At 38.2% G+C, this 72089-nt stretch overlaps 1 protein-coding gene and 2 pseudogenes across 2 annotated transcripts; all 3 read left to right on the plus strand.

Moving 5' to 3' along the window:
* Nucleotides 1–22906: 22906 nt before the first annotated feature.
* On the plus strand, nucleotides 22907–23848 carry LOC121439921 (annotated as a pseudogene).
* Nucleotides 23849–32215: 8367 nt separating this feature from the next.
* LOC121439741 (olfactory receptor 4A8-like) lies at nucleotides 32216–34718 on the plus strand. Of its 2 annotated transcripts, XM_041640353.1 has the most exons (2): nucleotides 32216–33128; nucleotides 34687–34718. In XM_041640353.1, the coding sequence occupies exons 1-2, from the start codon at nucleotides 32216–32218 to the stop codon at nucleotides 34716–34718; spliced, it is 945 nt and encodes a 314-aa protein (XP_041496287.1). The 2 variants fall into 2 exon arrangements, with proteins under 2 accessions (XP_041496287.1, XP_041496296.1); XM_041640362.1 differs by lacking the exon at nucleotides 34687–34718 and having other exon boundaries at nucleotides 32216–33148.
* An 8599-nt stretch (nucleotides 34719–43317) lies between these two features.
* Nucleotides 43318–44228, plus strand: LOC121440137 (annotated as a pseudogene).
* The last annotated feature ends 27861 nt before the right edge of the window (nucleotides 44229–72089 follow it).

Raw genomic sequence — 72089 nt, forward strand, 5'->3', positions numbered from 1 at the left:
TATACCTACACAAATAAAGACAGATAATGGTCCTGCTTATGTCTCTAGGAAAATGAAACGGGTTTTTGATTATTACAATATCAAGCATGTTACAGGTATACCATACAATCCTACAGGTCAAGCAGTCAGAAAGATCAAATCAAACTATAAAGGATATGTTGAACAAACAGAAAGGGGTGGAAAACACCCCAAGAAATAGGTTACATAATGCTTTGTTAACCTTGAATTTTCTCAACACTAATGAGAAGGGAACAACAGCTGCAGAAAGACATTGGATAATGGAAAATCTACTGAACTAAATCAACCAGTTTATTTCAAGGATGTGCTGACCTCACAATGGAAGCTAGGAGATGTGTTACATTGGGGAAGGGGTTTTGCTCTTATCTCCACAGGTGAGGAAAAATTGTGGATACCATCAAAATTAATAAAGGTTTGGTTTGAAGAAGAGAAGCCACTTTGAAAAGATAAATAACAATTCTTGCATAAGCATGGTAAGAAATACAGATAGGTTGGAGGCAGGGTTCTTTTCTTATATCCAAAGGAAAATACTCATCTTCAAAGAAATTGAGGGACCCTGAATATTTAATTACTGATGGATGCACACATTTTGTAAGTATTAATTTTTATATATATGTCTTATTAAACATTTCTTTATAAATATATAGAGCTGGTTTTGAAGTTGGGCTCTAGCTCAGTCCCTCTCCAATTCCAAGCCTGTTAGTCAGAGAAAAACCCAGAGTTTCTGGAGTTTCTGTCTCATGTCAAGAGCCATGATATGGGACAGAAAGAAATATGAGTTTAGAAAACATCTTTGCTTTTTTTCATATCTATCATACTTTTCATTGAAAATATCTATCATGCCTTTCATAGAATATATATATATATATATATATATATATATATATGTCTATATTATTAATGTTTAAGTTTTTCACGATGAACAATGAGTTTTTCCTGACGTCACATTTGAAGTTTCCAAGAAGAAGATGGGGCCCCACAACAACAACTCTACCTGGTTGATATGACGTCATGATACTGATAGCACTACTACAAGACCTATTTTGGATACCAGCTGCACAAGACGATCCCTACTTGGTTAGCTGAAATGGTGCACATCTTGTACAACATTCTGGCCAGAACTCCACAAAATACTCAGAGACTATTTGCAATTTTAAAAGACATTGATCTTGAAATTTAACCATCATTTTACTTTCACAGGATCCCCCAGAAAAAATGTTGCCCCCATGACAGCTGGAAGTAATTCTAGAGGACGACGTCCCCTCTCCCAGTAAAGTTTACCCCTGGGTTTAGGGACATCATTTAGGGTTTGGGAGGTTGGGGAAAGAATTTTATAAGCTTAGGGATCATTTTGAAAGAAAATAGAGGGAATGATGGGATAATATATTTATAATTGTGAGTTACTGCTTTTAGACAAATATATTGGTATCGATTCTTCTATATTGATACAAAGTTAAATTATATTGACTATTGTATGCATGCATGCTTCTATCTCTGTTTAAAACATTTTTATGTATTGACATATATTGTATTGATAAATATATATTGTATATATTTACCATATTGCAGTGTACATTTCTACCTCTGATTAAGATACTTATATAATGTTTGTGTATTGATATATATTTACCATATTGCAATGTATATTTGTACAGTGTTTATATTTGGAGGTCATTATCCTCATTTGTTACACAGTTGTTTATTGTCTTAGTCTTTAAGTTAGATAGATATTGAGAATTATCTAGATAAATAGTCATCTAAGTTTGTCATTTATAATCAGACTAATCAGGTTCTCTCTCTCTCTCTCTCTCTCAATATATATATATATATATATATATATATATATATATTATACTCAGTATAGATAGATAATCTTCAACGTCTTCAAAGAGCTGTAGAAAACGGCCTTTAATCTAACTCAGAGTTTCGTGATAGTGAGACACTATTGCTCCTGGCAACACTGCTCTATTCCCGAGAGAATGTTGAGCACCAAAGACACTCCACCCGGAGCCTTTCTATTTGGCAGAACTGGCCTTTGGGCAAAGAAATGCCCATACCTCAACCACTGACAGAGTTACAGAGCATGCATCAATGGATAAAACAGGACTGTCATATCCTGCCAAGACAGGGTAAGATAGTTTTGAAAAGTTCCTTGCCTTTAATAATGGTATATCAGTTATGTTAGGCCTTAGCCAAAATTGGTTGACTCAACATTGCAAACAAGACTTTGGGTGATTGCCCAGGGAGTCAGTTGTCTCTGTCAATTGTTGCACATTTTGGATATATCTAGTTTGTTGAGTAGTGTTTATTCCCTTCTCAGATCTTTGACGGAGTTGAAGATTATATAATTGTAGTTACTCTCTACATTATTTGGAATCCTTGAGATAGAATGTTTAGCAAAGCTTTTGTTCTCAATATTGTTTGTTATATTTATTATTTGTTGTTATTTTATACAGTTGTATTTGGTTTGGTTCTGTCTTATTTAGACAAAAAGGGGAGATGTAGGGATAAGTCCCGCCCCTTAAGTGGCGTGTTTGCCTCGGGCTAATGTCTGCCTATAAATTTGGCGAGCGTGCTCCCAGCCATCCCTTCTGCTTTCCTGGTCTCCGCGGGAACGGTGGTTCTGTAAGTCTATTTCTACATTAAAGATATAGATTTATATTTTTTTACAATCTGTCTGCATTTGTTTACGCTGTTACAGTTCCATGACTGTATATGTATGTTGTGTATGTGTGTGTGTCTGTGTGTGTGGTTTGTGTGTTTGTAAGGTACTTGTCTGTGTTTCAGAAACATTGAACTTTGCTTGGTTATAGCCCATGAAGCAGCTCCTAATCAGAAAAGAGCTTTAATGCCTACCCATCAGTAAAAACTTAGCTTTAAGATGGAGCTTGTGAAATATAGCCAGATCATCATTTTCACTACTCTTCGATCCATGCTAAAAGTCAGCCAGTCTCTTAACATTATAGTAAATTCACAAAGATCCTAAATTCTACTATGTTTCAAAATGTTATTGGTTTTCTAAACTTTTTTATTTTAAAGACATTGTTTTCTACATATATAAATTTCTGTGAAAGGCATTTTTCCATTATTTTAAAGAACTGTACATAGTATTCAAATATAGAGGAGCTGTGGTGTCATTTCCCAATGCAAATAATACATTTTTGGAAATTACTTTTACAAAATGATGATAATCAACTATGAAAAAATAAAAATTGTATTTATTATTAATCATAACTCTTCACTTATTCATTTGTAATTCAGAGCTATTATAACTTCAATATAAAAGCCACTAGAATTGCATGAATGGCTTAGACAATTTTAGAATACATATGAGATAAGGTCATGATATTATCTTGAAAGGGAAGCTCCAAAGAAGACAACAAAATATGCTACTTTAGGCAAAATAATACTTCGGAGATTCAACAGGCATTTTGATTATTCCATACTATACCTATAACTTGGAAAGGGCTTCAGCTTTGTATGAGCTTAGGTGGAAGCACATACAGGTAAGATTTGTTATAATACTGTTATTATAATAACAGATACGATAATGTTATACTTCTTCAGGTCATATACCACTCCTAGGCACACACTTGTAGTAATATGGACGGTGGGGTTGCGTCCCCGACACCCGGCCGCCCTCACGGCTAGCTTTCCCCAAAATAATTACACAGACACTGTATTCTTTTAAACACTGCTTGGCCCATTCTCTTCTAGGCTAATTCTCTCATATTAATTTAGCCCATTTCTAATCATCTGTTTATGGCACCCCAAGGTGCGCTTACCAGGAAGATTCTGGCCTATGTCCATCCTGGGTCGGAGCTTCATCCCGGGAGTGGGGCATGGCATCTCTCTCAGGCGTCTGCTCCAGAGAGGAGAGCTGTCGAGACTCTGACCTCACTTCCTCTTCCTCCCAGCGTTCTGTTCTGTTTACTCCTCCCACCTATCCTCTAACCAATAAAATGGGCCAGGGCAGTTCCTTTATTAGCCAATGACCTTCCTCCATCATTTCCCCTTTTTCGGTTTAAACAAAAAAAAAAAGGCTTTAACATAGCAAAATTACATATAACAAAACAGTTATCAAGTAAAAGTTACAATAATCTTTATCATAACTAAGGAAAACTATAACTATAACTAACTATTCTTAACTCCATCAAAGACTCCAGAAAGATATAATATTACCTAAGTAAACAAGAACTAAGAAACTTCAAACTCTAGAAATGACAAAGACATCTCGCTGCCTGGACAGTCACCCAGAGTTCTTTTGTACCATTGGGGCATCCATCTTCAGCCTTCAGGCCCATGGTATCCAGCAGACATTTCCATAAAGCAGGAAAATTCAAAGTCAGTTCAGTCACTATCTGCTGTGTCCTGCAGAATGTCTCACAGACTCTTTCATGAATCAGGAACCCCGAAAGATCATCTCACCTTAGGCAAGTTCAGTAGTCCTCTCTCTGCGGGTTCTCTGTGTCCAGTTTATGCAATAGTCCAGGCAAGAGCAGTTTCTTGCCCAAATGGCTATCAAACTCCATAAGGTGCCTCATCGATGCCCATCTTCCACTTGAAGTACATTGGTGCTGCCAGGAGCACAGTGTCTCAATGTCATGAAAAGTCCTCAGTTATTAAAACATTAAATGTCCTATTCTGTAATCTTTGAAAGACATCTATCTTTCTTTAGAAGAATGTCTATCTAAAATATATCTCTATATATCTAGAAAATCTAACTAACATGACTACAAGCTTTACTATTATCGATGATTATCCATTAACAACCTATATTTCTTAATTATACAGTACATATTTAAATTAACTACACAATCACAATACCTTAATAAAGATCAGAAACACTTATACATATAACAAAATTGACCTAAAATCTCTATCAATAAAGCAAAATCTATACTAATGCAAATTATTCATATCTATATCATATCCCCCTTTAAATGTAAAAGGACGTTTATAAACCATATTTGGGAACATGGGCGCAGTTTTTTCTCTCCAAACTGCTTCCTGCTGAATGGGGGCGTCGTTAATTAGATCTTTCATGGTATAACCTGTGTGCTAGTTTCATCTCAGTTGGCAGTTGAGCGAAGCAATTTTTTGAAGGCTTGCACAGGAACCATTCAGGAGGACGTGGTCCATCATACCAAATTGGAATAGAAGAAATGAACAGCGTGTCATCCTCTGTGAAAACAAAATAAGAAACTCCTTTCCAAAGCATCATGTCCTTAGATCCAAATTCAAAATATCTATGTTGGATTAGTTCAGCAGTATTTATAAATAAATATCTTTTAGCAGCTGTTGCTCCTTCCTCAGTATTCAAATAATTCAAAGAGAGCATAATAGCATACAGTATCAAGATTCTCTGTGTATTTTCCATCTTTGTACAGCTTTGTTTTAACCGCTATTTCGTTTATTTTTACTTTTAACTTTTTGCTATTTGAGACAGGTTCTCTGTATCTTTGACCTGAAGTAACTCTGTAGACCAGGCTGTCCTTGAACTCTCAGAGATCCGCCTGTCTCTGCCTCCCAGGCATTGGGATTAAAGGCGTGTGCTACCACACCTTGAAGTCACAGAGGTCTATCTCCCTCTGCCTACCAAGTGTTGGGATTAAAGGTGTGTACCACACACAGCAACTCTCTTCCTTTTTTTTGTTACTTTAAGAACTTTAAATTTTAGTCTGCATATATTTTTAACACACTTCAAACCATTTAGAAATTTTCTTTGTCTTTGAATCTCTCTTTACTGTATATCTCTCTTTTTCTTACCACATGAGTCTTTAATTTACCAAGCAATATCAGTAGGATTAAAGGCGTGGCTTTGTCAGCTAGATCCAGTCCATTTCTTAGCTTTCCAGCCTCATGGCTGAGGTACTGGCTGTAGCCAGCTAGCGAGCTTCAGCAGCCTGTGCTTGCAAACCGCACAAACTGCCTGCGTAAAAGAGTCAGAGTTTGCCCTGGCAGGACAGTCCAGAAAGCCGGCATTTTTAAACGGCGCAGCTTTTTTCCTGCTACGACTGAAAACCGAAAAGCATGTGTTCAGCTTTTCGTCAAGACCGTTTAAGTGTTTTGTGGCAGGACCTCTTAATGAGCTGCAGGCTTTGCAGCTTAAGCTGAGTCAGGAAGCCTCTCTTAGATGAGGCGCTTGCTTGCCTGTAGCAAGCAGAGTAGACCCGAGAACACAGCGAGTCTAGTTGCCATCAAACAAATCGTAGCACTTTACTCCAAATGCTCTATTCAAAAGCTCTGTCTCCCGCATGAGCCAGACAGAGATCACAATGGCGGCACAGCCCCAGGAAGTCGTGCTTTAAAATGACACAGCATTTTTTTCTGCTACTGTTGCCGAATCAGGAAATCTCTCTACAGCACGCCACCAACAAACAGCAAAAATCTGTGTTAAACTCTCTCTCCCTTATTTTTAAGCCTTCTCAGGTTTTTTAAGTGGGTTTAGTTGTCCACACGTCTGGGCGCCAACTGTAGTAATATGGACGGTGGGGTTGCGTCCCCGGCACCCGGCTGCCCCCACGGCTAGCTTTACCCAAAATAATTACACAGACACTGTATTCTTTTAAATACTGCTTGGCCCATTCTCTTCTAGGCTAATTCTCACATATTAATTTAGCCCATTTCTAATCATCTGTTTATGGCACCCCAAGGTGCGCTTACCAGGAAGATTCTGGCCTATGTCCATCCTGGTTTGGAGCTTCATCCCGGGAGTGGGGCATGGCGTCTCTCTCAGGCGTCTGCTCCAGAGAGGAGAGCTGTCGAGACTCTGACCTCACTTCCTCTTCCTCCCAGTGTTCTGTTCTGTTTACTCCTCCCACCTATCCTCTAACCAATAAAATGGGCCAGGGCAGTTCCTTTATTAGCCAATGACCTTCCTCCATCACACACTTTTGAAAATAACATCCTATAATTTCCAATTATGCATTGTCATATGTAATCCATTTACAACACATGCCACAGCTTTCTCACTGATTCTCACATGCACATTGACTCAAGGAAAATGCTATCTTTTACAATTTTCCTCTGTTTAATGACAAATTTTTCAGTTTGAATATTTTATAGATGAGAAAATACTCTTTACCAGATCTTATTCTTATATTTTCATTTTATGACCCTATTAAAGAGGGTTTTTTTTTTAATAAAAAGCTTAAAAAAGTGTGTCTCAGAGTACACAAATTGTTAATTTACTGGGAAGATATATTGCTCACTTCATTAGATAGATTTCCTTATACGTGATATTTTCTGAAGTTTTAAACCTGAATCTCTTTGTCTTTTCTTCCATCGGCATAATTTGAAATATTTTCTTTCTTTCTCATTTTTTAGGATTTTATATTCTTTTTTGTTTCATTGAAAGAAAAAAAAGAAATTCCCGCCTCCTCCCATACTCCCATTTCCCTCCCCCTCCTCCTCCTCTTCTCTTCCTCTCCCCACTCCTCTCCCCCTCCCTCTCCAGTCCAAAGAGCAGTCAGGGTTCCCTGCCCTGTGGATAGTCCAAGGTCCTCTCCCCTCCATCCATTTCTAGAAAGGTGAACATCCATACTGGCTAGGCTCCCACAAAGCCAGAACATGAAGTAAGATCAAAACCCGGTGCCATTGTCATTGGCTTCTCATCAGTCCTCATTGTCCACCTTGTTCAAAGAGTCTGGTTTTATCCCTTGCTTTTTCAGTCACAGTCCAGGTGGCCTTGGTGTCTCAGTGGGTGGATGCACCCCTCGTGGTCCTGTCTTCCTTGCTTATGTTCTCCCTCCTTCTGCTCTTCATTGGGACCTTGGGAGCTCAGTCCAGTGCTCCAGTGTTGATCTCTGTCTCTATCTCCATCCATCGCCAGATGAAGTTTCTATGGTAATATGCAAGATATTCATCAGTATGGCTATAGGATACAGTCATTTCTGGTTCGCTATCCTCAGCTGCCTAAGGAGCTAACCGGGGACAATGCCCTGGGCACCTGAGAGCCCCTCTAGGTTCAAGTCTCTTGCCAACCCTAAGATGGTTCCCTTAATTAAGTTATGTGATTCCCTGCTCCTCTATCCAACCTTCCTTCCTCCCAATCATCCCGTTTCCCCATGTTCCCCCCATTCTCCCCTTCTTACTTTTCTCTCCCCATCTCCCCTTATCCCCGCCCCACCCCACCCCCAAGTTCCCAATTTTTTTCCTGGAAATCTTGTCTACTTCCCATACCCAGGATAACAACTATATGTTTTTTCTTTGGGTTCACCTTCTTATTTAGCTCCTCTAAGATCACAAATTATAGGCTCAATGTTCTTTATTTATGGCTAGAAACCAACTATGAGTGAGTAGATCCCATGTTCATTGTTTTGGGTCTGGGTTACCTCACTCAGGATAGTGTTTTCTATTTCAATCCTTTGCATGCAAAATTCAAGATGTCATTGTTTTATACCGCAGCGTAGTACTCTAATATGTATATATTCCACACTTTCTTCATCCATTCTTCCATTGAAGGGTATCTAGGTTTTTCCAGGATCTGGCTATTACAAATAATGCTTCTATGAACATAATTGAACAAATGTTTTTGTAATATGATAGGGCATCTCTTGGGTATATTCCCAAGAGTGGTATTGCTGGGTCTAGGGGTAGGTTGATCCCGAATTTCCTGAGAAACTCCCACACTGCTTTCCAAAGTGATTGCACATGTTTGCATTCTCACCAGCAATGGATGAGTGTACCCCTTACTCCACAACCTCTCCAACAAAGGCTATCATTGTTGTTTTTGATTTTAGCCATTCTGACAGGTGTAAGATGTTATCTCAGAGTTGTTTTGATTTGCATTTCCCTGATCGCTAAGGAGGTTGAGCATGACCTTAAGTGTCTTTTGGCCATTTGAAATTCTTCTGTTGAGAATTCTCTGTACAGTTCAGTGCCCCATTTTTAAATTGGGTTAATTAGCAATTTAAAGTCTAGTTTCTTGAGTTCTTTTTATATTTTGGAGATCAGACTTTTGTCTGTTGCGAGGTTGGTGAAGATCTTCTCCCAGTCAGTATCTTGCCTTTTTGTCTTAATGACAGTGTCCTTTGCTCTACCGAAGCTTCTCAGTTTCAGGCGGTCCCATTTTTTTCAATATTGCCCTTAATGTCTGTGCTGCTGGGGTTATAAGTAGGAAGTGGTCTCCTGTGCCCATATGTTGTAGTGTACTTCCCACTTTCTCTTCTGCCAGGTTCAGTGTGTTAAGACTGATATTGAGGTCGTTAATCCATTTGGACTTGAGTTTTGTGCATGGTGATAGATATGGATCTATTTTTATTCTTCTAAAGGTTGACATCCAGTTATGCCAGCACCATTTGTTGAAGATGCTTTCTTTCTTCCATTGTATATTTTTAGCTCCTTTATTGAAAATCAGGTGTTCATAGGTTTTGTGGGTTAAAATCCGGGTCTTCTATTCGATTCCACTTCTCTGTTGTCATGCCAATACCAAGCTGTTTTCAATACTGTAGCTCTGTAATAGAGTTTGAAGTCAGGGATGGCAATGTCTCTAGAAGTTCCTTTGTTGTATATGATTGTTTTGGCTATCCTGGGTTTTTTGTTTTTCCATATAAAGTTGATTATTGTCCTCTCAAGATCTGTGAAGAATTTTGATGGCACCTTGATGGGGATTGCATTGAATCTATAGATTGCCTTTGGTAGAACTGCCATTTTTACTATGTTGATCCTCCCAATCCAAGAGCAAGGGAGATCCTTCCATTTTTTGGTGTCCTCTTCAATTTCTTTCTTCAATGCCTTAAAGTTCTTGTCAAATAGAATCATTCACTTCCTTGGTTAGATTTATCCCAAGATACTTTATGCTATTTGTGGCTATTGTAATAGGTTAAATTTCTCTTAATTCCCTCTCTGCTTCTCTATCCAATATGTATCCAAATATCTGGAGTATATACTATCTCTATCGATGCCAGGCAAAATAAAAGATTATATCAGAAGCCCTTTGGCTCTGTCAGTTTTAGGAAAACATTTTTTTATCTTTTTTTTTAAATTTCATGTTGTGTTATGAGCGGAGGGGCTGCATCCCTGGCACCCAGCCATTTGCACGGCTTGCTTATGCCATAAAATAATTACACAGAAACTGTATTCTTTTAAACACTGCTTGGCCCATTAGTCCAGCCTTTTATTGGCTAACTCTTACATATTGATCTAAACCATTTCTAATAATCTGTGTAGCCCACGACCAGGGAAGATCTTAACCTGCGGCTATCTGAGTGGGAGAATCAGGGCGACTCCCTGACTCCCTGACTTAGCTTCTTTCTCTTAGCATTCTGTTCTCATTACTCTGCCTATCTAAATTCTACCCTATCAGAGGGCCAAGCAGGTTTCTTTATTACTTAACCAATGAAAGCAACAGATAAGATACAACACCCACCTCCATCATTTTCCCTTTTTCTGTTTAAACAAAAAAGAAAGGCTTTCATTTTAACATAGTAAGATTACATATAACAAAACAATTACCAAGCAAGAATTACAGTTACAATACTTATATCTACTTTATCTTTTATTATAACTAAGGAAAACTATAACTATCCATTCTTTAAATCCATCAAATATGCCAGAAGGATATAATATTACCTAAGCAAATAAGAAGTCCAAAACTCTAGAAATGACAGAGACATCTCGCTGTCTGGACAGTCACCCAAAGTTCCTCTGTACCATTGGGGCATCCATCTTTGGCCAATAGGCCCATAGTATCCAGCAGACATTTTCATGAAACAGGAAATTTTAAAGGCAGTTTAGTCACTATCTGCTGTGTCCTGCAGAATGTTCACAAACTCTTTCATGAATCAGGAACCCCGAAATACCATCTCTATAGGCAAGTTCAGCAGTCCTCTTTCTGTGGGTTCTTTGTGTCCAGTTTATGCATCAGTCCAGGGAAGAGCATTTTCTTGCCCAAATGGCTATCAAACTCCATAAGGATCCTCATCAATGCCCATAGTCCTTTTGAAGTAGATTGGTGCTGCCAGGAACAGACATGTCTCATTGTTATGAAAAACTTTAAGTTATTAAAATATTAAATGCCATATTCTGTAGTCTTTGAAAGATATGAATAATGCCTATCTTACTGAAATATATCTCTATATATCTAGAAAATCTAACTAACATGACTACAAATTTGACTATTATAGATGATTTTCCATTAACAACCTATATTTCCTAATTATACATTACATTTTAAAAATAAACTACATAATCACAATACTTTAGTCAAGAACAGAAATACATATACATATAACAAAATTGACCTTAAAATCCATACCAATGCAAATTATTCATATCTATATCAATTTCATAGTGTGCAAGAATTTTTAAAATACAATCTTTTCTTTATATAGCTATTCATGTTCATACTTCCTCCCCTCCTCCTGACCCACACTTCCCCCACACCACTTACCCCATCCACTCCTCAGAAATGGTTAGACATCCCAATGGGAGTCAACAAAGTCTGACAGATCACTTTGAGGCAGGAACAATGTCCTCCCCACTATATCTAGGTTGAGCAAGGTATCCTTCCAAAAAGAATGTGTTTTAAGATGCCAATTTAAGCAATAGGAATAAATCCTGGTCCTACTGCCAGTGGCCCCATAGACTGCCCAAGCCTCACAACTGTTTCCCACATTCAGTGGGCCAAGTTTGGTCCAAAGCAGGTTCCCTTGCTATTGGTCTAGAGTTAGTGAGTTCTCACTAGCTCAAGGCAGCTGTTTCTGTGGGTATCACCACCATGGTCTTGACCCTTCTGCTCATATTACCCCTCCTCCCTCTCTTTGACTGGTCTCCAGAAGTTTGTGGATCTCTGTATCTTCTTCCTTCAGTTGCTTGGATCAAGGCTCTAGGATGCCAATTAAGTAGTCATCAATTACAAGGGATGTCCAGCTTAGGCATCCTCTCTACTGTTGCTTAGAGTCTTAGCTGGGGTCATCCTTGTGGATTCCTGGGAATTTCCCTAGTGCCATGCTTCTCACTAGCCCTTTAACGGCTTCCTCAATCAAGATAGCTCTTTGGTTTCTCTCTCTCTTTGTTCTTCCCCCTTCTTGAGAATACTCTTCCCTCATCTCCTTCTCCTTCTTTTCTCCCTACTTTTTCCCTTTCCCTTCCCTTCTCCCCCCACCCCTGACTCCAAGTTTCTCAGAAAATCTTGTCTGTTTCCTCTTCCCAGGGTGATCGATGTATATCTCTCTTAAGCTTCTCTTTTTTACCCAGTTTCTCTGGGATTATGTACTTTAGGCTATTTTTCCTTGGCTTTACATCTAGTATTCACTAATGAGTACCTACCATGTATGTGTATCTAGGTCTAGGTTACCTCACCTAGGACAGTTTTTTTTTTATAGTTCCATCCATTCTCCTGCAAATTTTAAGATACCATTGTTTTCTTACCACTAAGTAGTATTCCATTTTGTAAATATACCACAACATTAAATTAAATGGAGAGAAACATAAAGTGATCCACTAAAATTGGGAACAAGAGAAGGCTGTCCACTCTCTCCTTATCTATTTAACATAGTACTTGAAGTACTAGCTAGAGCAATGAGACAACAAAAGATCAAAAGCATACAAATTGGAAAGGAATAAATCAAACCTTTACTATTTGCAAGGGTATGATAGTATGCATAAGTAACTCCAGAAATTCTACAAGGGAACTCCTACAGCTGTTAAACACCTTCAGTAATGTGGCAGAATACAAGATCAACTCAAAAAATTAATATCCCTCCTATATACAAACATTAAAGGGGCTGAGAAAGAAATCAGGAACATCACCATTTATAACAGCCACACATAACATAACATATCCTGGGATAACACTAACCAAAGAACTGAAAGACTTATATGCCATGAACTTTAAGTCTTTAAAGAAAGAAATTAGAAGACATCAAGAAACAGAGTGATTGTCTATGTTCTTAGATAGGTAAGACCAACACAGTAAAAATGGCAATTTTTACAGATGCTTTTTTTTATTTTTTATTTTTTTATTTTCGAGTCAGGGTTTCTCTGTAGCTTTTTGGTTCCTGTCCTGGAACTAGCTCTTGTAGACCAGGCTGGCCTCGAACTCACAGAGATTCACCTGTCTCTGCCTCCCGAGTGCTGGGATTAAAGGCATGCGCCACCACCGCCCGGCCTTTACAGATGCTTTTTACAAAAGCAGATAGATTTGATCCAATGGAATTGATTCAAAGCTGATATTAAGCCACACACTTATGAACATCTGATATCTGACAAAGAAGCTGAAATGATACAGTGGGAAAAAAAGGCACCTTCAGCAAATGGTGCTGGCATAACTGGATGTCAATATGTAGAAGAATGCAAATAGATTCGTATCTATCCCCATGCATGGAACTCAACTCTAAATTGATCAAAGACCTCAACATAAATCTAGCCACACTGAACTTCATTGAAGAGAAAGTGGGAAGTAGCATTGAATGCACGGGCACAGGAGATCACCTCCTAAATATAACACCAGTAGCACAGACACTGAGAGCAACAATTAATTAATGGCACCTCCTGAAGCTGAGCAGCTCCTGTAAGGCAAACAATACAGTCACTAAGACAAAATGTCAGTCTACAGATTCAAAAAGGTCTTCACTAACCCCAAATTGGACAGAGGACTGGTCTTCAAAATACATAAAATACCTAAGAGACTAAACAACTAATTACCAAATATTCTAATCAAAAAATGGTGCACAGATCTAAAAAGAATTCTCAACTGAAGAATTGTAAATGACCAACAGACGTTTAAGGAAATGCTCAACACCCTAGGCCATCAGGGAAGTGCAATGAAAACAACTCTGAGTTTCTATCTTAAGTCAGTCAGAATGGCTAAGATCAAAAACACCAATGATAGCTTAAGCTGGAGAGGATGAGGAGTAAGGGGAACATTCCTCCATTGCTGATGGGAGTGCAAACTTGTACAGCCACTTTGGAAATCACTGACTGTTTCTCAGAATATTGGGAATCATTCTACCTCAAGACCCAACAATACTACTTTTGGTCGTATACCCAAAGGATGCACACTCACATCACAAGGACATTTTCTCAACTGTGTTTATAGCAGTATTATTTGTAGTAGCCAGAATCTGGAAACAACCCAGGTGCCCCTCAACCAAAGAATCAGTTTTTTTCTAATAGTAAAGATAGCTTAATATTGGATAGAAATTAAGGGATAAGATGAAAAGAATAAAGATCATTATGGAAATAATCATACAGATCCAGTGATTAATTTAACAAATTTGTTTCTCCAAAAGTTAAAACACCAATTTTCAGCCCTAACAGATGCAAAAGGCTCAGTTATCAGACTTGGCAACTCAAGGCTTTCTGAACTTATTGAGACCATGCTTTGTTGTAGTGTCCTTATCAACAGGGATCAAGGCTGCTAACATTTCATGCTTGTTTAACCATTGCTTGTATTATGTAAATGCATCATAATGTGTAACTTATAATTCTTATACATTACACTCTGGAAATTTTTTTTCACATCATAGGTTTTCCAAAGCATTTTGAAAGTCAGCTACTCATTTTTTTTTTATTGAGAAAAGGAGAAAAAAAAAAAAACAAGTTTCCACCTCCTCCCAGCCGCCCATTTCCCTCCCCCTCCTCCCACCCTTCTCCCCCTCCCCCCACTCCTTTCCCCCTCCCTCTCCAGTCCAAAGAGCAGTCAGGGTTTTTTGCCCTGTGGTAAGACCTAGGACCTCCCACCTCCGTCCATATCTAGGAAGGTGAACATCCAAACTGGCTAGGCTCCAACAAAGCCATCACATTACGTAGGATCAAAACCCCGTGCCATTGTCCTTTGCGTCTCATCAGCCCTCATTGTTCGCCATGTTCAGAGAGTCCAGTTTTATCCCATGCTTTTTCAGTCACAGTCCAGCTGGTCTTGGTGAGCTCCCAATAGAACAGCTCCACAGTCTCAGTGGGTGGGTGCATCCCTTGTGGTCCCGACTTCTTTGCTCATGTTCTCCCTCCTTCTGCTCCTCATTGGGACCTTGGGAGCTCAGTCCAGTGCTCCAGTGTGGGTCTCTGTCTCTATCTGCATCCATCACCAGATGAAGGTTCTATGATGATATGCAAGATATTCGTCAGTATTGGTCTAGGATAGGGTCATTTCAGGTTCCCTATCCTCAGCTGCCCAAGGAACTAACTGGGGACCTCGGCATGGGCACCTGGGAGCCCCTCTAGGGTCAGGTCTCTTGCCAACCCTAAAGTGGCTCCCTTAACTAAGAATTGTGGTTCCGTGCTCCCCTGTCCAACCTTCCTTTATCCCAATCCTCCTGTTTTCCCAAGGCCCGACCTCCTTCCCTTCTAACTTTTCTCTCCCCATCTCCCCTTACCCCCATCCCACCCCACCCCCAAGATCCCAATTTTCTCCCCAGCAATTTTGTCTACTTCCCTTAGCCAAAATGATAACTATATGTTTTTCCTTGGGTTCCCCTTCTTACTTAGCTTCTTTAGATTCACCTATTGTAGACTCCGTGACCCTTATTTATGGCTAGAAACCAATTATGAGTGAGTACATCCCATGTTCATCTTTTTGGGTCTGGGATACCTCACTCAGGATAGTGTTTTCTATTTCCATCCATTTGCATGCAAAATTCGAGAAGTCATTGTTTTTTTACCGCAGCATAGTACTCTAGTGTGTCAGCTACTCATTTTTGGCAACATCTGAAGCCCTTATCTCTGGAGACTATGGAAGTGAGTAAGCCTGTCCAAGAGACATTACTTCTTTTGAATTTGTTCCAAATATTTTAATTAGCTTATCTACTAAAATAGAGATGCCCACACAGCTAATATAAATTAAAAAAAAAACTATTTTCTAATTAAATGATCTAGCAGCCTTTGAAAACTCAAAGATTGCCAAGCTGGAGCATGCTGTCATTTAGTATTTAGTCCTTGAGATATTGTGTTTTTTTCTTGTAGTTATTATCTTTGATTATGAAAATTTGTGGAAAGCTTTGATTTTCCTGGACCTTTGATATAAAAGGACATGTTTCTAAACAGGAAAAAAAGGGACCTTGGTAAGATTCTACTTCAAGTTCTTTAAAGAGAGAAGATTACTTTTGCTCATTGAAATTCTTCATCATCAGTGTTTCAAAATTTAAATCACTACCTTTGCATTGTTAGGTACTAATATACTTATGAGGTATGTCAATCCTATCATATCTCCTTAGAGCAAGAACTTGCTTGAGTGCTTCACTTCAGTGGACTGAAAATAGAAAAATTCACGTAGTTCATTTAAAGATTAATTTTTTGTGTGTTAGTAAATAATGAAATTGGACAAATTAATTTTCATTTATTCTATTAACCTTTGCATACTTGAGTAAATGTAGATTTTTTCTGTAGATATTTTCTCAGAAGATGAGATTATCCAACTGTCTTTTACAATAAGTGTTGATTTTATATTTAAAGGTTTTTTATTTTAGTTATTCAGTGGGGTATACTTACACCTCTCAAAAAGATGGAGAAAAAGGGAAGTATTAATGAAATGTGCTGGGTACTGTCACTTGATAATCTTTCTGTGTTTAATGCATCCCTCTAAGATACCATGTGTTGTCAAAAGCCCACAAGCACATAAAGAATTTGTAATCAATATATTAAAAAAACCTTTATTTTCCAGAACAAAAATTAGACCTAATATGTAAATTTATGATGCCAGAAAAGAAAACCACATAAATTAAATATTGCTTTGCTAATGTCTTAAAGGTCATGCATTCCCATAAGAAATACATAAATTTGGAAAATTAAACAAGATTACACAAAACCACATGAACAAAAACAGGATATACAAAGTATTTTTTTTTCTAAGCTGATTTGATACATTTTCTGTTTTACAAAATAACTAGTGAAATACATTTTATGTTTGAAAAAACAGAAATGGATTTATTCTTTTATTTTATTCCATCTCTTATGTGGAATGTATTAATAAAAGTGTGTAACTATTGTTAGATACATTTAAATTAAGATATTTAGGATAGCATATTATTCCAAGTGGTCAGTATTTGGGGAAACAAATGTCTATCCAGTAGCTACTCTCTAATCTTTCTCTTTTAGCTAAACAGCAGCACAATCCATCTGTCATTTGGATGTATGCTTTGGTATGTAGCTAAAATTATTCAGTATGGTAGCATATATGTAAAGAAGGATCCATAGGGCAAACCTCATTCAATTAGATTTATTATGTTGGTGTTGTAAAGTATTTTACTTAAAACTTAACAATGTTAACTTTATTGTACTGACTTTCATAAGATCATTTTCGCATAAGTATATAATTCACTTTGAGCCTGTCTCCTCCATAAACATCTACTTGTGCTGATTTCACCCCACCACCTATCACTTATATTGTTTATTCAGATACATCTCACTTATACCCTTTATTCTATACACATACAATTTGACACTTCTTTGAAAATTTGGGATCAACAAATAAAAGACCATGCAATATTAGTGTTTCAAAGATGGATTTAATTTTCTTAATGTAATCATATCTAGTTGCATTTGTATTCCTTTAAGTGACATAGAGTCGTTCTTCTTTATTGTTGAAAAGAGTTCTAGAACAATAAAACTATCTTTTATAAAAGCAATTAATGCCTGGCTTAATTATTGTTTTTTTTTCAGGAAGTAATTAAGAAAAATTAGAATTTAAAACATTCATATTCTCCATTTTTATGGAATCAAATATGTATTAATCTGTAGTCTAGTTTACATGGTTTAAGTATGATATGGCTGAAGGACTCTGTTCTCACTTTGTTTTGTAATAACTATATTGGTTTCTGAAAATTTGTTCTGGTGGAACCCAATTCTGATTAAAGTTTTTTTTTTTTATTGAGAAAAGGAGAAAAAAAAACAAGTTTCCACCTCCTCCCAGCCTCCCATTTCCCTCTCCCTCCTCCCCCCGTACGCCCCCTCCTCCCACCCTTCTCCCCCTCCCCCCACTCCTTTCCCCCTCCCTCTCCAGTCCAAAGAGCAGTCAGGGTTTTTTGCCCTGTGGTAAGACCTAGGACCTCCCACCTCCGTCCATATCTAGGAAGGTGAACATCCAAACTGGCTGGGCTCCCACAAAGCCATCACATTACGTAGGATCAAACCCCCGTGCCATTGTCCTTTGTGTCTCATCAGCCCTCATTGTTCGCCATGTTCAGAGTGTCCAGTTTTATCCCATGCTTTTTTAGTCACAGTCCAGCTGGTCTTGGTGAGCTCTCAATAGATCAGCTCCACTGTCTCAGTGGGTGGGTGCATCCCTCGTGGTCCCGACTTCTTTGCTCATGTTCTCCCTCCTTCTGCTCCTCATTGGGACTTTGGGAGCTCAGTCCAGTGCTCCAGTGTGGGTCTCTGTCTCTATCTGCATCCATCACCAGATGAAGGTTCTATGATTATATGCAAGATATTCGTCAGTATTGCTCAAGGATAGGGTCATTTCAGGTTCCCTATTCTCAACTGCCCAAGGAACTAACTGCGGGCCTCAGCTTGGGCACCTGGGAGCCCCTCTAGGGTCAGGTCTCTTGCCAACCCTAAAGTGGTTCCCTTAACTAACAATGACTTCTCGAATTTTTCATGCAAATGGATGGAAATAGAAAACACTCTCCTGAGTGAGGTATCCCAGACCCAAAAAGATGAACATGGGATGTACTCACTCATAATTGGTTTCTATCCATAAATAAGGGTCACAGAGTCTACAATAGGTGAATCTAAAGAAGCTAAGTAAGAAGGGGAACCCAAGGAAAAACATATAGTTATCCTCTTGGCCAAGGGAAGTAGACTAAATTGCCGGGGAGAAAATTGGGATCTTGGGGTGGGGTGGGTTGGGGATAAGGGGAGATGGGGAGAGAAAAGTTAGAAGGGAAGGAGGTCGGGCCTTTGGAAAGCAGGAGGATTGGGATAAAGGAAGGTTGGACAGGGGAGCACGGAACCACAATTCTGATTAAAGTTTTAATGGTGCAAAAACACATTAAATTAAGGTGTGGAAGTAGCAGAACTGTATGTTTTCCTACACTTATGCTCAACTATATGTGTGTTTTCATCAGTCTGAAGCTTCAAGTCTGGCAACTGCAGATCTTCTATATCAGGTAACAGCAGAAATGTGCTTGAATTACATAGAAGTTTTATCACAGCTGACATCTGAAGCAAGTGAAGATATTGCATGTATCCATAACCTCTATCATACCATGTAGATGTGTTTACCTTTGCTCATTTCCAATTGAAACATAATCCTTTACAGGCAATGGTTATGAGCACTTAAATGGAGTAGAATAAATAATTCCTAAAATACTTTTATACCTATGTCCTAAAAGTGAGGCAAATGACAGCATTACTAACAACTATAATTCATTTAGAGGTCACAAGTAGTGAGAAGATCTTGATGAAAACTCAAAAGTAAACAAAACACTCTAGGATGCAGATATTGAAGATCCCTGTAAGATAACATAGGTAGTAAATAGATGATCCGGACACTGTAACATAAGCACATGACCCAGAGTCCATAGACTTCGCCAATGTGTTACTCTCTTTTAAAGTATGTTTGAGATTATTTGATTATACGGTATTGATAAAAGCCAGAATCCTTATTTAGTGTCATGCTCACATCCCATTTATTCCTGATTATCATTACTAAAGAAGTAGATATAATCTTAAAGATTGATTATGTAAGAAAACTTTGATAGCATCAGCATAAACCATACTGTGAGTATATAAGATCACAAGAAGGAATGCAAGCAAAAGATTCCTGTGATACACTGAAATGCAGCTGATATTTTAAGTCCAATGATCTCACAGAAAGGATCTAAATTGGAAAATTAAAAGCAAAGCCGACATTAATCATAAAATACAAGCATATTTGCTGTCAGTGTCACAGACTACTTGGTTTTTTTGTAGAGAGGTTGCACCACTCTACTTCATTTGGCCAAATAGCAAGTGAAATATGTACATATTACAAATGACAGTGCTTTCTTATTTTTATTTATGGATGCTGTGTTTTGTGTGCCATTTTTAAAAGAATGCATAATCAGTTAAGGTATTTTAAACAGAAAAATTAAAAGTTCTGTAACCTCACACGTGCTTAAGCTCTACAAGATCAAATCTATTCTATTTTAGTTTCATGTTGCTGTATTTCATGTGTGCATCTTAAAATTTCCAATGAATTTGTATATAGAGAAAAACACATAGGAATGCCTCACCTTTTAACACAGACTTTTGCTAGTTTGATATTGTGTACTACTGTACATGGCATTGAAAAACTGAATAGTTTCCCTGGATATTTTCCCTTCCACTCTTATGTTTTCTGTGAGTAAATGAATTTATATATCACCTAAATGTCTAAAACTGACAAATGAGAGAAAATATAATACAGTTCCTTCTGATTCTGATTTAAACAGACCAATATTTTTCACTTGTATTTGTTTTTTGTCAAGTGATATATTTCACTTTTCTTTATTGGTGATAAAATTTAAGTGATATACAAAATATTTTTAAAAAATAAAACTATATTTCAAAAAAGGCATATTCTTAATAATGGATAATACTATTATTTTTCATGAAGTGTGTAAACAGCCTGGTGTGGTGGAGCACACCTTTAATATCAGGATTCAGGAGGCAGAGGAAGGCAGATCTCTGTGGGTTTGCAGTCAGCCTGGTCTACAAGAATTATTTCCATGGCAGGCTCCAAAGCTGTAGAGAAACCCAGACATGAAAACAAAACAAAACAAAAAAAAAACACAAAAAAAGAAAAACAAAATTAAAGCAGTCATACTATTCTCCAGTTTTTATAGAATCAACCCTTTGATAATGTATATTATGCATAAGTCCAGCATTATGTGGCCTATTAACCCTGTATTTTCTCTATTGTACTACTACATAATAATCATATATGGCTAGAAGGTTTGATTTGGTGAAAACCAATGCTAATCAATACTGAAGCAACTGAATGTGTACAATGTAGAAGACAGAATTAAACATAAGTTATGTGATAACCCTGTGTTCCGTGACAGGCATGCCTATGGCAGTTGGGAACTTCAAGAATGACAAGGACTGATGTTTTGGCTCGGATGGCAGCATAAATGTGAAGGAGACATGTATAAGGTGCATCCCAACTGCTTTTACAGCCATCCTGACTCTGCACATGTCCTCTGGTACCAAGTCCTTGGAAAATAAATTTTATTAGTTCAATCATATTTCTTCGCAGGTAAATATTGATAATAATAGTACATATAATAAAGCAGATTATTCCTAAAATGCATGATTTTAGTCCAAGTCCAAAAAATTGTTCATGAGACACACATGTGCTGTTTTTTCTAACCCAGACTATGTCTACATTCCTGTTAAGTGGACAGAAATCCTCATGACTTTTTTCTCAGCTGATGCTCACAGTGAACCATCCTAGAATAGTGATCACAGCCACCAGTGAGATGTCTGATGTTCTGGGCAGTGTTTAGGTGTTTTATGAGAATACCATCAGACACTCTAGGAGATGGATATTATTGAAGACCCTGTGGTACAAATGTTGAAACAGAGGCAGAAGAGACTTATTAAGAAGGACAAGATCAGGATGACACAAACTGAGTGAACCTCATGCTGTAACCAGGTGTGGCTTCAGAGTCCACGGCTTTCCTCCTGCTCTGACTATGTCAAGTATTTCTCATATTCCGTCTTGCTACACTATGTACAATAAAATGAAAGATATTATTCTGTCATAGTAGTTATTAAATTTTATTCTCCACTTAGTATCATTCAAGAAACAGTGGTAAACTTGGAAATATTGTGCAAATGTGAAAAAGGGAGAGTATGATGGTAGCAGAGAAAAAGAAGAGGTCAGAAGAAACAGTGCTTAGAGGCTGTGAGACTGGGAGATACTGAAATATTGTCCAATCTCCTTGTTTTTCAGGATACAAACAGAGACATGCTGATAACTATGTTCAGAAAATGAACCCAACAAACACCTTTGCATTCTGTCTACACATTTTCTTTGAGTGTTCTACTTTTGGAGATCCAGGCGTTGATTTTCAATGTGAGGAACCTCAGCACCTAGGATGTATTAGGATAAACACTATGCCCCATTTAGTATTCACTCTCTCCTTTCTGTTTCTATATCCCTCTATATCTCTGCTTAGTTTTTCCTGAGAGTTCTGGAAAAATGTAAACGGTCTGCTGTTGCAGGACATGGTAAGAGCAATTGTTAGTTAAGGTAAAGTAAAAATTCTTGTGAAAAACCTGATGGTGGATGCAATTGTGTTACTGATTACTATAAATAAATAAATACAGTTCTACATGGAAATGTAACTACTAAAATGTCTCAGAGTCAGATGAAATAATTACTTCTGGTAAGGATGTGCTCAATAATATTTGAGGTATTTAGTGCAATTCAAAATTTACTTAATTTCTAGATTGAATGAAATGTGTATGATGACCAAAATTATCTTGTGAGTTGTAGTTTCTATGCTCTTTAGCATGAATTTTTGAGGACCAATGTTACTATGGGTATTGCACAAATTCACATTTTAAAATATTCTCCACAGATATCACCAGCTCGACCTTTTTTCTTTAATACTAGTAGATATATTTTAGTTTAATGTCACAACTGCTTTTCAAGCTTCTTAAAGGAGAGAGCTTTAATCTGTGTGCTGCTATCAATGTCAGGGTGTAATGTGCTTTAAATAACCACATTTAAGTTTGGGGAACAGAGATACCTCTGTATACATTTTTGCCTAGAGAGTCACTAATATTGAGACAAACCTAGGACTTAGGGATTTATTGAGAGAAAGTCATGGAACTTGTTCCAAGGGGAAGTTCTTTAAACGCATGGTATTGGTTTATTACTGTGTTATAACAGAATGGCTTCATAGTCTTGTTCACAGTTTGTGGCAGGCTCTGTTCTCCTGAGCTCCTTCTCTGGAAAAACCTGATTGAAGAATAAATGGGCCAGAACAACAATGTCACCGAATTTGTCCTGCTGGGCTTCACTCAGGATCCTGTGGGGCAAAAAGTATTGTTTGTTATGTTTTCACTCATCTACATTGTGACGATGGTGGGAAACCTGCTCATTGTTGTGACAGTGATTATCAGTCCCTCCTTGGGCTCCCCAATGTACTTCTTCCTTGCCTCTTTGTCACTCATGGATGCTGTTTATTCCACTGCCATCTCACCCAAGTTGATTGTAGATTTGCTCCGTGATAAGAAGACCATCTCCTTCACAGCATGCATAAGCCAGCTCTTTATAGAGCATTTATTTGGTGGTGTTGATATTGTCATTCTGGTAGCAATGGCTTATGATCGCTATGTGACTATCTGTAAGCCCCTGCATTATATAATTATAATGAATTGACGGGTATGTATCCTTTTCTTAGTGATGGCCTGGGCGGGAGGGTTTGTGCATGCTCTGATTCAAGTTCTTGTTGTGTATAAACTTCCTTTCTGTGGTCCCAATATCATTGACCACTTTGGCTGTGACATATACCCACTATTGCTACTTGCATGCACTGATACCTACTTCATTGGCCTCTCTGTCATTGGCAATAATGGGGCCATGTGTATAGTGATCTTCATCCTCCTCCTATTATCCTATGGAATCATCCTAAAATCTCTCAAGAATCAGAGTCAGGAAGGGAGGCGTAAAGCCCTGTCCACCTGCAGCTCCCATATCACTGTGGTTTTCCTCTTTTTTGTTCCCTGTATTATCATGTATGTTAGACCTGTTTCTAGCTTTCCTGTTGATAATGCCATTACTGTCTTTTATACAATTGTCACTCCCATGTTGAATCCTTTAATATATACTTTGAGAAACTCAGAGATGAAAATTTCTATGGAAAAACTCCTGCAAAAGTTATTAAGTCCCAATAGAATAAGACTTTCTTCTTGATGCTTCTCTTTGTAAACACTAGGCAACAATCATGAATGAATTCTAGTGGTATGTGTTTACATCTTGAACATTCACACTATCCCTTGCCATTGTGAAACTACTGAAATTGTGACTGTCCTTTGGAAATATTTTTCATTGTTGTGATTTTTTTTCTAAAACAAATACTGTAGTTGTTTATTGTATCATTCATTTTCTATGTTATCTCTTTTAACATTTTTGATTAACTGTTTATTGTAGTTCATGTCAAATTTTCAATAAATAATTTGCTTTAAATTTTTTCTACAAAATATTTAATCACTTTTTCCTCTCCCCTGTCTTTCCCAGTATCTTCTCCCTTCCTGTCTCAAGCAACACCATGTTCTCATATTCTCTTTCTCTGTACTTTTCCCTCTCAAACCTCCCAAAAGTAAACATAAAAAAATAATAAACAGAAACAAGAAGCAAAAAACCAACAAGATAAAAATGGAAAATGTAACAATTTGAAAGAACCCCTCCACACCACACAGACACCCACATGCATGTACACATACATGAAGCAAAACAAACCAAAACTAATCCATGGAGTTAATTTTGTGTTGGCCAACTACTCTTGGGTATGAGCTTTGTGCTGGAGTATCGTAGATACACCTAGTGACATCCCATTGGAAGATATTGTTCTTCACCTCAGTAGGTATCAATTATAGGTAGTCTCTTGTTTAGATATGGGACTTGGTTTCTACTTTTTTTCAGTACTGTGATATTGTTTAACTTGAATCTGTATAGTTAGTGTGCATGCTGTCAGTCTCTATGAATCCATACATGCAACAGTGTCTGGAAATCAGTGCCCCATTAATTCATCCACTACCTCTGACTTTTATAATCTTTCCACCTCCTCTTCTATTGAGATATTCCTTTTAGAACAAATGTGATATATTTAGTCCTAAATGGTTTTCTCAATATAATTGATTTGGTAGAAATCTTTAGGTTTTCATTTCAGCTAATTCTATATGGTCATTTGTACTACAAAATCTACTCTATTTGTAATTTTTCTATACTGCTTTCATTTATTTGATTAATAAAAAATTCCCAATTAAATTTAGTTTGAAATAATTCTCTTTAAATGTTATATAAATTAAGATACTTACAATTTGTGATCTACTCATGATGTGTAAGCATTATATAGTGGTAAATTGACTTAATTTTTATTTTATTATCAATGATAGTATTTATTTCTGTGCGGTGAGAAACGTACAATGTACTTGCTATTCTTTGCTAATTGTGGTATTTTTTCTTATTTTTTAAATAATTGTCTCTTTTGGTTGCTCTAAAAGTATTTCCTTGTTTGATGGCATACCATGTCCTGTATATTTTATGTTTATGTTCAAATGGATCTCTTTCCAGATCATTTAATTTGGTGAATTGGCCTTTTTCCCAATTTAATATTTTATTATTGTATTGTATTGAAAAACAGTAAAATATATCTACTAATTAATTTTAATTAAACAACATTCCACAATGACAGTAGTTTTGGCTGGTGGTGTGTTAACTGTGTAGGTAGTTTAGAGAAAGGCTGATTCTTGAACTCAGTACACTTTTCTTTTGGGGATCAAGAAAAGCTAGCTTTCTGCAGGTTCAGAGTCTATCAATAGCCTTGTTCTCCATTTGTTTTCATCATTCAGAAGTTTTACATTTTTCCCTTGAGATTTTATAATTTGTGTTATTTTAAGTAAACTTTTAAATTGATTTCTATCCTGCAATTTTTAGTGATAGTGACAAATATGTAAGGAAGTTAAAGCATGAATTTAGACACTTTATCAAGAATCTTTATATAACATGTTGAAATTTCTGTTAATTCCTTGAATTGGCAAGATAAAAGTGATATCACACTGAAATAAGTACTTTTGTTTCCATCAATTTCTTCGCAATATTTATAACATATTTCCTCATTATGCCTCTGTACCTCAAAGCTTTTAGAAGTGATTGAGAACTTACTTTGCTGTGGTGTTCTTAATTCAGGGAAGAAGGCTGCTGCCATTTCATGCTGTTTTAATCATTGCTTGCCTTGTGCAAATGCATCAAGATGAGTATAGTTTCTATATGTTACACTTTGGAAATTTTCTTTTCATAGTATGTGTTTTCCAAATCATCTTAGGAGTCAGCTACTCATTGTTGGCAAAATCTGAGGCTCTTGACCCCAGGGACTACAGAAATGAAGATGCCTATTCAAGAGACATTGTTTCATTTGAATTTGTTCCACACATTCTAACTAGCTTATCTTCTATGATAGATGTGGCTACACAGCTAGGATAAATGAACTATTTTACTAAGTAAATTATCTAAAGACCTTTGACAACTCAAAGACTACCAAGTTTGTATATGCTTTCATTTGACATTTTATCTTTGATTTGTTCTTATGTAATGTTTTTCTTTGATCATGAAATTTGTAGAATGTTATGGTTTTCCAGGACCTTGTACATTCAAGGACATGTTTCTAAACCGGAAGAAAGATTCTTTGGTGATATTCTACTTTGAAGTCATTAAAAATAGAATATTTCCTTTACTCATCGAAATTCTTCATCACCTGTGTTTCAAAACCTAAATCTCTACCTGTGTATTGTTAGGTACTACTATTTTTATGAGATATGTCTATAGTTATACTTTGTGTTTTAACAAATAAAGCTTTCTTGAAGATCAGAGTTCAGAGGCCAGGCAGTCTAACATGGGAGCCAGCTGTGGGGATTTCTGTCCTGCCTGGTTCCCACAGCCCTCAAGTCCCAAAGAAAATCACACAGTGAGTCTACATTAAGTTATAAACCGATTGGCCCATTAGCTCATGCTTCATATTAGTTCCTTTAATGGTTCCATTATTCTTATCTATGTTAGCCACACGACTCAGTACCTTTTCTCATCCAGGCAGGTTACATCTTGCTTCTTTGGTGGTCTGGGCTAGACTGGGGGGAATGGACTTCCTCCTTTCTAGAATTCTCCTGTTCTCATGGCCCTGCCTCTACTTCCTGTCTGGTTGATCCGCCTATGCTTCCTGCCTGGCCAATCAGTGTTTATATAAAATATGATTGACAGAATACAGACAATCCCCCCCCCCAACCGAGGCAGTGGTAGCACACTCCTTTAGAGTCAGATAGATCTCTGTAAGTTTAAGGCTACTCTAGTATAAAATAGTTAAGTGGTGTTGTTGGCCCATACTTTTAATCCCAGTACATAAAGGTTGCACACCTTTTATCCCAGCACTAAGGAGGTAGACACAGCAAGGGATAGGGCTAGGCAGAGAAAGGGATATGAGTTGGGAGGAGACAAGAGAGGATGGAGTAAGAGGATGCAGTCTGAGGACAAAATCACCCTTTGGGTCTATGGATTCGGTAGAGGTAAAATATCTTTCTAGTGGCTGGCTGCACTAATTTTCTGATCTCTCAACATTTACCCCTTAGTATCTTACTCTGAGATTTTATTAAGAACAATTCGAATTTGTGCTACAGATATCAAGCCTATTATATTTCCTTGAGACAAAGCCTTTATGGAGTGTTTCACTTCAGTGACCTGAAAATAATTAGAGATCTCCATTCTTGCACCAGCAAATAATTATGTTGGGTGAATAAGTTTCTCTTCATTCTATTCATTGTTTACATAGTTATATAAACACAGATTCTTTGTTTTTCTCTGAATATATTTTCCCTGAAAATGAGACTATACAACTGTCTTTTACAGTAAGTGTTGATGTCATATTTAAGTGTTTCTTTATTTTATATATTCACTCAGAAACACATATACCTCACAAAGAAACTCATATAAAGGGAGTTTGCCACTGTGCTGTTCTCTTTTCAAGTGTGTTTGAGGTTACTTGATGGTATGTTATGAATGGAAATCAGAGTAATTATTTAGTGTCGTGATCATATCCCATTTATTTTTTTCTTACATGCAGTTGAGTATAATATGAAAAACTGAGTGAGAAGCTTTCGTAGGAGTTTATACTTAGATGGAAAGGATATAGACCATTATGTCTACATATATTTCAATTCATCTTTGAGTGATAATTTTAACCTCAGAAATGTATGCTCATTGACTTTTTCTTTCATTTACTAACAGAGAAAGCATCTTGATTAGACATGCTCTGGCAAATAATGCACTAGAATTTGCTGAATTTATCTAACTCATTACACAAATTAAAAATTTTCATTTTAGTGGAACCTATCACCTATTGTGATGACGTATTATCCATTCCTTTGTGCCCCAGAAGAGCCAAGTTGGAAGTAAGCACATGGGAGCATCTACTCCCCGATGACTAAATAACAAGCTCAATAACAAAGGAAGCTCATAATCATTGTTAATTTTTAAAAAAATACTATTTTAGTGGAGTTATTAAATTAATATTATATAGTAATTAAAGAACTGAATAAACAAAATGAAAGTCATTATAGTCCTATCTCATAAATTAATGCCTCCATCAAAAGTTTCCATACCTATGAAACAGTAGGACCATTCTCTGCCAATATTACACCATAAATTGCAACTTCACAGACTACATTTTCAACTCTGCAACAAAAATGCAGCTGTGCAGATTCTCTCTGACCATCGGTGCAAGACATGGTTTGCTAGGGTGATGTTATGAATGGGGACTAAGTGCCTTCCTCTTCAAGTGTGTCTTAGATATTATTTGCATTATTTAAATATTTCTTCAATTTTAGCTCATAGTATCTTCTTAAATATACCCGGACATTTGTTTTCATATAGAATTTTCAAATTAGTCACTCATTCTGTCAAAATTTAATGCTTTTATCCCTAGCAGTCTTTTCAAATAAGATGATTTCATTTGAATTAGTCCCAATTATCTAAGCAAGCTTGTTTATTAAAAAATAAACAAATAAATAGTGATGTGCAAAGAAAAGACATAGACAGTATTGTGAATATAAATGGAAAAAAAATATTTTTCTGGTCAAAAGACCCAGGAAACGTCTGGTATTTAACCCTTGATGTATCTGATCTTTATGCTTTTTTCATCATTATAACTATCTATGGATGATCTCAATTTCCTGGGGTCTTCTACATGCAGGGGAATGTTTTTATTAAGGAAGTACAGAAATTTTATCTGAGTGATAGAGACAGAAGACTTCTGGATGTCATCATGAGAAATTTTTACCATTAATACTTCAGCAATCTAAACCACTATTTATTCCTGTTCAGTTCCCGGCATTTTTGGGAGACACATGGATGTATATACACTTCATAAGTTCAAGACCTTTTGAGTGTCTTTAATACAAAAAAGGAATAATTCATATACTTAATTTTAGGGTTGTCAATTTTTAAATAAAATGACCATATAAAAAGGCTAACAATTTCTATTTATTAAGTGGGCATTTAATGCACATGCAAACAATTTATCTTTGTATTTTTATAAAGAAGTTTGCTTAGAATGTGACAGTATCCACTTACCTATGAGACTAACTTTTGACAATATATATTATATTTAAATTTACCTTGGATGTTCTTTCATTTATCTAAAAACTAAAAAATAGAAAGTTTCGTGGAAGTTTGTTTTCTGAAGGCTATTGTGGTTCTTTCCTTATATATTGAATGTGGATATCTTGTCATGTGCTCTGTGAAGTCACGTAGGTACATAAAATAATTACTGCCCTATCAGCAAAAGAACCTTTAAATTTTATGGAACAAAATAAGAACTGTGTTGTGAGTACATGAGATGATAAAACAGAATACAAACTAAAGATTCTTGTGATACACTGAAATGCAAGTAATATTTTAAGTCATATAGTATCATAGAAAGTATCTAAATTGGGAAAATTAAGATGCTACACAAAGAAATTAATCATAGAATACAAGTCTATTTGCTCTCAGTGTAACAGGCTACTTAGGTTTGTGTGAGGAGGTTGCATGGTATATTTTTATTTTCACTCTTATGTCTTCTCTGAGTTTAGGATTTTTTATATTTACTGAAAATGTAAAACTCAAAATGAGAGAAAATGTAATATTGTATCTTTTGATACTGAGTTGATTAATATGTTTATTTTCACTTGTATCTGTGTTTTATCAAGAGATATAACTTTATCCTCTATATGGGTGACAAAACTTCAGTGCTAGGCAAAAGTAGTTTTTAAAATATAATACTATTTTCCAAAAAAGTCATGTTCTTAATAATGGATTATTCAAATAGTTTTCAAGAAATGTGTTAACAGTAGTTCTGAATGAAAGCAGTCACACTATTCTTCAGTGTTTATAGAATTAACCCTTTGATAATGTACATTATGCATAAGTCCAGCATTATGTGGCCTCTGTGCTCTGTTTTTCTCTATTATATAAATACTTATTTATATAAATACTTACTTAAGGTTCTAGAAGTTTTGATCTGATGAAATATAATGCTAATCAATATTGAAGCAACTGAATGTGTAGAAGTACAATGTAGAAGACAGAATTAAACATAAGTTATGTGATAACCCTGTGTTCCGTGACAGGCATGCCTATGGCAGTTGGGAACTTCAAGAATGACAAGGACAGATGTTTTGGCTCGGATGGCAGCATAAATGTGAAGGTGACATGTATAAGGTGCATCACAACTGCTTTTACAGCCATCCTGACTCTGCACATGTCCTCTGGTACCAAGTCCTTGGACAAGAAATTTTATTAGTTCAATCATATTTCTTCACAGGTAAATATTGATAATATAGTACATATAATAAAACAAATTATTCCTAAGATGTATGATTTTAATCCAAATCCAGAATATGGTTCATGAGACACACATGTGCTGTTTGATTTCTAACCCAGACTATGTCTACATTCCTGTTAAGTGGACAGAAATCCTCATGACTTTTTTCTCAGCTGATGCTCACAGTGAACCATCATAGAATAGTGATCACAGCCACCAGTGAGATGTCTGATGTTCTGGGCAGTGTTTAGGTGTTTCATAAGAATACCAACAGACACTCTAGGAGATGGATATTATGAAACTCCCTGTGGTACAGATGTTGAAACAGAGGCAGAGGTGACTTACTAAGATGGACAAGATCGGGATGACACAAACCAAGTGAACCTCATGCTGTAACCAGGCATGGCTTCAGGGTCCACAGCTTTCCTCACTGCTCTGTCTCTAGTATTTCCCAGATTTTTTCTTAATAAACCATGTACAATAAAAAGATATTATTCTATCATAGTAGTTATTAAATTTTATTCTCCACTTAGTATCATTCAGGAGGCAGTAGTAAACTTGGAGATATTGTGCAAATGTGACAAAAGGAAAAATGATAACAGAAGAGAAAGAGAAAGAGTCAAAGAAATGTGGTATGGACCATTAAATGCTGTGAGACTGGGAAAGACCCTGAAATATTTAGCAATCCCCATTTTTTCAGAATGCAAGCAGATACATGTTTATAATTAAGTTTTAAAAATGAACTCAACCAAGACCTTTGTATTCTGGTTATGCAAATCTTTGTATGTTCTGCTTTTCAGGATTCTCACTGCTATGTGAGGACCCTCAGCACCTAGGATGTATTACGATTAAAAACCATGCCCAGTTTAGTTCTCTCTCTCTCTCTCTCTCTCTCTCTCTCTCTCTCTCTCTCCCAAGATTTTTCTGAGATTTCTGGGGGAAAATTTACTGTCTACTGCCAGATTTGGTAAGAGCTAATGAAAAACAACTTGAAAAAAAACCCGGTGATGGATGTAATTGTGTTACTCATTTGTATAAATAATTATGAAATGGAACTGTAATTACTAAAATGTGTTAAAGTTACATGAAATAATTGCTGCAGGGAATTGGGTGCTCAACAATATTGGAAATATTTGGTGCAGTTCAAAATCTCCCTTTTTTTTAGATCAAGTGAGATATATGATAACTAAAATTATCTTGTGAGGTATAGTATCTAAGCCTAATAGTACAATATAACAGCACTGAATTGGATCCTCAAGGAGAAGTGCTATTGTGGGTACTACACACATTCATTTAAAAATATTATACACAGATATTACCAGCTCAAAATATTGCTCTGTTTTACTTGATATACTTGCGTTTAATGCCACAATCATTTCTCAAGATTCTTAAAGGAGAGAGCTTTTTTTCTGTTGATTTGCTACTATCAATGCCAAGGTGTAATGTGCTTTAAATAACTACATTTAAATGTATGGGGGACAGAGATACCTCTGTCTAGAGTCATTGATGTTGAGATAAACCAGTAATTAAAGATTTATTAACAGAAACTGAATGGAATTTGTTTTAAGAAGAAGCCCACAAGATATTTCCTAATGTCCACTACTGTTTAACTACTGCATCAAGAAAGAATGGATTGACAGTATTGTTTACACTTTGTAGCAAGCCCTGTTCTTCTGAGCCCCCTCTCTGAAATAAACCTTATAGACGTATAAATGGACCAGAACAACAATGTCACCGAATTTGTCCTGCTGGGCTTCACTCAGAATCCTGCGGGGCAAAAAGCATTATTTGTTATGTTTTTACTCATCTACATTGTGACGATGGTGGGAAACCTGCTCATTGTGATGACAGTGATCATCAGTCCCTCCTTGGGCTCCCCAATGTACTTCTTCCTTGCCTCTTTGTCACTCATGGATGCTGTTTATTCCACTGCCATCTCACCCAAGTTGATTGTAGATTTGCTCCGTGATAAGAAGACCATCTCCTTCACAGCATGTATAAGCCAGCTCTTTATAGAGCATTTATTTGGTGGTGTTGATATTGTCATTCTGGTCGCAATGGCCTATGATCGTTATGTGGCTATCTGTAAGCCCCTGCATTATATAATTATTATGAATCGACAGGTATGTATCCTTTTCTTAGTGATGGCCTGGGCAGGAGGGTTTGTGCATGCTTTGATTCAAGTTCTTCCTGTGTATAAACTTCCTTTCTGTGGTCCCAATATCATTGACCACTTTGGCTGTGACATATACCCACTATTGCTACTTGCATGCACTGATACCTACTTCATTGGTCTCTCTGCCATTGTCAATAATGGGGCTATGTGTTTAGTGATCTTCATCCTCCTCCTTCTTTCCTATGGAATCATTTTAAGATCTCTAAAGATTCACAGTCAGGAAGGGAGGCATAAAGCACTGTTCACCTGTAGTTCCCATATCACTGTGGTTTTCCTCTTTTTTGTTCCCTGTATTTTCATGTATGTTAGACCAGTTTGTAGTTTCCCTGTTGATAAATCAATTACTGTGTTTTATACAATTGTGACTCCCATGTTGAATCCATTAATATATACTTTGAGAAACTCAGAAATAAAAAATGCTATGGAAAAACTTTTCCAAAAACTATTAAGTCCCAATAGAATAAAATAACTACTTGCATTGTGAATGCAATTTGTAAATATTTGGTTTTTCTTGTGATTTTTAATAATTAGTATAGTTTCTTATAGTATCATAATTTTGTTGTACTTTTTAACTCTTTCTCATGAATTGCCTATTTCAGTTTATGTAAAATTTTCTATAATTTCTTTAAATTTTTTTATACATTGTATTTTCATCATGGTTTTTCTTCTCTTCCATCTCTTCTCAGATCTTCCCCCTTTCTCTTCTCATCCAACTTCATGTTCTCTCTCTCTCTCTCTCTCTCTCTCTCTCTCTGTCTCTCTGTCTCTCTCTCTCTCTCTCTCTCTCTCTCTATATATATATATATATATATATATATATATACTCTCTTTCTGAATTCTCTCTCTCTTAACTTTCCCATAACCAAACTTCAAAGAACCTTCAAAAATAAACAACTGAAAACCCAACAAGTTAAAAGGCCAAACCAAACCAAATGAACCCCCCCCCCACCACCACCAAACCCAATAAAACCAAATCCATGGAGTTCATTTTCTGTTGGTCAACCAACACTACTTGGGCATGAGTTCTGTCCTGGAGTGTGGTTACAACACCTAATAACTGTCCATTCAAAAAATGTTTTCCTTTTTTTCTCCCAGCAGGTATCAAGACAGCTTGTTTGTTAGGTATGGGAATTTCTGTCCACTTCTCTTTTCAATAGTGGGATATTATGTAACTTGAATATGTACAGGTAATGTGTATGCTGTCAATCTCTGTGACTCCATACCTGCAACAGTGTATAAAAAACAATATTACTTGAATTCATCCATGGCCTCTGACCTTTACAATCTTTGCTCCTTTTCTTCTGCTTAGGTCCCTGAGCATTGAAGTATTAGATGGAAATATTCCATTTAAGACAAATATGATGTGCTTAGAAAACCTAAATGGATTTCTTGATATATTCAGTTCAGTGGAATTCTTTAGAGTTTTCTTTCAACTAACTGTATATGTCATGTGTATTAATTTTTATTTATAGTTTTATCTACACAACTTTCATTTATTTTGATTAACAAAATATTCTAATTTGATTAAACTTTAGTTTGAAATAATTCTTTTAAAAATGTTTTTGCAGATTAATTAAGATACAACCTATGATCACAGTCAGGAAGGGAGGTGTAAAGCTCTGTCCACCTGCAGTTCCCACATCATGGTGGTTGTCCTCTTTTTTGTTCCTTGCATTTTTATGTATGCCAGACCTATTTATAATTTTTCTATTGATAAATTCATTGCTGTATTTTGTTTTGTTTTGTTTTGTTTTTTCGAGACAGGGTTTCTCTGTGGCTTTGGAGCCTGTCCTGGAACTAGCTCTGTAGACCAGGCTGGTCTCGAACTCACAGAGATCCGCCTGCCTCTGCCTCCCGAGTGCTGGGATTAAAGGCGTGCGCCACCACCGCCCGGCTTCATTGCTGTATTTTATACAATTTTTAATCCTATGCTAAATCCTTTAATATACATTTTGAGAAATTCAGAGATGAAAAATTATATGAAAAAATTCCGATGTAAAATGTTAGCTACAGATAGAATAGGAATGTCTTGTCACTGAACATGTAACTAAGTGGACAAGAAGAACCAGTGAAAAAAATCCTAGCAAAAGAATGTATCAAAAAATTACAGACAATTAATTACCCAAAGACAATGAAAATTTTCCTCTCCTAGGGATTAGTTCCTTTACTGGTTGTACAGTGCTGAGTGGTCAGCCCTGAAACTATACACACATAAACAGAAAAATGAATTAATCTAATTATATTTATATATTTCATGTATGTAAATTCATTTATACATATATATTTATATATACATATACATGTATATTATGATAATAAAACCTCTAGGAGACTGTTAACTTGAGAGTGGAGGTAATAGGATGTATTCAAAGGAAGGCAGCTGGGAGGCACTGGAGGTAAGAATAGGGAGAGGTAAAGTGATATAATTACTTTTCAGCATACTTAAAGCATAAATAAAAGCAATATTCTACTCAATACATTTCTCTGAGATACCCTATAAATGTAAATTCTTTAAAAATAGTAAAGTAACCTTTCATATTAGAATCAATTAAAAGTGAATTTCAGGAAATGTACAAATTGCATGTGTTTTTCTCCCATAATGCAGAAAAATAGCTTACTTGAACATAATTTATCTCAGTTAATATTGAAAAAGGAATTAGCAAGCCGGGCGGTGGTGGCGCACGCCTTTAATCCCAGCACTCGGGAGGCAGAGGCAGGTGGATCTCTGTGAGTTCGAGGCCAGCCTGGTTTACAAGAGCTAGTTCCAGGACAGGAACCAAAAGCTACGGAGAAACCCTGTCTCGAAAAAAAAAAAAAAAAACGATTTAGCAGAAATTGTTCATTAATTTTAGTTTAGAAATAAAATAATTTCGAGAAAGTATGACTATTCACATTCATAAGAAAGGATTATGGTATATAGACATAGTATATAGCCTTTAAATCTGCTTTACTTTCTGTGACATAATGAATTTAATTTCATGTGCTTATGCTAGAATTATATGCTTATATGGGATATCATTTTTTGCACTGCAATGTTACATTTTATGTGTATTTAATACTTTATTCATCTCTTTCCAAACTGGAATTACTGTGTTGTTTCCAGGTACCTGTGTATTCATAGCTAAGTTTTCTTTAAACTTGGAAAAATACTGAGTAGCAGAACTAGTTTTAGTGGTCAACGTACTTCATAAGAAACTGAAAGATTCTTCCATATTTGAGCTGGCACGAATTTATAGTTTCACACGTTTATTTGTTTGTTTGTTTGGTTTTGTTTTTGGTTTTTCGAGACTGGGTTTCTCTGTAGTTTTAGAGCCTGTCTGGGAGCTAGCTCTTGTAGACCAGGCTGGCCTCAAACTCACAGAGATCTACCTGCCTCTGCCTCTTGAGTGCTGGGATTAAAGCATGCACCACCACCTCCCCACTCAGTTTTACATGTTTTTAATGTTTGTAACAACTTGATGTTGCTGAAGAATTTTTGGTTATTGCTTTTTATAGTGTACAAATGAAAGTGTTCACTATCATATTTTCAGACACATGTGTTATTGAATTTCGTTTGTTTCTCCACAATAAAACCCTTCTCATGTCATCCTTCCTTGTGCTTGTACACTTCCTTCCCATCTGTGTCCCACTTCAAATATATATGTTAAATTTAGAAAATACATATTAGAAAATCCATGCTACATTTTATATTAATTTATCAAATGAACCTATCTTTTTTTTTTCTTTTGAAGTCATTTAGAGTCCTTCCTCCCTGAAATTGATGATTGCTTGAGTCAGAATTTTGTGAATCTGAGAAACCCATTTGTTATTTATTTATTTAATTATTTATCTAATTATTTAATTTTTGAGACAGGGATTCTCCGTAGCTTTTGGTTCCTGTTCTGGAACTAGCTCTTGTAGACCAGGTTGGCCTCGAACTCACAGAGATCTGCCTGCCTCTGCCTCCCAAGTGCTGGGATTAAAGGCCTGTGCCACGACCGCCCGGCTTACCCATTTGTTTTAAAGTCTGGCCTACTTTGCATAAACTGATGGTCTTCAGTTCCATTCATTTCCTTATAATTAAATCATCTGAAAAAAATGTCATTCTAACTACTGTATAGTGGCATCTTACATTTTTAATATTCTGATTATTATACTAGACTAGTAATAAACATGGGTGTTTTAGGGTTTCTGTTGCTATGATGAAACACCATGACCAAAAAGCAAGTTGGGGAAGAAAGGGTTTATTTGGCTTACACTTCAACATTGCTGTTCATCACTGAAGGAAGTCAGGACAGGAACTCAAACAGGGCAGGATCCCAGAGGAAGGAGCTATTGCAGAGGCCATGCAGGGGTGCTGCTTACTGGGTTCCCTCCCATGGCTTGTTCATCCCACCTTATTACAGAACCCAGGACAACCTCTCCAGGGATGGCACTACCCACCATGGGCTAGGCACTCCTTCCTTGATTACTAGATTGATTACTTACAGTTGGATATCATGGAGGCATTTCCTCAAATGTGGCTTCTTCTCTGAAGATTCTAGCTTGTGTCAAGTTCATACACAAATCAGCCAGTATAGTGGTGTGCAAGTATCTCTGTAATATGTTGATTTAGAATCTATATTCATGAAAAATCAATGAGAACAATTCCTAGGTAAATATCTAGAAAAAAAGGAAGTTTTCTAATGTAAATACATACCATACATTTCTAATGTAATATAATCTGCATGGCAGATTTTAATACCTGCCCACTGTTTAAGGATTCCTTTTTTTTTGTGGGTCAACGTTAAAACATTTTCCATTTTATGTACTCTAATACTGGATAATGTTAAAGTTAGCTAAAAATATGAATAAATTCAGTACATGAGATTCAGTTGAAGCTAGTACTAGATTACAGAACTTGTTGACAGAATAGCTCTTAATTGAAAACCATGTTATGCCAACTTATGAATGCATTTTTGTTTTGCCACTAGTTACCTGAGGAACCAAAATTCCTCCATTTTGTTCATGCCTCCATCTTGTGCTTATGTAAGCTATTTCCCCTAAAACATTCCAGTCCTGGGAATTTCTCTAGGGCCAGGTTTCTTGCTAACCCTATAATGGCTCCCTCAATTCAGATATCTCTGTCTTTGCTCTCATCTCTGTCCTTCCTCCTTCTTGACTATCCCATTCCCTCAAGTTCTCCTTACCCCTCCCCTTCTACCCTCCTCTGAACCAGTCTACCTGAACTAATGGGAGCTCACCAACTCCAGCCAGACTAGGAAGGAACAATCATAGTCCTTCTGAATGTGGTTGACACTTGAATGACTGGAGAAGACTGAGGGGCCACTGGTAGTGGCACCAGGATTTATCTCTACTGCATGTACTGCCTTTTTGGGAACCCATTCTCTTTGGATGGATACCTTGCTCAGCCTAGATATAGTAGAGAGGGCCTTGGGCCTTCTTCCACAGCAATGTGCCTTACCCTCTCTGAGGACTGAATAGGAGTAAGCTGGGAAGCCAAAAACACCCATAATAACACAAACATCTAACAAGCCTCCACCAGCACAACTTAAAGAAGGGAAACACATAAACACTACCACTAGAAAAAATAACCGGAGATAACAACCACTGGACATTAATATCACTTAATATCAATGGACTCAATTCACCTATAAAAAGGCACAGGTTAAGAGAATGGATACAAAAACAGGATCCAACATTCTGCTGTTTACAAGAAACACACCTCAACCACAAAGACAGACATTTACTTGGAGTAAAGGGTTGGGAAAAGGTTTTCCAATCAAATGGACCAAAGAAACAAGTGGGTGTGGCTATACTAATATCTAACAAAATTGATTTCAAACTAAAATCAATCAGAAGAGATGGAGAAGGACACTTTATATTCATAACAGGAACAATTCATCAGGAGGAAGTCTCAATCCTGAATATCTACACAGCTAATATAAAAGTACCCACATATGTAAAAGAAATATTACTAGAACTCAAAGCATATATCAAATGCTACACTCTAATAGTAGGAGATTTCAAACTCCTCTTTCATCAATAGACAGGTCAACCAGACAGAAACTTAACAGAGAAATAAGAGAACTAACGGATGTAATGAACCAAATGGACTTAACAGACATCTGTAGAACATTCCACCCAAACAGAAAAGAATATACCTTCTTTTCACCATCTCATGGAACCTTCTCAAAACTTGATCACATAATTGGTAACAAAGCAAACATCCATAGATACAAAAAAACTGTCGTAACCACCTGTGTACTATCAGATTACCATGGGATAAGGTTAGAATTCAACAACAATTCTACCCCCAGAAAGCCTACAAACTCATGGAAACTGAACAGTCAACTACTGAACCACCCTGGGTCAAGGAAGAAATAAAGAAAAAAATTAAAGTCTCCCTTAATTCAATGAAAATAAAGACACAACATGCCCAAATCATGGGACACTATGAAAGCAGTGCTAAGAGGAAAGTTCATAGCACTAAGTGCTCATGATGACTTTATACCTTGGTAATTTTTACAAAATCAATTATGTGTTATATACATTTCACCATTTACTCAATTGATAGATGACATTGTTGAGTAGTTATTTTAGAAAAAATACATATAATATTTTGGATAGGTGGTATTATCTCATTTGGTAAATTGAAAACCCAACTTGTAATGAAGCTTACTTTTATGGGTACTTATGACATCAAAAATCCAGTATCTGAAAAGCACCATGTAACTTTTCACTAGTGCTGATAGAGAGCCAAGGCAGAACAATAGCAGTGGATGCCTTTCAGGCACTGTTCATGTACTAAAAAGTAATTGTGTTTTCCCTATATTCACTTTGATGCTCATAAATCAATTCATAGTTTACTGAGATGAAATGAAGTAATTGAAACCATGAATATCCTTACAAGTTCCTCTGACACTGATTCAGATCTTAACTACAGCCTACAATCTAACAGTGCAGAACTTAGACTTCCTGTCTTCTGAAGAGCTATGGTACCAGCTACAGAAGTCTGAAGTTCTTTGTTTTCTAGCTTTGTACACAGAGCTCCTTGGTTGGAATGAGTTTTGCAAAGGAATGCCACACTGTGCTTGGATTTTAGAGGGAAGGATGGGCGTTCTCTCTCCTTCAGAATGATCTAAATATTATTGGCAATAATAAATATTTGATAATTTACAACTCATGTTTTATAAATCATTGCAGAACAGAATATTTCTTTTCAAATTATAGGTTCCTAATAAATCAAACCCTATCTCTTGGCAGAGTCTCTTTCCTCTAGGGACTTGACTAGGGAAGAAACCTCTTTGGAAGAGATTGCTGAATTTGAACTTGTTCCAAACATTCCAACAAATAGCTCTATTATGACCTGGTAGTCTCCTAACTTTAAAGTAGTGATGATATAAAAGCCATGGGTTGTATCTGCTCATATAAATGGAGGAATTTTTCTTCAGGTAGAATGACCCAAGGGCATTGTGAGAACCCCATTCCATCTAAGCTAGAGAATGCTATAGTTGGACTCCAGTCCTTGGACGAGCATGCTCTCTAGTTATATCAATGACTGCTACCAGAAGTTTGTTTAAGATTCGAATTTCATGGTGAAACTGTGGAGATGTACAGGTAGGTATTTTAATTTGGAAGTAAGAAGTATTTCCAGGAAGATAACACTTGAGAAGAAATTAGAATTCTGCTTATACTTGTGGAAAAATTTCCAACATATTCTTAGCTAAGAAGTTAAATTGAAACTTGGCTTGGTAAACAGAGTACCTAAAATTTTGGCAGTTAAATGTAAACCCATCAATGGTAAGTCTTCACAGCAGAGTCTTTTTTGTTGTTTCTCAAGAAATAATCAAGGGAAAATGTGTTTTTTTGATATTGATAATTTTTTTCTTTATTCATTTGAACTACCAAATAATTGTATATGTAAGGTTGATTTTGATTAACAGACTGAGTTTTACACAGCAATAAAATATATATCTTTACTTCTCCATGAAATTATGCTTCCTATCTGGTAAGAAATTTTATCTACAGCTCTATAGTACTTATTGATTTTAAATGATTTACATTATAGGTATTAACTTTGTACCTTTATACCTGTCTAGAAGAATGACTTTACGAGAAGTGGGTATAAAAATATTGAAGTAGTTACCAATTGTAATTATTTCTAGAAATAAAAATAAATTATTCAATTATTTTATTATCACATCATAGCTACAAGAGAGATCTAACGACCTGAGTGAAAGAAGCATTAATTTTATTGACCCAGGATAAGACCCCAAATAATCATTTACAAAACAACTAGGAATGGTTGCTAGATGCAAATCCCTGTGATATCTTAATATACAACTAATAGCTACAAGACCATATATCCTCCCAGGGGGCAACTGAACTAAATAACCAATCTATCAAAACACAGAAATTAATTAGAATCATATTATAATTGACATGTACTTATTTTCTGCATTGCCAACAACAATGGATATATGTCAAAATATAAAAAAATATAACTATAAGTTTAGTATCTTACATTCTTCTTTGGGAGATATTGTATTTTGCAAAGATATTTACATTTACATGGAATTTGATTTAAATATGTGAATTAGAAAAAGTTATATCTTAACAACCATGTTACAATGTGAAAGATTCATTGTTTACCATGAACTTGAAGGTTTTGTGAGGTTTCATAAATGACCTGAGCAAGTAAGTTAGTATGTACTTAGAACCAAACTCATGCTCAAAATAGTACCTAACTGCTATTAACTAGACAGATACTTAAAATTATTATCATAAAATAATAGTGTGGCATTTTTGTGATTATATATTTCATTTTGAGAAAAACATTTTTCTTTTATATTTGATATTATTATTTAATTACAACATTTCTGCCTTTTCTTTTCTCTCCATAAACCTTCCCAATACCACTCCTTGTTCTTTGAGAAAAACATATTCTTAATAGCCTGTGTTAATTTTTCAAAAAAAAAAAACTTATTAAAGCTTTATTTTGGAATCACGTTGAAACTGTTATTCATTATTTGTGGCAAAAATTTTGACAATTGACACAATAAATTGTGGTTCATTTACTAATATTTACTGAACTGTGTAAATAACTATACAATTAAATAGTAATCATGAATCTCCATCTTACCCATACCAGAACTAAAGTTTGAGAAGAAATAAACATACATAAAATAGATTATAACACAAGGGGGACTGGAAATCATCACTTTACAGCTTTATGTCCTGCAATGGGTGTATGCTTCTCAGTCTGGTTCTTCAAGGATGGATCTGCAGAATGAGATGAAGCAATAATATGAATGAGACTTGTAAAAGGTACATCATAGCTACCATCTAGTGAAATGTCAGATTCTTTCTGGCCCCTATGTTATGTTTATCTTACCCTAGGAATTGCTTTTCTTATTTTATTTGCAGTCTTTCTTGGACTGAGCTTATAACTCTAGGCTATAATTCGTGTGTGTGTGTGTGTGTGTGTGTGTGTGTCTGTAACTGTGTCTCAGCATAGTGTGCATATCTCTTCATATCCCTCTCCTAGTATCTATGTGGGAAGTCTATGTATTTGCTTCTATTTAAAATATGTAAATCAAAGTACATAAATATTATATATTATTACAAACATTTATACCAATGCAAATATTTAAAAGATATAATTCTAACTTTAATCTAAAAATTAAATCATGGGTAATAGGCATAATATTTTTATATCTTGATTTATGTTTATAATTATTAAATCAATAGAGACTTTTATTATTTATTCTAATTTAGTTTCACAGTAAAACTATGAGGAACAACAGGGGCACATTTTATTCATTTAGATTTTGCTAGGGCAGTTCTTAGGGTATTTTATGTTTATTTAAACAGAAGTTAGTGTTGTCATATTTCCCTGGGAAAATCATGAAATCAATGCACAGAGAAGTTAATATATTTGCTCATGTCCACATAGGTAGTGAGTGAACCAGGAGCTATAGCATGCAGTGTATTCCAGAGTCTATGTTGTCCATTGGTGTAACTTCTTTACCTGGGCTTTGTACACAATGAGTGGGAAAATTAGAGTTGTGATTTTTCTCACTGCAGTCATCATATCTCTGTGACTACCAGACAGCAATTTTAAGTATTATCAACTGATTTTGGAATTTTTATTTGATGATAAGATATAAGAAAGAAAACAAAGTCAATGAAAGGAAATTTCAGGACCACACTCTCCGCAGTGTAGACTGCATGAAAAGACAGGATTCTGATGTCATATAGTTCAATCTTTTCATTTCCAATTGTGCTAATACGAACATATTTCTATTTACATTTTGATTATATGACTCAAGCCCAAGACTTTTCACACTGAGCTTAAACTATTCCCTTGCTTGTGCTTGTTTTTTTTTTTTTAATTTACACACATGAGTTGTATTTTCAGTATTTTCTCCTATATGTAAATGTTACATATAAGGAAATTTTACATGGAAAATATTTTTTTTACATGTTGAAACCACACTCCTCAATTTATTACTTATCTCTTCTTTCTATTTTGATTAGTTTCAGTTTTACTGAAGATGTGCTTAATAACAGCATAAACACATTTTCTTTATGTAATACCATTGCAGACCCTGTTCACCTGAGCTTCCTATTGAGACACAATTGAAATATATTTAAATGGGACAGAGAAACAATGTCACAGAATTTATCCTTCTGGGTCTCATTCAGGATCCAACTGGACAAAAAGTATTGTTTGCCATGTTTTTGCTCATCTATCTTGTGACAATGGTGGGTAACCTGCTCATTGTGGGGACAGTGTTTGCCAGCCCCTCCTTGGACTCCCCAATGTATGTCTTCCTCGCTTATCTGTCAATCATGGATGCTGTCTATGCCACTTCCACATCACCCAAGTTGATTATGGACTTACTCGCTGACAAAAAGACTATCTCATTCATTGCTCGCATGGCTCAAATATTTACTGCACACTTATCTGGTGGTGCTGAGGTCTTCCTCCTGGTGGTGATGGCCTTTGATCGCTATGTGGCCATCTGTAAGCCCCTTCATTATTTGACCATCATGAATAGAAAGATTTGCATCCTTCTGTTGGTGATAGCCTGGGTTGGTGGCTTTGTCCACTCCTTGGTTCAACTTATTTTTGTGTCTAATCTCCCTTTTTGTGGACCCAATGTCATTGACCACTTTATCTGTGACATGTACCCACTATTGACACTAGCATGTAGTGACACTTATTTCATTGGTCTTACTGTGGTTGCCAACGGTGGAGCAATCTGTATGATCATTTTTATCCTTCTCCTAAACTCATATGCATTCATTCTAAACACTCTTAAAAGCTACAGTCAGGAAGGGAGAAGAAAAACCTTGTCCACCTGTGGTTCTCACATCACTGTTGTTCTTTTTTTTTTGTTCCCTGCATTTTCATTTATGTTAGACCAGTGTCTAACTTCCCTATTGATAAATCAATAAGTGTGGTATTTACAGCTTTTACTCCCATGCTGAATCCTTTGATATACACCATGAGAAATTCAGAGATTAAAAATGCTATGCAAAAACTCTGGTGTAGAATGTAAAGTACAGGCAGGTTAAATGTGCATTCCCCACACTGAGTACTTCTGTTACTATTCTTAATTAATAAACAGGCCATAGACTTTAACAAATTATTCTATTGTCCACTTATTCCCTACTTGGTCAATAACTATACTTTTGGCTAGCACTTTAAAAAAATGACAAATTATTTTTATTTTATTATGAATATTACAGAAAATCATGGATGATTATAAAAAGAGTTGTACTTATATAAGTAAATATATAAAACTATGCTGTTCTTGAAAATATTTTAATGGTATTAAATTTATATCAAAATTTAACTCAAAAAATGAGCTTTCTACTTTAAAAACCTGACAAACTGAATATGGAATACCCCATGAGGCCTCAACTCTACAAAAAACTCCAGGCAGCCGAGTAAAGCTAAACACTGGAGAGCTGATGCTCCTCGCAGAAGCATCACCTCAATTGCTTGTCCAGGACCAAATGGATAGCCTTGAAAATATGTACACAAATAACACTATACAGAATGAGCAGTTTCCATTTAGGAATGCAGATATATTAACAGGATGACAATTAATGAGAAAAAGAGGCCATCCTTGAATTAATGAGATGAGGAGTATATGGTAGAGTTTAGAGGAAAACAAGGAAAGAGATAAAATTACAATCTCGAAAATAAAAACAAAATATAATTTAAAAATACATATAAAGAAATAACGAATATAATTCATTTTAATAGGAAAGCAATTTATTTAAAATTCACATTAAATGTCCTAAGTGGGTAGGAAGTAGATGACTTTGGAGGAGAGAAAAAGGATATAACCAAACACAGAATGAAAAAGCTATTTTAAAGTAAATTTAAAGAGAGTAATTTTAGAAGAGATCAAACATGCTTGGGTTCTAGAAGGAATGTCTAAATTAAAGTGTTCAGCCTTTGACAGATGCATATATATCACTAAAATAAATAGAAGCAATGAATTTGGGATATGGCATGGAAGGAGTTTGAGGAAGGAGGTAGAAGTTGGAATGAGAAGATACAGTGTCCATGTATGACTTTTTCAAAATTTAATACAAATTTTAAAAAGAGTAATTTAAAAACAAATGCTTATGTTACATTATTAATTTCCAGAAATGTATTATTCATCTGAAGATTGCTCTCTTTGGGTTACTATCTCTGTATTGTCAGCCCATATTTTTTAGATAACACGTATAATATGGTATTTCACTTACATTATTAATTTCCAGAAATGTATTATTCATCTGAAGATTGCTCTCTTTGGGTTACTATCTCTGTATTGTCAGCCCATATTTTTTAGATAACACTTATAATATTGTATTTCACTATAAACATGAGTAGTATCAGGTGCCTTGGTCTTGTACTCAAGATTAACATGTGAGGCTTAGGCCATAGAGGAGTACTGAAGTGTTTAGGCACTATTCATCTGTTGAATAACAATTTTTGGATAGCAATTATTCAGTTAACACTGAGCTGAAATTAAGAGAAAAAAAATATAGTGCCTCCAGATATAGAGTCAAGATTTGATTACATACAAAACAAAACAAAACAAAAAAAAACAGGTTTAAATAAAATTGAGAAATTGTGATTGTCTTTGTAAGAATTAAAATAGTCCAAGAGGTGGGAAATCAATCATCACTCTCTAGGCCCTCCATAGTGGAGGAAAACTCCAAACCCCTCCCCCAACTGCCTAAGCTTCTCTAGCCAGCCAGCAGGAGAGTTTCCTGCAGTTAGGCTGCCCCAATGCACTCCATCTAATGGACCCTGCAAGCTACAAGCCCCATCTCACCCCCAAACTCTGTGGAAACTTAAGCCTCAGTGGACCTCTGAAACACAACCTGCTACTGCACAGAGAGGACCAAAAGGTGAGTGACCAGACACCCAACTGGATACCCCACTCTCTAGGACCTCCTTATGGCGGCAAAACCTGGGGCCTCACCCACCTGCCTCAGCTGCTCTAGCCAGCCAGCAGGAGACTTTCCTGCAGGTAGGCTGCTCCAACATCCCAAACTGAAGAATGGTAGGGATAGAAGAAGAAGAAGTACTCCAACTCAGAAGCATAGAAAATATATTCAACAAAATAATAGAAGAAAACTTTTAGTTGAAAAAAGGCCATCCCTAAGAAGGACATCCCTATGAAGGACATCCCTATGAAGGTACAAGAAGCTTACAGAACACCAAATAGACTGGTTAAAAAAAAAAAAGTACCCTCACAATATAATAGTCAAAATGCAAAACATACAGAATAAAGAAAGAAAAGAGCTGCTAAGGAAAATATTCAAGTAACATATAAAAGCAGACTTATCAGAATTACACCAAACTTCTCAGTAGAAACCATGAAAGTCAGAAGGTCCTAGGCAGATGAGCTGCAGATACCAAGAGACCACGAATGCAAGCCCAGACTGCTATACCAAGCAAAGCTTTCACTCACCATCAAAGGAAAAAACAAACAAACAAACAAAAAAAAACCCAAGAGATTCCATGACAAAACCAGATTTAAACAATACCAACCCACAAACCCAGCCCCTACAGATAGTACTAGAAGAATACTCCAATCCAAGGAAGTTAACTACATCCACAAAACACAGGCAACAGATAACCTCCCAAAAGCAAGACCCAAAGAAAGAAAACAATCTAAAATTATATAATGGGAAAAAAGCATCTTCAACAAATGGTGCTGGCATAAATAAATGTCAACATGTGGAAGAATGAAAATCCATATCTATCCCCATGCACAAAACTCAACTCCAAATGGACTAAGACATCAATATAAAACTGACCACACTGAATCATGCATGGCCATGGGAGACTACTTTCTAAATATAACCTCAGTGGCAGAGACACTAGAAACAACAATAAACAAACAAGCTGAGAAGCTTTGGTAAAGCAAAGGACACAGTCAATAAGACAAAGAGGCAGTCTACTGAATGGGAAAAGTTCTTTACCAACCACACCTCAGACAGAGAACTGACATCCAAAATATATAAAGAACTCAAAAATTATGCATCAAAGTTCCAAATAATCCAATTAAAAATGGAGTACAAAACTAAACAAAAAATTCTCAGCAGAAGAATCTCAATTGACCAAAAGACTCTTAAGGAAATGTTCAACATCCTTAGTCATTAGCGAAATGCAAATCAAAGCAAGTTTGAGATACAATTTTGCACCAGTCTGAATGGCTATGATCAAAAACACTAATGATAGCTTATGTTGTCGAGAATATGGAGTAACTTCTGCATTGCTGGGGGGAATGCAAACTAGTACAACCACTTTGGAAATCAGAATGGTGGTTTCTCAGAGAATTGGAAATCGACCTACGTCAGGACCCAGCAATACCACTCTTGGCCATATGTCCAAAAGATTCTGAACCATATTACAAGGACATTTGTTCAACTATGTTCATAGCAGTGCTATTTGTAATAGCTAGAACCTGGAAACAACCTAGATGCCCCTCAACCAAAGAATGGATAAAAAATACATGGCATATTTGAACAAGTAGAGTACTACTCAGTGGTATAAAACAATGAGATCTTGAAGTTTGCATGCAAATAGATGGAAATAGAAATAAATCATCCTGCATAAGGTAATCCAGACCCCAAAAGATGAATATGGTATGTGCTCACTCATAAGTAAATACTAGCTATAAACAAATGTAAAGTTCATGATCCTAGAGAAGCTAAGTAACAAATTGAACCCTAAGAAAAACATGTATAGATCCACCTGAAAATTGAAATGGACAAGAGATCTCGGCAAAATTTGGGCCTGAGGGTGGGGTAGAATGGGGGATGAAAGGGGAAGAGGATAAATGAAAGGGAATGGGAAGGAGAACTTGAAGGAATAAGGTAGTTGAGATGGAGGAAGGAAAAATATGAGAGCAAGAGAAGGATATCTTGATTAAGGGAGTCATTATGGGGCTATTATGTGTCCATCCTGGGATAATTGATCCAGACTATACAGGCATTGTTAAAATCATGGTTGAGTTGTCTAAAGGCATTACCACAATTTGCCCAGGTGGTAGGATAGCTCAACTTGTTATTTTGCCTAGTCTACATGACAAACATACAGCTAAAGACATTGAAAGAGGAGATAAGGGATTTGGTTCATCAGGTACAGACTTAACATTTTTATCCTTGGATTTGGACCAAAGGCCTATTTTACAACTAACTGTTAATGGAATCAAGATCATAGGCCTTTTGGATACAGGGGCAGATAAAAGTATCATAGCCAGTAAAGACTGGCCAGGAGGATGGCCTATACAGACCTCATCACACACCTTACAAGGATTAGGACATGCAGGTGCCCCTAATATTAGTGCTAACTTATTAATTTGGCAAGATACAGAGGGCCACTCTGGAGTAATTCAACCTTATGTTCTTGAACTCCCAGTATCATTATGGGGAAGAGATCTCATGAAATCTATGGGCTTTAAATTAAGTAATGAATATTCAGAAAAGGCTCAAACCATTATGAAAAATATGGGCTTCCATCCGAATTTTGGACTGGGCAGGTATTTACAAGGACAGAAAGAGCTGATAGTGGCAGAACTAAGAAAACCCAGACAAGGGATGGGTTTTTCTTCGGGGCCGCTGGGGAAGGAATTCCCATTACTTGGAAAACAGAGGAGCCAGTGTGGGTTCCTCAGTGGCCTCTTTCCTTTGATAAGCTCATGGCTGCCAATGATTTAATAATGGAACAGTTAACTCTGGGCCATATTAAACCATCCTTTTCCCCCTGGAACACACCTATTTTTGTAATCAGAAAAAAATTGGAAAAGTGGTTCCTATTACATGATTTATGAGCTGTTAATAATCAAATGCAAGTCATGGGACCGGTGCAATGCGGGTTGCCATTACTATCCTCTTTGCCTGCCTTCTGGCCTATTATTGTGATAGATATAAAAGATTGTTTGTTCTCCTGTGGGCCCATATTTCGATATTGCACAAAAGCCATTTCCCCATCTGAGCTGATCACATAACTCTGCAGACAAGCTGTCTGTGCCCTTAACAAAAGCCAGGATGCCTGCTCCTAGCTTCTTTTCTTAAAATGTGGATTACCTGAGAAGAGATGTTTGACTGAAGGTGATGTTTTAAGAGTTCAGATGTTTGGTGCTTCCTTCCTTTTGTAATTTGGAAGGTGTCTTATAGAGATGCTAATTCAGGGCCTACCTGACTGCTAGATGCGGACATGACTTGAGCCCAGGCACCTGGTTGCTTAGGTGATGGCATAATGTGTCCCCCCCTCCCCGCTCAATTTGGTGTGGTTATATAAAATGTTTGGATAATAAACGGAGATTTTGGCCTTTTCCATGATGACGGTGTAAGCTGTGTCAGTTCTTTTCCTAGCGACTCCATTCCAGCAGGTTTAAGGAATTAGGGAATTTATGTTGGACCCTCATGGGCCCCGACATAATTGGCACCCAACATGGGGCTGACCACTGAACCTGGCTTTTTTCTTTTAGTTGAAGCTGTGCTGCACAGCAGGGGGTAGGACACAGGCTCACTTTGTTAGACCGCCTTCTGTAGTAAAGTTTAAAGTCAGAGATTGTGATGCATTCAGAAGTTCCTTGATTGTACAGGATTTTAAGATTGTTCAGGCTAGCCTGAGTTTTTGTCTTTTCTCATAAGGTTTAGGATTGTTTTTTCAAAGTCTAAATAATTTTGTTACAAGTTTAATGGGCAGTTGCATTAGATCTATAGATTGCTTTCAGTAAAATTGTCAGTTTTGCTATGTTGGTCCTATCCTTACAAGAGAATAGGAGATCTTTACATTTTCTGATGGCTTAAATTTCTTCCTTCAGAGATTTAAAGTTCTTGTTGTACAGGTTTTCAATTTGTATGATTGGAGTTACTCAAAAATATTAATGGTATTTGTGGCTATCTCATTTATGATGTGTGTAGAGGAGATACATTTGAGTTGTTTTCAGATTCTGTGTATGATAAAGTAATTCTGCTGTGAACATGGTTAAGCACATGTCCTTGTTGTATGGTTGAGCATCTTTCGTATATAGGCCCAGAAAAGATAGCTGAGTTTTAAAGTGGTTTGTTGCCTAATTTTCTGAGAATTCAACAGCAATGGAGGAGTTTCTCGTAAACATAAGTTGTGAGCAGTATTTTTTTATCTTGGTCATGTTACAGAGATAAGATGGAGTCTCAGAGTTATTTTGATTTACAGTTTTCCAATGGTTAAGGATGTTATATTTGAGCAGTTTTTGAATGTCTTTCAGTCATTTTAAGTTTATCTGTTGAGTTTTCAGTTTAGGTCTGTTGCATATATTTTTAGTGGATTAATTGTTCTTTTGGTGACTAATTTCCTGAGTTCTTTGTATGTTTTTGAAGTGGATTAGTGATTGGTGAGCATATTTTCGAGTTGTGCAGGCTATTATATCTTGTTGATTATGTCTGTTGCTATACAGAAGCTTCTCAGTTCAAGAGATCTTATTGTGTCTAAATGTGTATGCCACTGAGATTGTGTTAGAGTTGTACCAGTGCATTTAAGTGTTAATTCTCAAAAAATTTTCTTATATGAGGTTAAGTATTGTTGGTTTTATGTGGAGGTCTTAAAAATAAAAGAGAGGAGAAGATAGATTTGGTTCATCTGATGCATTTTGGGTACAGACCATAGGTCCTCAGAGACCAGAACTCACTTTGTTTATAAATGGAAAAAGATTTTCTGGCCTGCTGGATACTGGCGCGGATACTTCCATCATAACCGTCAGTCAGTGGCCTTCTAAGTGGCCAAAAACAGAGACCATTACACAGTTACAAGGAATTGGTCAGACTAGAAATCCTGAACAAAGTAGCAATGAACTGCATTGGAAAGATGAGGAAGGACATGAAGGAACCTTTAAGCCGTATATTATTCCCCATTTACCTGTGAACTTATGGGGCAGAGATATCATGTCCAGAATGGGAGTATATTTATATTCTCCCAGCATGGCTGTTACTAATCAGATGTTTCAACAAGGATTATTACCTAATCAAGGTCTAGGAAAAGATAATAAGGGAAAGATTGATCCTGTTGTATCAGACAGTAGACCTTCTAGAGCAGGATTAGGGTATTTTTAGGAGAGGTCACTAAAAGACCTGCACTCCATGCAGACCCAATAATATGGAAAAGTGATGACCCTGTATGGGTGAGTCAGTGGCCTCTAACACAAGAAAAATTGCAAGCTGCCCAGCGGTTAGTGCAGGAACAGCTGGATAGTGGACATATTTCACCATCTATTTCTCCATGGAACTCTCCAATTTTTGTTATTAAAAAGAAATCGGGAAAGTGGAGATTAATTCAGGATTTAAGAGAGGTTAATGCAACCATGCAGCCAATGGGAGCATTGCAACCAGGGCTGCTGTCTCCAGCAGCCATACCAAAGGGCACACATAAAATTATCTTAGACTTGAAAGATTGTTTTTATACAATTCCTTTAGCACCACAAGACTGTCAAAGATTTGCTTTTAACATTCCTTAAGTTAATTTCAAAGAGCCAATGAGGAGGTATCAATGAAAGTCTTACCCCAGGGTATGTTAAATAGTGCTACATTATGCAAAAAATTTGTAGCCCAAGCTATACAGGAAATTAGAAATCAATTTCCGCAGGTGTACGCAATTCATTACACAGATGACACCTTGTTGGCTCATAAAAATGAAGATACTTTACTAGAGACATATGGATTGTTACAGCAGTGTCTAAGCCATGCAGGTTTGGTTATCTCTCCTGAGAACATACAGAGGCACCCGCCTTTTCAATATCTAGGTCATATGTTATACCCCAAAGAAATTAAGCCTCACTAGTGAATCTCTCCAATTTTGGTAGAACAGTCCTCCTCACCCAAGCCATTTTCTATTTTTGGTAAAGGATAAAGAACAGAAGTGTATAGGATGAGTGCTAGTCACTGATTTCCTAGAGTTTGATTTTATTAGAATCTTGTAGTTTTTATTTAAAGGAATAAATATATGTCTTTGTGTCATTGTTTGTCAGTGCTATCAATCTATGTTGTTGATTTTATTCATTATTATCTAAGTATACTGTTTATTTTCTGGAAAATAATGGTCTCACTAATTTCTTATTCAGATTTCTCATGTTATGAGTTACTTGAGTTTTTGTTTGTTTGGAAAGTTTCTTTGGAGAGACAGTTTTAGTTTTTTTTTTTTTTTTTAATATTCTGTGCTGCCATGGCCCAAAGCAAATTCTTTATTAGCCATTGGGAATAAAACATATTCACAGCAAACAGAAGGGAATTGCACATTACTTCTACCTCTTTTTGTCTAAATAAAAAGTGATGGAGGAAGGTCATTGGCTAATAAAGGAACTGCCTTGGCCCATTTTATTGGTTAGGACGTAGGTAGGTGGAGTAAACAGAACAGAATGCCGGGAGGAAGAGGAAGTGAGCTCAGTCTCCACAGCTCTCCTCTCAGGAGCAGACACCTGAGAGAGACGCCATGTCCCGCTCCCAGGATGAAGCTCCAACCCAGGATGGACATAGGCTAGAATCTTCCCGGTAAGCGCACCTTGAGGTGCCATACACAGATGATTAGAAATGGGCTAAATTAATATGTGAGAATTAGCCTAGAAGAGAATGGGCCAAGCAGTGTTTAAATGAATACAGTTTGTGTGTTGTTATTTTGGGCATAAGGTAGCCATGCGGGCGGCTGGGATGCTGGGGATGCAGCCCCGCCACCCTTATTACTACAGATTGGCGCCCACATGGACAACTGCTTCCACATAAAGTCTGAAGCAGCTTGGGAAATAATTCTAGAACAAAATGAAAGCATTGTGCCTGGTTTCTTGGTAGCAGCAATTTCTCAGTTCTACTCTGCTTGCTAGAGGCAAGCAAGCACCTCATCTAAGAGAGGTTTCCTGACTCAGCTTTAGCTGCAAAGCCTGCAGCTCATTAAGAGGTCCTGCCACAAAACACTTAAACGGTCTTGACGAAAAGCTGAACACATGCTTTTCGGTTTTCAGCCGTAGCAGGAAAAAAGCTGCGCCGTTTAAAAATGCTGGCTTTCTGGGCTGTCCTGCCAGGGCAAACTCTGACTCTTTTACAAAGGCGGTTTGTGCGGTTTGCAAGCACAGGCTGCTGAAGCTCGCTTGCTGGCTACAGCCAGTACCTCAGCCATGAGGCTGGAAAGCTAAGGAATGGGCTGGATCCAGCCAGCAAAGCCACGCCTTTAATCCTACTGATATTGCTTGGTAAATTAAAGACTCATGTGGTAAGAAAAAGAGAGATATACAGTAAAGAGAGATTCAAAGACAAAGAAAATTTCTAAATGGTTTGAAGTGTGTTAAAAATATATGCAGACTAAAATTTAAAGTTCTTAAAGTAACAAAAAAAAAGGAAGAGAGTTGTTGTGTGTGGTACACACCTTTAATCCCAACACTTGGTAGGCAGAGGGAGATAAACCTCTGTGACTTCAAGGTGTGGTAACACACGCCTTTAATCCCAATGCCTGGGAGGCAGAGACAGGCTGATCTCTGAGAGTTCAAAGACAGCCTGGTCTACAGAGTTACTTCAGGTCAAAGATACAGAGAACCTGTCTCAAAAAGCAAAAAGTTAAAAGTAAAAATAAACAAAATAGAGGTTAAAATAAAACGAACAAAGATGGAAAATACACAGAGAATCTTGATACTGTATGCTATTATGCTCTCTTTGAATTGTTTGAATGCTGAGGAAGGAGCAACAGCTGCTAAAAGATATTTATTTATAAATGCTGCTGAACTAATCCAACATAGATATTTTGAATTTGCATCTAAGGATATGATACTTTGGAAAGGAGTTTCTTATTTTGTTTTCACAGAGGATGAGACACTATTCATTTCTTCTATTCTGATTTGGTATGATGGACCATGCTCTCCTGAAGGGTTGGTGTAAACATCTTCAGAAAATTGCTTCGCTCAACTGCCAACTGAGAAGAAACTAGCACACAGGTTATACCATGAAAGACCTAATTAACGACGCCCCCATTCAGCAGGAAGCAGTTTAGAGAGAAATAACTGTGCCCATATTCCCAAAAAATGTTTATAAATGTTCTTTTACATTTAAAGGGGGATATGATATAGATATGAATAATTTGCATTAATATATATTTTGCTTTATTGATAGAGATTTAAGGTCAATTTTGTTATATGTATAAGTGTTTCTGATCTTTATTAAGGTATTGTGATTGTGTAGTTCATTTAAATATGTACTGTATAATTAAGAAATATAGGTTGTTAATGGATGATCATCGATAATAGTAAAGCTTGTAGTCATGTTAGTTAGATTTTCTAGATATATAGGGATATATTTTAGATAGACATTCTTCATGTCTTTCAAAGATTACAGAATAGGACATTTAATGTTTTAATAACTAAGGACTTTTCATGACAATGAGACACTCTGCTCCTGGCAGCACCAATCTACTTCAAGAGGAAGATGGGCATCGATGAGGCACCTTATGGAGTTTGATAGCCATTTGGGCAAGAAACTGCTCTTGCCTGGACTATTGCATAAACTGGACACAGAGAACCCGCAGAGAGAGGACTACTGAACTTGCCTAAGGTGAGATGATCTTTCGGGGTTCCTGATTCATGAAAGAGTCTGCAAGACATTCTGCAGGACACAACAGATAGTGACTGAACTGACTTTGAATTTTCCTGCTTTATGGAAATGTCTGCTGGATACCATGGGCCTGAAGGCTGAAGATGGATGCCCCAACGGTACAGAGGAACTTTGGGTGACTGTCCAGGCAGCAAGATGTCTCTGTCATTTCTAGAGTTTTAAAAGTTGCTTTTTTCTTGTTTGCTTAGGTAGTATTGTATCTTTCTGGAGTCTTTGATGGAGTTAAGAATAGTTAGTTATAGTTTTCCTTAGTTATGATAAAGATTATTGTAACTTTTACTTGATAACTGTTTTGTTATATGTAATTTTGCTATGTTAAAGTTAAAGCCTTTTTTGTTGTTTAAACAGAAAAAGAGGAAATGATGGAGGAAGGTCATTGGCTAATAAAGGAACTGCCTTGGCCCATTTTATTGGTTAGAAGATAGGTGGGAGGAGTAAACAGAACAGAACGCTGGGAGGAAGAGGAAGTGAGCTCAGTCTCCACAGCTCTCCTCTCAGGAGCAGACACCTGAGAGAGACGCCATGTCCTGCTCCCAGGATGAAGCTCCGACCCAGGATGGACATTGGCTAGAATCTTCCCGGTAAGCACACCTTGGGGTGCCATACACAGATGATTAGAAATGGGCTAAATTAATATGTGAGAATTAGCCTAGAAGAGAATGGGCCAAGCAGTGTTTAAATGAATACAGTTTGTGTGTTGTTATTTCGGGCATAAGCTAGCCGTGCGGGCAGCTGGGGTGCTGGGGACGCAGCCCCGTCGCCCTTATTACTTCACTTGTGGCTGCTTTGGGGTACTTTATTTAGAGCTTCTATTGATGTGAAGAAACACCGTGACCACCGCAACTCTTATGAAGAAAAACATTTGATTGAGGCTGGCTAACTGCTTTAGAGGATTTACTCCATTATCATCATAGCAGAAAGCATGGTGGATGCAGGCAGAAAATGTGCTGGAGAAAGAGTTCTCCATCCAGATCAGCAGGCAGCAGAAAGTGACTATGACATACCTACTCCAACAAAGCTGTACCTCCAAATAGTGCCACTCTCCATGGGACTTTTCCTTCTTCTCATGGTATTAGAAAAAGGAAGCAGTACTTAAAAGAATATATTAGAAAAATATAAATGTGTAGATGACCATAGTAAAAAAGGACTTTGATATATGGACATTATTATGTCTAGGTGGCTCCAGGATAAAGAAGACTGGAAAGGTTTTACAAGTTATGAAGGTATGAGCAAATTGTTTAAGGTACATAAGGATGAGATTTAGGGATCATATATTTATTAAAGTTTAAAGGGTCAGATTCAAACTATTTCAAGGACTCGTTTAAAGGTATGTCAAAGTTTATTTATTGAGTTGTTTCTGACTGTTGAAATCTTTCTTATGAATTGTTAAAAGCACAAAGCTAGTATAAAACTGATCTTCTGGGGGGTTTCATAATCATTCTTAGAGGCTATTCTACTGTCATTAGTTGGACAAAATGCGGAACTATTTCTCTCATTTCTATACAAGGTCAGTGAGGTACCAAGGAACAAAGGCTATTTATTGATCATTTATTGTCCTGTCCATGGAGGCCATGGAGAACCCAATCAATGAAATGGAATCATTATAAAGACTACAAAGGGAGGTTCGATGTGGGAAACATTTCTTCAAGGCTTCAAAGGAAGCCACAGTACATAAAGCAAAGCTTTTGACTTATCCTCACATTGATGGACACCTGATAATAGACAGACTTGAAGAATGAGATTCCTTCCAATCACAAGTGACCTCTAAAGACTAGATGCTCAACTGGCCTTGACAACACAGAAAGAAAGATTAATTTCTGCCACCTGCATTGGTCTTCAGTACTCAAGAAGAAATTTTAATCAAAGGATAAGAGGATTGGTACCAACACAAGGGATGACACTCCACAGACATTAGATGCAACTCTACATGGGATGTTAATTAGATAGCAAATCTCAGTAATATTTTCTTGATAAAAAGATTCAGTACAGATGTGAGACATCAGACCTTGGCTCCTAGAACACCTGCACATGGCAAAGAAGGACAGGCCCAGGATTGTTTTAAAATCCAAATTAAATGATGCTAAATACCTCTCCTCTCCCTATCCAGAAGCCACATGGGAAGGGCATCATGCTGACTTTGGGACAATGAAACAGATATAAAAGGGTGTGACAGTTGGTTGTGGACTCATCACTCTGGAGAACAACTGAAAAGTTAAATGGAAACGTCTAACAGATGGAAGCTATTGTGAGCCAATCAAGAATGTCTTTTGTTTTCCATTTTTTATTGAGAAAAGGAGAAAAAAAAACAAGTTTCCACCTCCTCCCAGCCTCCCATTTCCCTCCCCCTCCTCCCACCCTTCTCCCCCTCCCCCCACTCCTCTCCCCCTCCCTCTCCAGTCCAAAGAGCAGTCAGGCTTCCCTGCCCTGTGGTAAGTCCTAGGTCCTCCCCTCTCCGTCCATTTCTAGGAAGGTGAACATCCAAACTGGCTAGGCTCCCACAAAGCCAGCACATTACGTAGGTTCAAAACCCCGTGCCATTGTCCTTGGCTTCTCATCAGCCCTCATTGTTCGCCATGTTCAGAGAGTCCAGTTTTATCCCATGCTTTTTCAGTCACAGTCCAGCTGGCCTTGGTGAGCTCCCAATAGATCAGCTCCACTGTCTCAGTGGGTGGGTGTACCCCTCGTGGTCCCGACTTCTTTGCTCATGTTCTCCCTCCTTCTGCTCCTCATTGGGACCTTGGGAGCTCAGTCCAGTGCTCGAGTGTGGGTCTCTATCTCTATCTCCATCCATCACCAGATGAAGGTTCTATGATGATATGCAAGATATTTGCCAGTATTGCTATAGGATAGGGTCATTTCAGGTTCCCTATCCTCAGCTGCCCAAGGAACTAACTAGGGACCTTGGCTTGGGCATCTGGGAGCCACTCTAGGTTCATGTCTCTTGCCAACTCTAAGGTGGCTCCCTTAACTAAGAATTGTGCTTCCGTGCTCCCCTATCCAACCTTCCTTTATCCCAATCCTCCTTTTTTCCCATTCTCCCCTTCTCCATTTTCTCTCCCCATCTCCCCTTACCCCCATCCCACCCCACCCCCAAGATCTCAATTTTCTCCCCGGCCATTTTGTCTACTTCCCATAGCCAAGAGGACAACCTTATGTTTTTCCTTTGGTTCACCTTCTTACTTAGCTTCTTTGGGATCACCAATTGTAGACTCCGTGACCCTTGTTTATGGCTAGAAACCAATTATGAGTGAGTACATCCCATATTCATCTTTTTGGGTCTGGGTTACCTCACTCAGGATAGTGTTTTCTATTTCCATCCATGTGCATGCAAAATTCGAGAAGTCATTGTTTTTTACGGCAGTGTAGTACTCTAATGTGTAGATATTCCACACTTTCTTCATCCATTCTTCCATTGAAGGGCATCTAGGTTGTTTCCAGGTTCTGGCTATTACAAATAATACTGCTATGAACATAGTTGAACAAATGCTCTTGTCATATGATCGGGCATCTCTTGGGTATATTCCCAGGAGTGGTATTGCTGGGTCCAGGGGGTAGGTTGATCCCGAATTTATGCACTTTCTGTTCCTCTTCCAAAATATGGTGTCACTTGTGTTTGTGTGTTCCATTACAGTGTCATGGATTACCATGACTACCAGTGTAATCAACCCTTTCCCTCATAACTCAGATATTCTGAAGACAAAACTAGATCACATTCAAACAGTAACTCTTGATAAAGCAAAATTCATGATTTTTCTCATTTCTGGAAAGTCTTAGAGGCAAAAAAGTGATGACATAAATGATGTAATTAAAATCCACAAAAAATAATCTAAAAAGTTGAAACAGGTTTATGGTCATGTGCTCCATAGTTTACTAATTTATATTAGAGCATGCCAAGGATTAGTAACACTAAGGACAGGCAGTGCCACAACATTTTATCCAGTTCTATTTTGGTCAGACTAGTGCAAATACTGCAATTTGGTTTCATAAGTGTGGTTCTTTATCCCACTTTGTAGTAAATAGGGGCGGTGGGGCTGCATCCCCAGCACCCCGGCAGCCTGGCTAGCTTATGCTCCGAAATAAAAACACACAAACTGTATTCATTTAAACACTGCTTGGCCCTTTAGCTCTAGCCCTTACAGGCTAATTCTGATATCCCGACCAACCCATCTCTAATACTCTGTGAGCACCAGTCTTACCGGGAAAGGTTCAGCATGTCTAACCTGGCGGCTTGCTTCATTGCATGCATCTGCCCGGGAGAGAGGAGCATGGCCTCTCTCTGAGGCATCTGCTCCCGACAGGAGAGCTGTGGAGTCTGAGCTCACTTCTTCTTCCTCTCAGCGTTCTGTTCTCTTTACCCCTCCCACCTATCTTCTAAACAATGAGGGCCAAGCAGTTTCTTTTTATTTAACCAATGACCTTCCTCCATCACCACTTCTTGATTACTGACTCTGTGGATGCAAGAAATGGCCAGTCAGAACATTTAGCAATCATCTAAAGTTGATTGAATCACTACCTATTTTTTATGTGATCTATTGTCTAAGGGGGAAAGCTTTCATGCTCCTTCTTGCCCATACCTCTCTGTGCTGGGACTATGCCTGATGTACAGTTTGTCAGTGAACTCAATTCTTACTTGAGTCTTTCTTTAGTTGCAAGTTCACAACAAAATACAGATTAGTTGGAGGACACTCATCTATTTTCCTTCTCACTGACCACTTTAAGGAACTCTAAAGCACAAGCTGGGAGAGCACCAGGAGAACAGAGCAAGAGAGCAGGCTAAAGGAGACCTCAGTGGCTCCATGAGAAACAGAGCATACCAAGAACAGTTACCAAAGACTCAGACAGCCACTATAAGAATTGGACCAAGAGGCAAAGACACTGCCAACATCAATTGAAGAGATGGGTAGCCTCCAATGCAAGAATTTATCCAACAACCTTACAAGCCACATGGTAACATCAGAAATTAGTGATCACATACCAGGGAGACTTGAACATCCTAACCAAGTAAAAGCAGAAGAAAATGATTTCAAAGAAAAGTTTATGAAGAGAATAAAGATCATTAAAGTGAAATGAAAAACTCACTTAATTAATGGAGAAAAAAAGAAAAAAAATTGGGAAAAATTAATAAATCCCACAAAGAAACTCAAGAAAAAACAGTCAAACTGATGAAGAAAATGATTTAAGACTTAAAGACCAAAATAGAAGCAATAAAAAAGGGAAACTCTGGATAGGGAAAATCTGGATAAATGAACAGAAACTAGACAGAGAGAAGTATAACCACCAGAATAGAAGAGATGGAAGAGAGAATCTCAGGGGTTGAAGAAAGCTAGATAAAATAAATTCACTCAAAGAAAACATTAAATGTAACAAGTTCTTAACACAAAACATCCAGGAAATCCGGAAAAACATAAAAAGAACAAACCTAAGAATAATAGGGATGGAAGAAGAACAACTCCAGCTGAAAGGCAAAGAAAATATATTCAACAAAAATCATACAAGAAAAGTTTCTCAAATTAAAGAAAGATATTCCTACAAAGGTAGAACAAGTTTACAGAACACAAAAAAGACTGGATCAAAAAAAAAAGTCCTCTCACCATAACTCTTGAACTGAATCCACCTATAGAAAGACACAGGCTAAGAGAATGGATAGGAAACCAATATCCAGCCTTCTTTGTATACAAGAAACACAACTCAACCTCAAAGACAGACATTACTTCAGAGTAAAGGGTTGAGAAAAGGTTTTCCAATCAAATGGACCAAAGAGACAAGCAGGTGTAGCTATCCTAATATCTAACATTAGATTTCACAATAATCTAATGCAGGAGGACACTTTATACTCATAGCAAGATGAATCTATCAAAATAAAATCTCAATCCTTAACATCTATGCCTCTATTACAAGAGCACTCACATATGTAAAAGAAACATTACTAAAGCTTAAAACAGACATCAAAATCCAAAAACTAATAATAGGAGACTCATACACTCCACTATCCACAATGGACAGGTCCACCAGACAGAAACTTAACAGAGAAATAAGGAAAATAACAGATGCCATTAATGAAAGGTACTTAACAGACACATACAGAACATTACACCTAAACTCAAAAGAATATACCTTCTTCTCAACATCTCATGGAACATCCTCAATAATTGAACACATACTGAACAAAGCAAACATACACAGATACAAAAAAATTGGAGTAACCCTATATATCTTAGTGGATCACCAAGGTTTAAAGTTAGAACTTAAGACAGCAATACTCTCAGAAATCCTACAAATTCGTGGAAATTGAACAATAAACTACTGAACTACCCACCAATGGGTCAAGGTAGAAATAAATTAAAGACTTCATAAAATTCAACAAAAATGAAGGCAGAATGTACCCAAACCTATGGGACACTATGAAAGCAGTACTAAAAGGAAAGTTCATAGCACAGACAGAAAACTCACACTAGTGACCTAACACCACATATAAAAGCTCTAGAACAAAAAAGCAGACATGCCCAGAAGGAACAGAAGACAGGAAATAATCAAATTGAGGACTGAAATAAATTAAATAGAAACAATTTAAAAATACAAACAATCAACGACAAAAAGCAGGTTTTTTTGAGAAAAATCAACAAGATAGACAAACCCTTATCCAAACTAATAAAAGAGCAGTGAGAGAACATCCAAATTAACACAATAAGAAATGAAAAAGGATATATGACAACCGAAATCCAGAGAATCCTTAGACCATATTACAAAAACCTGTACTCCACAAGATTAGAAAACTTAAAAGAAAATGATAATTTTCTGGTTAGGTACCATATGCCAAAATTAAATCAAGAACAGGTAAGCAATTTAAATAGATGTATAAACTGTAAGGAAATAGAAGCTCTAATCAAAAACCTCACAAAAATATGCCAGGGACAAATGATTTTAATGCAGAATTCTATCAGAATAGCCTATAATCCTCAAAGTGTTCCCCATAATAGAACCAGAAGGAACATTGACAAACCTTTTATGAGAGTACAGTCAACATGATACCAAAACCACACAAAGACTCAACCAAGAAAGAGAATTACAAACTAATCTCACTTATGAACAAAGATGCAAGCATACTTAACAAAATTCATCAAACTGAATCAATGAACATATCAAAAAATCTACCATGATCAAGTCAGCTTCATCACAGAGATGCAGGGATGGTACAACATACAAAAAACTATCAATGTAATCCATCATATAAATAAACTGAAAGAAAAAATCCATATGACCAACTCATTAGATTCTGAAAAAGCATTTGAAAAAAATCTAATACCGATTCATGACAAATATCTTGGAGAGACCAGGGATACAAGGAATATATCTAAACATAATAAAAGCAATGTACAACAACCTGACAGCCAGCATGAAATTAAATGGGGAGAAAAAGTGATTCCACTAAAATCAGGAAGAAGACAAGGCTGTCCACTCTCTCCATATCTATTCTACATATTTCTTGAAGTTCTGCCTAGAGCAATATGAAAACAAACAAAAAAAAGGATCAAGGGGATTCAAATTGGAAAGGAAAAAGTCAAACATTTGTTATTTGTAGACACTATGATAGTCTGTATAAGTGACCTAAAAAACTCTACAGGGTAACTTTTACAGGTGATAAATACCTACAGTAATGTGGCAGGATACAAGATCAACTCAAAAAAAAAATTAGTAGCCCTTCTATATACAAATGATAAAGGAGCTGAGAGAGAAATAAAAGAAACATTACCTTTCAAAATAGCCACAAATTAAATAAAATATCTTGGGGAGAAACTAACCAAAGAAGTTAAAGACCTATATGAATTGAACTTTAAATTTTGTAGAAAGAAAATGAAGAATACAGCAGGAAATGGAAAGATCTCCCATGTACTTGGATAGATAGGATTAACATAATAAAAATGTGAATCTTACCAAAATCATTCTATAGATTCAATGCATTTCACATCAAAACACCAACACAATTCATCGTGGACATTTAAAGAACAATAATCAACTTAACATGGAAAAATTAAAAACCCTGGATAGCCAAAACAATTCAGTATAGGAAAGGAATTTCCGGAGGCATCACAATCCATCAACCTCCATTACAGAGCTGCAGTAATGAAAACAGCTTGGTATTGGCATAAAAACAGAGACGTTGACCACTGAAATCAAATCGGGAACCCAGATACTGATACACACACCTATTAACACCTGATTTTTATCACAGAAGCTAAAAATATACAATGGGGAAAAAGCATCTTCAACAAATAGTGTTGGCATAACTGGATGGCAACATGTGGAAGAATAAAAATAGATCCATATCTATCCCCATGCACAAAATTCAGTCCAAATGGATTAAAGACGTCAATATAAATCTGAATACTATAAACCTAATAAAAGAGATAGTGGCAAGTAGCCTTCAATGCATGGGCAAAGAGACCACTTTTTAAATATAACAACAGTAGCATAGACACTGAGAATGACAATAAATAATGGAACCCAATAAACTGAGAACTTATATATCAGCCTAGATATAGTAGAGAGGGCCTTGGACCTACCACAAAGCAATATGCCTTACCTTCTCTAAGGAATGGATGGGTGGCTGCTTGTTTGTTCCCAGCTGCTCAGACCTGAAATAAAAGAACACATGAAAAAAAAATCCTTCATTATCAAGTCAGCTTCATCCCAGAGATACAAGAATGGTACAACATACAAAAATCTATTATTATAATCCATCATGTAAATAAAATGAAAGAAAAAAATGTACGACCAACTCATTAGATGCTGAAAAAGCATTTGACAAAATATGATACAACATCATGATAAAGGTCTTAGAAAGATCACGGGTACAAGAAACATATCTAAACAATACAAAAGCACCTGTAAGAATGCCTATGTCCAAAAACACCAATGATACCATTGCTGAAGATGATGTGATATAACTGTTGGGAATGCAAACTTGTGCAACCACTTTCAAAATCACTATGGCTGTTCCACAGAAAACTGGCAATCAACCTACCCCAAAATCAAGAAATACCACTCTTGGAATTATAACAAAGAGACACGAAATCATCCTACAAAGATATATGTCCAACTTTGTTCATAGAAGCATTTTTTTGTAACAGGCAGAACCTGGAAACACCCTGAATACCCCTCAACTGAAGAATGTATAAAGAAAATGTGGAACATTCACATAGATTAATACTCAGTGGTAAAAAAAAAAAAAAGATATGTTAAATTCTGCATGCAAATTAATGGAACTAAAAAACAGGTAACTCAGACCCCAAAAGATGAATATAGTAATATGTACTCACTCAAAAGTGGATATTAGCTATAAACAAAGGATATTGACCCTATAGTTCATGATCCTAGAAGCTAAGTAACAAAGAGAACCCTAAGAAAAACATATAGATCCACTTGGAAATTCAAAATATACAAGATCAGCTGAAAGAAAATGGAAACACAGGGAATGGGGAAAAAGAAAGGTAGGAAAAGAGAAGGGGAAAAGGAAAGGAGAGGGGTGGGGAGAACTTGAGGAAATGGGATAAATGAGATGGAGGAAGGACAAAGATGAGAGCAAGGAAAGAGATATCTTGATTGAGGGAGCCATTATAGGGTTACCAAGAAACTTGACTCTAGTAAATTCTACAGGGATGACCTAGGAATGTAGGGTTAGGGTTAGGGTTAGGGTTAGGGTTATGGTCAGGCTCAGGGTCAGGGTCAGGATCAAGGGTCAAGGGTCAAGGGACAAGGGTCAAGGGTCAGGGTCAGGGTCAAGGGTCAAGGGTCAAGGGGTCAGGGTCAGGGTCAAGGGTCAGGGTCAGGGTCAGGGTCAGGGTCAGGGGTTAGGGTAAAGGGTTAGGGTTAGGGTTAGGGTTAGGGGTTAGGGTTAGGGTTAGGGTTAGGGTTAGGGGTTAGGGTCAGGGTCAGGGTCAGGGTCAGGGTCAGGGTCAGGGTCAGGGTCAGGGACAGGGTCAGGGGTTAGGGTTAGGGTTAGGGTTAGGGTTAGGGTTAGGGTTAGGGTTAGGGTTAGGGTTAGGGTTAGGGGTTAGGGTTAGGGTTAGGGTTAGGGTTAGGGTTAGGGTTAGGGTTAGGGTTAGGGTTAGGGTTAGGGTTAGGGTTAGGGTTAGGGTTAGGGTTAGGGTTAGGGTTAGGGTTAGGGTTAGGGTTAGGGTTAGGGGTTAGGGTTAGGGTTAGGGTTAGGGTTAGGGTTAGGGTTAGGGTTAGGGTTAGGGTTAGGGTTAGGGTTAGGGTTAGGGTTAGGGTTAGGGTTAGGGTTAGGGTTAGGGTTAGGGTTAGGGTTAGGGTTAGGGTTAGGGTTAGGGTTAGGGTTAGGGTTAGGGTTAGGGTTAGGGTTAGGGTTAGGGTTAGGGTTAGGGTTAGGGTTAGGGTTAGGGTTAGGGTTAGGGTTAGGGTTAGGGTTAGGGTTAGGGTTAGGGTTAGGGTTAGGGTTAGGGTTAGGGTTAGGGTTAGGGTTAGGGTTAGGGTTAGGGTTAGGGTTAGGGTTAGGGTTAGGGTTAGGGTTAGGGTTAGGGTTAGGGTTAGGGTTAGGGTTAGGGTTAGGGTTAGGGTTAGGGTTAGGGTTAGGGTTAGGGTTAGGGTTAGGGTTAGGGTTAGGGTTAGGGTTAGGGTTAGGGTTAGGGTTAGGGTTAGGGTTAGGGTTAGGGTTAGGGTTAGGGTTAGGGTTAGGGTTAGGGTTAGGGTTAGGGTTAGGGTTAGGGTTAGGGTTAGGGTTAGGGTTAGGGTTAGGGTTAGGGTTAGGGTTAGGGTTAGGGTTAGGGTTAGGGTTAGGGTTAGGGTTAGGGTTAGGGTTAGGGTTAGGGTTAGGGTTAGGGTTAGGGTTAGGGTTAGGGTTAGGGTTAGGGTTAGGGTTAGGGTTAGGGTTAGGGTTAGGGTTAGGGTTAGGGTTAGGGTTAGGGTTAGGGTTAGGGTTAGGGTTAGGGTTAGGGTTAGGGTTAGGGTTAGGGTTAGGGTTAGGGTTAGGGTTAGGGTTAGGGTTAGGGTTAGGGTTAGGGTTAGGGTTAGGGTTAGGGTTAGGGTTAGGGTTAGGGTTAGGGTTAGGGTTAGGGTTAGGGTTAGGGTTAGGGTTAGGGTTAGGGTTAGGGTTAGGGTTAGGGTTAGGGTTAGGGTTAGGGTTAGGGTTAGGGTTAGGGTTAGGGTTAGGGTTAGGGTTAGGGTTAGGGTTAGGGTTAGGGTTAGGGTTAGGGTTAGGGTTAGGGTTAGGGTTAGGGTTAGGGTTAGGGTTAGGGTTAGGGTTAGGGTTAGGGTTAGGGTTAGGGTTAGGGTTAGGGTTAGGGTTAGGGTTAGGGTTAGGGTTAGGGTTAGGGTTAGGGTTAGGGTTAGGGTTAGGGTTAGGGTTAGGGTTAGGGTTAGGGTTAGGGTTAGGGTTAGGGTTAGGGTTAGGGTTAGGGTTAGGGTTAGGGTTAGGGTTAGGGTTAGGGTTAGGGTTAGGGTTAGGGTTAGGGTTAGGGTTAGGGTTAGGGTTAGGGTTAGGGTTAGGGTTAGGGTTAGGGTTAGGGTTAGGGTTAGGGTTAGGGTTAGGGTTAGGGTTAGGGTTAGGGTTAGGGTTAGGGTTAGGGTTAGGGTTAGGGTTAGGGTTAGGGTTAGGGTTAGGGTTAGGGTTAGGGTTAGGGTTAGGGTTAGGGTTAGGGTTAGGGTTAGGGTTAGGGTTAGGGTTAGGGTTAGGGTTAGGGTTAGGGTTAGGGTTAGGGTTAGGGTTAGGGTTAGGGTTAGGGTTAGGGTTAGGGTTAGGGTTAGGGTTAGGGTTAGGGTTAGGGTTAGGGTTAGGGTTAGGGTTAGGGTTAGGGTTAGGGTTAGGGTTAGGGTTAGGGTTAGGGTTAGGGTTAGGGTTAGGGTTAGGGTTAGGGTTAGGGTTAGGGTTAGGGTTAGGGTTAGGGTTAGGGTTAGGGTTAGGGTTAGGGTTAGGGTTAGGGTTAGGGTTAGGGTTAGGGTTAGGGTTAGGGTTAGGGTTAGGGTTAGGGTTAGGGTTAGGGTTAGGGTTAGGGTTAGGGTTAGGGTTAGGGTTAGGGTTAGGGTTAGGGTTAGGGTTAGGGTTAGGGTTAGGGTTAGGGTTAGGGTTAGGGTTAGGGTTAGGGTTAGGGTTAGGGTTAGGGTTAGGGTTAGGGTTAGGGTTAGGGTTAGGGTTAGGGTTAGGGTTAGGGTTAGGGTTAGGGTTAGGGTTAGGGTTAGGGTTAGGGTTAGGGTTAGGGTTAGGGTTAGGGTTAGGGTTAGGGTTAGGGTTAGGGTTAGGGTTAGGGTTAGGGTTAGGGTTAGGGTTAGGGTTAGGGTTAGGGTTAGGGTTAGGGTTAGGGTTAGGGTTAGGGTTAGGGTTAGGGTTAGGGTTAGGGTTAGGGTTAGGGTTAGGGTTAGGGTTAGGGTTAGGGTTAGGGTTAGGGTTAGGGTTAGGGTTAGGGTTAGGGTTAGGGTTAGGGTTAGGGTTAGGGTTAGGGTTAGGGTTAGGGTTAGGGTTAGGGTTAGGGTTAGGGTTAGGGTTAGGGTTAGGGTTAGGGTTAGGGTTAGGGTTAGGGTTAGGGTTAGGGTTAGGGTTAGGGTTAGGGTTAGGGTTAGGGTTAGGGTTAGGGTTAGGGTTAGGGTTAGGGTTAGGGTTAGGGTTAGGGTTAGGGTTAGGGTTAGGGTTAGGGTTAGGGTTAGGGTTAGGGTTAGGGTTAGGGTTAGGGTTAGGGTTAGGGTTAGGGTTAGGGTTAGGGTTAGGGTTAGGGTTAGGGTTAGGGTTAGGGTTAGGGTTAGGGTTAGGGTTAGGGTTAGGGTTAGGGTTAGGGTTAGGGTTAGGGTTAGGGTTAGGGTTAGGGTTAGGGTTAGGGTTAGGGTTAGGGTTAGGGTTAGGGTTAGGGTTAGGGTTAGGGTTAGGGTTAGGGTTAGGGTTAGGGTTAGGGTTAGGGTTAGGGTTAGGGTTAGGGTTAGGGTTAGGGTTAGGGTTAGGGTTAGGGTTAGGGTTAGGGTTAGGGTTAGGGTTAGGGTTAGGGTTAGGGTTAGGGTTAGGGTTAGGGTTAGGGTTAGGGTTAGGGTTAGGGTTAGGGTTAGGGTTAGGGTTAGGGTTAGGGTTAGGGTTAGGGTTAGGGTTAGGGTTAGGGTTAGGGTTAGGGTTAGGGTTAGGGTTAGGGTTAGGGTTAGGGTTAGGGTTAGGGTTAGGGTTAGGGTTAGGGTTAGGGTTAGGGTTAGGGTTAGGGTTAGGGTTAGGGTTAGGGTTAGGGTTAGGGTTAGGGTTAGGGTTAGGGTTAGGGTTAGGGTTAGGGTTAGGGTTAGGGTTAGGGTTAGGGTTAGGGTTAGGGTTAGGGTTAGGGTTAGGGTTAGGGTTAGGGTTAGGGTTAGGGTTAGGGTTAGGGTTAGGGTTAGGGTTAGGGTTAGGGTTAGGGTTAGGGTTAGGGTTAGGGTTAGGGTTAGGGTTAGGGTTAGGGTTAGGGTTAGGGTTAGGGTTAGGGTTAGGGTTAGGGTTAGGGTTAGGGTTAGGGTTAGGGTTAGGGTTAGGGTTAGGGTTAGGGTTAGGGTTAGGGTTAGGGTTAGGGTTAGGGTTAGGGTTAGGGTTAGGGTTAGGGTTAGGGTTAGGGTTAGGGTTAGGGTTAGGGTTAGGGTTAGGGTTAGGGTTAGGGTTAGGGTTAGGGTTAGGGTTAGGGTTAGGGTTAGGGTTAGGGTTAGGGTTAGGGTTAGGGTTAGGGTTAGGGTTAGGGTTAGGGTTAGGGTTAGGGTTAGGGTTAGGGTTAGGGTTAGGGTTAGGGTTAGGGTTAGGGTTAGGGTTAGGGTTAGGGTTAGGGTTAGGGTTAGGGTTAGGGTTAGGGTTAGGGTTAGGGTTAGGGTTAGGGTTAGGGTTAGGGTTAGGGTTAGGGTTAGGGTTAGGGTTAGGGTTAGGGTTAGGGTTAGGGTTAGGGTTAGGGTTAGGGTTAGGGTTAGGGTTAGGGTTAGGGTTAGGGTTAGGGTTAGGGTTAGGGTTAGGGTTAGGGTTAGGGTTAGGGTTAGGGTTAGGGTTAGGGTTAGGGTTAGGGTTAGGGTTAGGGTTAGGGTTAGGGTTAGGGTTAGGGTTAGGGTTAGGGTTAGGGTTAGGGTTAGGGTTAGGGTTAGGGTTAGGGTTAGGGTTAGGGTTAGGGTTAGGGTTAGGGTTAGGGTTAGGGTTAGGGTTAGGGTTAGGGTTAGGGTTAGGGTTAGGGTTAGGGTTAGGGTTAGGGTTAGGGTTAGGGTTAGGGTTAGGGTTAGGGTTAGGGTTAGGGTTAGGGTTAGGGTTAGGGTTAGGGTTAGGGTTAGGGTTAGGGTTAGGGTTAGGGTTAGGGTTAGGGTTAGGGTTAGGGTTAGGGTTAGGGTTAGGGTTAGGGTTAGGGTTAGGGTTAGGGTTAGGGTTAGGGTTAGGGTTAGGGTTAGGGTTAGGGTTAGGGTTAGGGTTAGGGTTAGGGTTAGGGTTAGGGTTAGGGTTAGGGTTAGGGTTAGGGTTAGGGTTAGGGTTAGGGTTAGGGTTAGGGTTAGGGTTAGGGTTAGGGTTAGGGTTAGGGTTAGGGTTAGGGTTAGGGTTAGGGTTAGGGTTAGGGTTAGGGTTAGGGTTAGGGTTAGGGTTAGGGTTAGGGTTAGGGTTAGGGTTAGGGTTAGGGTTAGGGTTAGGGTTAGGGTTAGGGTTAGGGTTAGGGTTAGGGTTAGGGTTAGGGTTAGGGTTAGGGTTAGGGTTAGGGTTAGGGTTAGGGTTAGGGTTAGGGTTAGGGTTAGGGTTAGGGTTAGGGTTAGGGTTAGGGTTAGGGTTAGGGTTAGGGTTAGGGTTAGGGTTAGGGTTAGGGTTAGGGTTAGGGTTAGGGTTAGGGTTAGGGTTAGGGTTAGGGTTAGGGTTAGGGTTAGGGTTAGGGTTAGGGTTAGGGTTAGGGTTAGGGTTAGGGTTAGGGTTAGGGTTAGGGTTAGGGTTAGGGTTAGGGTTAGGGTTAGGGTTAGGGTTAGGGTTAGGGTTAGGGTTAGGGTTAGGGTTAGGGTTAGGGTTAGGGTTAGGGTTAGGGTTAGGGTTAGGGTTAGGGTTAGGGTTAGGGTTAGGGTTAGGGTTAGGGTTAGGGTTAGGGTTAGGGTTAGGGTTAGGGTTAGGGTTAGGGTTAGGGTTAGGGTTAGGGTTAGGGTTAGGGTTAGGGTTAGGGTTAGGGTTAGGGTTAGGGTTAGGGTTAGGGTTAGGGTTAGGGTTAGGGTTAGGGTTAGGGTTAGGGTTAGGGTTAGGGTTAGGGTTAGGGTTAGGGTTAGGGTTAGGGTTAGGGTTAGGGTTAGGGTTAGGGTTAGGGTTAGGGTTAGGGTTAGGGTTAGGGTTAGGGTTAGGGTTAGGGTTAGGGTTAGGGTTAGGGTTAGGGTTAGGGTTAGGGTTAGGGTTAGGGTTAGGGTTAGGGTTAGGGTTAGGGTTAGGGTTAGGGTTAGGGTTAGGGTTAGGGTTAGGGTTAGGGTTAGGGTTAGGGTTAGGGTTAGGGTTAGGGTTAGGGTTAGGGTTAGGGTTAGGGTTAGGGTTAGGGTTAGGGTTAGGGTTAGGGTTAGGGTTAGGGTTAGGGTTAGGGTTAGGGTTAGGGTTAGGGTTAGGGTTAGGGTTAGGGTTAGGGTTAGGGTTAGGGTTAGGGTTAGGGTTAGGGTTAGGGTTAGGGTTAGGGTTAGGGTTAGGGTTAGGGTTAGGGTTAGGGTTAGGGTTAGGGTTAGGGTTAGGGTTAGGGTTAGGGTTAGGGTTAGGGTTAGGGTTAGGGTTAGGGTTAGGGTTAGGGTTAGGGTTAGGGTTAGGGTTAGGGTTAGGGTTAGGGTTAGGGTTAGGGTTAGGGTTAGGGTTAGGGTTAGGGTTAGGGTTAGGGTTAGGGTTAGGGTTAGGGTTAGGGTTAGGGTTAGGGTTAGGGTTAGGGTTAGGGTTAGGGTTAGGGTTAGGGTTAGGGTTAGGGTTAGGGTTAGGGTTAGGGTTAGGGTTAGGGTTAGGGTTAGGGTTAGGGTTAGGGTTAGGGTTAGGGTTAGGGTTAGGGTTAGGGTTAGGGTTAGGGTTAGGGTTAGGGTTAGGGTTAGGGTTAGGGTTAGGGTTAGGGTTAGGGTTAGGGTTAGGGTTAGGGTTAGGGTTAGGGTTAGGGTTAGGGTTAGGGTTAGGGTTAGGGTTAGGGTTAGGGTTAGGGTTAGGGTTAGGGTTAGGGTTAGGGTTAGGGTTAGGGTTAGGGTTAGGGTTAGGGTTAGGGTTAGGGTTAGGGTTAGGGTTAGGGTTAGGGTTAGGGTTAGGGTTAGGGTTAGGGTTAGGGTTAGGGTTAGGGTTAGGGTTAGGGTTAGGGTTAGGGTTAGGGTTAGGGTTAGGGTTAGGGTTAGGGTTAGGGTTAGGGTTAGGGTTAGGGTTAGGGTTAGGGTTAGGGTTAGGGTTAGGGTTAGGGTTAGGGTTAGGGTTAGGGTTAGGGTTAGGGTTAGGGTTAGGGTTAGGGTTAGGGTTAGGGTTAGGGTTAGGGTTAGGGTTAGGGTTAGGGTTAGGGTTAGGGTTAGGGTTAGGGTTAGGGTTAGGGTTAGGGTTAGGGTTAGGGTTAGGGTTAGGGTTAGGGTTAGGGTTAGGGTTAGGGTTAGGGTTAGGGTTAGGGTTAGGGTTAGGGTTAGGGTTAGGGTTAGGGTTAGGGTTAGGGTTAGGGTTAGGGTTAGGGTTAGGGTTAGGGTTAGGGTTAGGGTTAGGGTTAGGGTTAGGGTTAGGGTTAGGGTTAGGGTTAGGGTTAGGGTTAGGGTTAGGGTTAGGGTTAGGGTTAGGGTTAGGGTTAGGGTTAGGGTTAGGGTTAGGGTTAGGGTTAGGGTTAGGGTTAGGGTTAGGGTTAGGGTTAGGGTTAGGGTTAGGGTTAGGGTTAGGGTTAGGGTTAGGGTTAGGGTTAGGGTTAGGGTTAGGGTTAGGGTTAGGGTTAGGGTTAGGGTTAGGGTTAGGGTTAGGGTTAGGGTTAGGGTTAGGGTTAGGGTTAGGGTTAGGGTTAGGGTTAGGGTTAGGGTTAGGGTTAGGGTTAGGGTTAGGGTTAGGGTTAGGGTTAGGGTTAGGGTTAGGGTTAGGGTTAGGGTTAGGGTTAGGGTTAGGGTTAGGGTTAGGGTTAGGGTTAGGGTTAGGGTTAGGGTTAGGGTTAGGGTTAGGGTTAGGGTTAGGGTTAGGGTTAGGGTTAGGGTTAGGGTTAGGGTTAGGGTTAGGGTTAGGGTTAGGGTTAGGGTTAGGGTTAGGGTTAGGGTTAGGGTTAGGGTTAGGGTTAGGGTTAGGGTTAGGGTTAGGGTTAGGGTTAGGGTTAGGGTTAGGGTTAGGGTTAGGGTTAGGGTTAGGGTTAGGGTTAGGGTTAGGG

This window comes from Microtus oregoni, unplaced genomic scaffold (genome assembly GCF_018167655.1).
Source record: "Microtus oregoni isolate MIOR12 unplaced genomic scaffold, Mior012 000002F_ref0000024, whole genome shotgun sequence".
NCBI lineage: Eukaryota > Metazoa > Chordata > Mammalia > Rodentia > Cricetidae > Microtus > Microtus oregoni.

Excerpts from the sequence above, each read along its gene's own strand:
- LOC121439741 (XM_041640353.1), top strand. The coding sequence starts at position 32,216 with ATGGACCAGAACAACAATGTCACCGAATTTGTCCTGCTGGGCTTCACT. Across the intron at positions 33,129-34,686 it reads ACTTTTCCAAAAACTATTAA|CTACAGATAGAATAGGAATG; the intron begins GTCCCAATAGAA and ends GTAAAATGTTAG.